This window comes from Ailuropoda melanoleuca, chromosome 20 (assembly GCF_002007445.2).
Source record: "Ailuropoda melanoleuca isolate Jingjing chromosome 20, ASM200744v2, whole genome shotgun sequence".
Classification (NCBI taxonomy): domain Eukaryota; kingdom Metazoa; phylum Chordata; class Mammalia; order Carnivora; family Ursidae; genus Ailuropoda; species Ailuropoda melanoleuca.
The window spans coordinates 4,054,234-4,126,322 of NC_048237.1; positions in this window are offsets into that span (position 1 = coordinate 4,054,234).

Genomic DNA, 72,089 nt, shown 5'->3' on the forward strand with positions numbered 1-72,089 from the left:
ACATTTAATTTGTACCTGGAGTGATTGGTAGAATTTTGATATTATGAGATGCAGCAAAAAGAATTTTAGGGGGAAGAATAGTACCAAAAACAAGGAATGGAGAAAGCGTGGAGCCGGGGACTGAAAGCGTCCTGTTTTGTTTAGCTAAGAGGGATTGAGTTCAGGAGCTAAGGAATTGGAGTCAATCATGAGGAGTAATTAGAGGATTTGAGGGAGAGAATGTGATGAATAGCGGGGTCTTTGCCACACTGGACAGCTTCTGCTCCTCAGGCTATGTTCTATATTGTTTCTCTTTCAGAACTTTGATGCCTTCTTTGGATTTCAAAAATTTTTTTACATTCGTTATTGCCTATGTTACTTGGGGCAATTGTAAAGGACTGAAAAATGTCCTGGAGCTGCAGTCTGTCAGCCTTTGTCTGAGGTCTGGACTATTACTTTCAGATGCCCAGATTTTCCTGGGTTATGTTAGTGGATTTGATAAGTGGATGCAAGGCAAGCCCTGTACTGGACACACGCACAACATAGACACATACACACATACATACATGCACACACACACACACGCACATACACCACATACGCATTTCCATATTCTTTCGTTTTGCCTGTTTTAAACGTTCATTGGAATCATAGCTCATGTACTCTTCCAAGATCTGCATCTTCTACTCAAATGGTATATTTTTGAGGTTCCTTCCTTGTCTGGTTGTTGCTGTGTTTATTTTCTCTGCTTTATAATTCTCCTTTGTTTGTACCACAGTTTATCCTTTCTACTATTTCAACTTAGGACTTTGAAAAATGCTGAAATTCATATTTATGAATGAGTCTTCTGACACCCAAGTGTAAAAGGTGCTTTAAGGTCTATTTCTAGGAATGTAGTTGTGGGATGCACATGCCATTTTCTAAAAAGATTTTATTTTATTTTATTTTTATTTTTTTAAAGATTTTATTTATTTGACAGAGAGAGACACAGCGAGAGAGGGAACACAAACAGAGGGAGAGGGAGAAGCAGGCTTCCTGCTGAGCAGGGAGCCTGACGTGGAGCTCCATCCCAGGACCCTGGGATCATGACCTGAGCCGAAGGCAGATGCTTAATCGACTGAGCCACCCAGGCGCCCCTAAAGGATTTTATTTTTAAGTAATCTCTACACCCAGTGTGGGGCTCGAACTTATGACCCTGAGATCAAGAGTGCCAGGTTCCTCCGACTGAGCCAGCCAGGTGCCCCTGCCATAGTTTTTTGCAAGCAGTTGTCAGTGGACGAGAGTGCCTATTGCTCTGTGTCCTATTGCGCAGTGTTTTAATCCCTGCCAAACTGGTGGAGGCGGAATTAGATCTTGCTATATAGCTTTATCTGGTATTTCCCCCAATTGCCAGTGAGCCTGAGAATCTTGTGTTTAGGGGCTGTTCTTGTTTCTCTTCTAATCAGCGAGAAAGATGTATTAAAATATCCCCTTATGATGGTTGAATTTTCTATTTCTCCTTGTGTTGGCAATTTTTGTTTATAAATTTTGAGGTCATTTTATTAGATGTATACAAATATAAGATCGTTGTAAATCCTGGTGATTTAAAACTTTTTTTTGTGTGTGTGTGTATGTAGCTGTTCAGCGATTTGCCTTAGGGTGGCAGATCCCTCAGTGTGGTGTTGCCGTGTGCACAGTTAAAATGTTGATACATAGTCCTAAATTGACCCCGAATGGCAGTACAAATTCTATTCTCCCCCCAAAAGCACCTGAGTGTCCCTTTGTCTATACCCTCCTTGAGATCTTATTTTCATTTTTGCTGGTTGATGGGTAAAGAATAACACTGTATGGCTGTTTTATTTGATTTTATATATTTCAGGTGAGGATGAGACCAGACACCTGTTCTTATGTTTTGGCTCTTTGTAATTTTCCTTTGGTGAGTGACCTTTATGTGCCCTTTGCCCATCTCTCTATGTGGGTGTTGATCTTTTTCTAAATAAATTGCAAGTGTTCTTTATACGGTTGGAATTTTAACACTTTTCACATGTATATGTCTTCAGTTTGTCTTTTAACCTTGTGTATGGTGATTTAATATACAGAAGTTTATAGTTTTTTTTAAATTGAGATATAATTGGCATAGTATCTTAGTTTTGAGTGTAGAACATAATGATTCAGTGAATGTTCATTTCTTTGTCTTTCATGCCATGTTCGGAATAATTTGTTAGGATTCATCCTTCAGTTCATTATTTCTCTCTCTAGTTGTACCTTGTGTGCTGTTTCATCTATCCACTGGGTTTTTATTTATTTTTTATTTTATTTATTTATTTATTTTTAAAGATTTTATTTATTTATTCGACAGAAATAGTGACAGCCAGCGAGAGAGGGAACACAAGCAGGGGGAATGGGAGAGGAAGAAGCAGGCTCCCAGCAGAGGAGCCTGATGTGGGGCTCGATCCCATAACGCCGGGATCACGCCCTGAGCTGAAGGCAGACGCTTAACCGCTGTGCCACCCAGGCACCCCTATCCACTGGGTTTTTAATTAATTATTTTTATTTCTAGGAATTCTATTGTCATTTCCACAAATATTTTGCCATTCCTTATAATTTCCTTGCTCAGCTTTCCCTTTTATTTCTGTGCGTATATTGTGATAATTATTTAATATTCTGTGCAGACTATTAGTATTGTGATAATTTCAAAATCTCAAATTCTTTGTAGATCTGCTCCTAACATTTGTTATTTTTTGTTTTCGCCTGTAGTGTTGTTTCCTTGTATGTTTTGTGATTTTTGACTCAATCTGCTAATATTCCTTTGAATTTTATCTGTCGGAATATTTTTGAAGTCTTCAGAGATAATTGTGTTTGCTTCTGCCAGTTCCCTTAGGTAACTGCTGATGAAGAAGCAGTTTGAATTCTCAATTAGGGTTTTATAGATCACACAGGGTGCATGGCTTGGGCTTGCAAACTTGTATAAAGTCAGGATTGTTCTCAGGGGAACTCCCCCCCCACCCCGTTTTCCAGTGCCATTGTACTTTTATGCCTGGGCTATTTCTTTTTCATCTTTACACTGGTGATAAAACTCACTGGACTTTCAGTTTTACGAAGGAGGATCTCTTATAAGATTCCTTACCTTGCACTTACTCTAGGCTTTGCCTTTATCTCCTGAAACTTATGCAGACTGCAAAGTAGGAGAACACAAGGTTCCAGAATTCAGCAGAAACTCTTGCAAAGCCAGTTTAGGCATTCCCTTGCCTCTCTGCTTTCTTACTGTAGTCTAGTCTTCTGCATATTCCTTTCTTTATTGCTATTGTTAATTTGTTTTTGGAAACAAAACAAAACAAAGTAGCATGAGGCCTCCATCTGAAACCTGGCCCCATCTGTCTTTCAGATGGCACTTAATCAAATCCAAAGCTGGAGTTATTTTGGACTTAATTTTGATTTCCTAAATAATTTGGCTTAATGAGGCATTTCCTATACATAAAACACTGAAATTCAAACGTTTGATTCTTCCTCCCCAGCCACTTAGAGAGAAAATCACTCCATAAAGCAATGCAATACTTCCTCTGTCTTCTTGACCCATGACTTTGAAAATTCCTTATAAATAATCCCTGAGGTTTGTCAGATTCATTCATAAAGTTAACTGAGAAAATTCTTAATACGTATAGGAGGAATAAGAGATGATTTAAATATGGTATTAAAAATACTTCTGTGGAATTAAATCCAGTATGATGTGCTTTTTTTTTTTTTGACTATAAACAATTTTATGCCAACAAATTGGACAACCTAGAAGAAATGGATAAATTCTTAGAAATATACAACCTACCAAGTCTGAATCAGGACAAAACCAGTATGTTCTTCTAATACCTAATTTCGAAGGGTAATTATAGACTGAACATTCAGTAAGATTGGGGGTTGATTTTCTGGGACTGGGAATACAGGATTTTTCTCCAAGTAACATTTATATACAAATATCTTGGAAATACCATCTACACTAAATCTTACTGTGCCTTCCATCGTACAGTTGGAAGAAGCAGAAAGTAAATGAAAAATTTCAGATAAATCGAGTGACCCTGAAGAAAAGCTGAATTATTTAAGAGGAAGTGTCTCTTACCATCACCTATTGCCGTCCAGCATTCTGTTTGAGAACCTATTTCTATTCCCTGCCTCTACCTATTAACTACTCCTTAAAATTTTTTTCTTTGCCTTTGAACAAGGGCAAACTTCCACTGTGTTTTAGGAACCGTTCAAATTATATGTTTGAGACGATATTTTCATTAACGCTTGAAGAGAGCAGTTCACTGTACGTTTCCGTCAAAGTAGGTGGCAATTATGAAAATAATCTTCAGCTTCCCACCTGCCCGTCAGTGACCCCAGTAACTCAGGATCACGCTGTCGGAGGACAGCACTTGTTACACACTAATGCTATGAACTTCTTATTGATGGATGACAGCAAGACATAGCCATGCTGGCCTCAATGCCAAGTAAACACACAATCCTTGGTTTAGGAACAGGTGGAACGAAGCAAGATTCTCTTCTGGATCTGTCTTTGTATTATCAGCACTGCAGGCTGGTTGGCGTGCAGTTAGGGATGTGGATTGATTGAATAAATTTTGAGAACAGAGATGCTTTTCAATTTTAAAAATAAATCCTCTGTTAGCAAAAACTGTTATATATTTAGGGCGCCTGGGTGGCACGGCGGTTAAGCGTCTGCCTTCGGCTCAGGGCGCGATCCCGGCGTTCTGGGATCGAGCCCCACATCAGGCTCCTCTGCTGGGAGCCTGCCTCTTCCTCTCCCACTCCCCCTGCTTGTGTTCCCTCTCTTGCTGGCTGTCTCTATCTCTGTCTCTGTTGCATAAATAAATAAAATCTTTTAAAAAAAACCTGTTACATATTTAATTAAAATGTCCAATTCCCCAAATATGATTATTAAAATCAAACAATTTGGTAAGTATGTTTTAGCTCAGTATTATGGTTCATCCCATATTCCACGAAACAAAGTCGGCCCATAGACCCCAGTTTTGTTTTTCAGATATGCTGTGACCAATGACTATCAGCAATGACCAAGAGAGACTTAACATTCCCCTCGGCTTGATGAAACTTTATTATTGTTTTTATTATGTTCAGTTAGCCACTGTATATATAGTCCACCAGTGCAACTTTAGACAGACTTCTTCCTGATTCCAGACCTCCCTTTTCTTAGAACATTCACTTTGGGAAACTTGTCATTGTAAATTCTTCCTCTGCCCCTTAACAAAGGAAAGGGGGGGTAATCAGAAGGGGGAATGAAGCATGAGAGACTATGGACTCTGAGAAACAAACTGAGGGCTTCAGAGGAGGGGGTGGGGGAATGGGATAGACCAGTGATGGGTAGTAAGGAGGGCACGTATTGCATGGTGCACTGGGTGTTATACGCAACTAATGGAGCATCGAACTTTACATCGGAATCCGGGGATGTACTGTATGGTGACTAACATAATATAATAAAAAATATTATTATTTAAAAATGGACGGCACTGGAGGAGATAATGCTAAGTGAAATAAGTCAAGCAGAGAAAGACAATTATCATATGGTTTCTCTCATCTATGACATAAGAACTAGGAAGATCGGTAGGAGAAGAAAGGGATAAAGAAAGGGGGGGGTAATCAGAAGGGGGAATGAAGCATGAGAGACTATGGACTCTGAGAAACAAACTGAGGGCTTCCAGAGGGGAGGGGGTGGGGGAATGGGATAGACCGGTGATGGGTAGTAAGGAGGACACGTATTGCAATGGTGCACTGGGTGTTATACGCAACTAATGAATCATCGAACTTTACATCGGAAACCGGGGATGTACTGTATGGTGACTCACATGATATAATAAAAAAAACATTAAAAAATAAAAAGACTTCTTGCCAATTTTACAACCCAGGGAAGTGGATCTATTCAAATCATCGAAGATATAGTCTTCCATGGTCTCCTAACTTGGTCTTAACCCATGGTATCAATTTTATTTTTCAAATATCTTCTAGATTTTCTGAACAGAGTTTTTATTTTTTTATTTTTTATTTATTTATTTTTTGCCAGGCTTTCATACTTACATTTTCACTCCATTTGAACTTCTTCCCTGTATCTGAGTCCATCAAAATTCTATCCACACTCAGGACCCAGATGCATACCATAACCACCTTTCTGAACACCCACATGGAAAGTGACTTTTCTGTCCCTTGTGTTTTTGAGTACACACATTGTGCTTATTATAATCTAATTTGTACTGTGGTTATTCTGGTGCATGTCATAGACTCTCTATTAACTTATAAAGTCCTTGAAGGTGGGTTTGTGCCTACCATGTATTTGTACCTTCCCAATTACTTAGTATTGATTTTACACATAATAGAAAATATTTTTAAAAATATGTGTTAGGTAAGTGAACTAAAAACCCCTCCGTGAATGCACAGGGGTGCTCTTGGCCCCTCCCATCCCAGGCGAAGTTGCATCATAGGTGGTGCTTTAAATTCATGCCCCAGAGACCTCTCTTCAATTTTACGTGTGAGTTCTCAGGGAGATCGAACTGCTGATTCTCATTTTTGCTAACCAGAGTTACAGACACAATAAATCAAATCACATTCCTAGTTCAGGAAAACATGACTAAAGCTAGCACCCAGCAGAAAGTGTCTTGATTGAAAATAAATGACATTGGGACCTTGTTATTCAACCTCAGGTCAAACTTTTGTCTGACTCAAACAAGAAGCCAGTGTTATAACTTGTTGGATGTAGTGTGCAGCCACACCCCTCAGACTCCAAGCCTAGGGTGGGTGACGGCCTGGCGAGGCCAAAGACCCAGTGACAGCAATCAAGCTATTGGTTTATTGGGGGACTCCAGAAGCAGCTGACTGCACAGAGCATACACTGCTGGGGTCTACGTGCAACGAGCTTTCTATCATAGCAACTGTCCATGTCCCTTCCCCTCGTTGCATAGCCAGTGTTTCCAAGGAGACCAAGGCCTGCCACCTGGACACCCTTCATCACAATGGAGATGCTCTGGACTGGCCATCCCCAGAGCCCCTGACCTTGAATGCTGCACCACACATTCTTTTTTTTTTTTTAATTTTTAGAATTTTTTAAAAGATTTTATTTTTTGAGAGAAAGAAAGAGATCCAGAGAGAGAGAGAGCACAAACAAGGGGGAGGGGCAGAGGAGAGGGAGAAGCAGGCTCCCCGCTGAGCAGGGAGCCTGATGTGGGGCTCCATCCCAGGACCCTGGGATCATGACCTGCGCTGAAGGCAGATGCTTAACCGAGTGAGCCTCCTGGGCGCCCCTGAGCAACACATTCTGCTGTGCATTCTACTTGTTGGGAATATAGAGGGAGGGCAGGATCTCTCCATTTCCAAGATAGTGTTTAACAAGGGCATTCAGGGTGTGCTTGCACAAGCTAGCTATCCAGTGTGTACCGCACAGGTAGCAAATCTGAAGTCTTCAACCCCTTCAATACACGGACATTAAAGAAAGTGCGGGTATTTCTTTTCATTGGTTGGACTTCTGATTTCAAGGCCTCAAAGGAGGCAGAGGAAAGAACCAGTGTACTAGAGGTCTCACCTGAAGTTCTGGAAGATCGGCACAGCTAGGTGAGGCACACTCTCGCAGTTGCCTACCTGGTAGCCATCCTCCCCTCCCCCTTAGTTACAGAAGTCAACTTGCTCAGTATAGCTCAGTATAGGTCAGCGAGTTCAGGGCCCATTGCACCAATCTCCCTTGCTAGAAAATACGGTTCTGGCCAATGAAAAATAAGCAGAAGTCCTCTGGGTAAGCCTTTCAGGAAAGCTTTATTTTAAAAGATTTTATTTTTAAAAATAAAATGACAGATCCCTGAAACATGCTTTTACCCTTTTCTCCTCCCTCCTGTCTGGAATTTAGTATAATACTCTAATCCCAAGAAGTGTAGCACCATTTGGAAGCATAAGGAAGAAAGATACATACTAAGGGTGGCAGAGGGGAAAGACAGAAGGGTCCTGGGTCCTAGGTGGCATCTTGGTATAGTTGTACTCATGCTAAGCTGTATTGTTTGGATTTTGTATGTGTGTGTGTAAAAATGAAACCAATTTGTTAGTGCTAGTGCAGTTGGGTTTCTGTCCTGTGTAGACAAATGTGAACTCAAAAAATACCCTGGACATGCCTAGAAAACATGGGAATGAACCAACTCTCTGGGCAGATCTGGCCTCTAAATGTCTTCTGTCATGTTTTATATTCTGCCAGTTCACTTGTCAGTGAGTTGAACGCAGAGGATCCAAAGATGACGTCAAGGAAACACCAAAGAATACTGGAAACATAAGACAGAAGAAGCAAGAATCTCTGAATCACACAGAAAAGGCCAGCTGCCAAACATATCTGATCATGAGCCAGCCATGGACTTTACTTGTGTTCAACCACTGAGATTTGGGGGCTGTTTGTTAGGATAACTAGTATTAATAACTCCAACCAAAGCACAATTCATCAGGAGAAGGTCTGAGATACTTCCTATACCAATTAGAATGTTTTAGACTACATGCAACAGAAAACTCCAAATCTAATACCGTTAAACAAGGATATTAAGTATATCACGAAGCAAGGATAGGGCAGTGCCAGCATCGGCTAATTTAACAGATAAATAGACTCCATGTTCTTTCTGTCTTTCTGCTTTGCCATTGTCAGCATTTTGGATTTGTCCTCAGGCAAGTTCCCCTCCTAATTCGAGAAGGCTGCAACACTTTCAAGGGTCCTAGCCAGATAGGACCGTCTAGAAGAACTCCTTTTCTCATGTGTTTCCGTTTCTCATGTGTGTCTTCCCCTTCTTATTTAAGATTTATTTATTTATTAGAGAGAGAGAGCACGAGTGTGCATGTGAAAAGAAGATTATGACATAGTTCAAATAAAAAACAATCCAAATTCCTGCAAAAAAAGTGTGCACATATGCACGTGCAAGTTGGGGGGAGGGGCAGAGGGAGAGACTCTTCAGGCAGACACCGCTGAGCACGGAGCCTGAAGGGGCTCCATCTCACAACCCACGAGATCATCACCTGAGCCAAAACCAGGAGTAGTTGTTTCAACTGAGACACCCAGGTGCCCCTCATAGGTATCTTCTTAAGAGCAAAGAAGCCTTTCCCAGAAGCCCGATAGCAGATACCTTCTCGTGTTTCGTCAAACACAAGTGCCGCATATACTTGTGCCTAAACCAATCAGCAGCAAGGAGAATGCGACCTCTGTGATTGGCTTACACCAATCAGCATTTGGCCCCTGGAGCTACACGTGCTATTAGCCTTCCCTGAAGCACCTGGGTGCCCAGAGTACCCGCGTCACTGCACGAAGTGGGAGAGTCCTATGATGTAAAAGGAGATGGGAGTCGATGTGGGCAGGCACCAAGCAGCGTCTGCTCTATTTCTCACGAGAGAGCTCGTCTTGAAAAGAGGGACCTGACCACAGTGAGATTAAGCCAATGACAAAGATTTGCTCATTGGAAGAGATTCAAGATGGCAAGTGTAACACAGCGATGGATAAAGGACTATGTTCTTGCCGCCCCTCTCCTGGATGATTATTTGCTTCTCAAAGAGTGTGGGAACTTTATGTAAAAAGTGAACACTCAGTCCCACCCTGCCTTTCGCCCTCAGCAGCTTCCACCTGTGTGTGCCTCATAAAAGATCTCCCACATACGAGATCTTGCCCAGCTGCTTTTCTCCTCCCGGGTCACTGCCGGTTGTGGCTCCCTGCTGCTGGCGTTCCTTGGAGTTGTTTTCTTAGTGCCCAGCCTTCTCGTGGCCCCATGTACCTGTGCCTCCATTGGGCTCTCTCCCTCCGCCAGCTGTAGACACTGGTGCTACAGACTTCCTGGATGCTAGAGAGCCTCGGAGAAGTTTCCTTCAGTTCTTCGACTTTGCTTTTCTCCCTAGCCGGGAGGCAGCCTGGAACCTAGAATCAGAGTGCGTCTGATGGCGAGCAAGTGAGAGGAGGAGCAAGACGCCATAGTTAGGGGTAGGAAGAAATCATAGTCTACTCTTGCTCACCAGACTTACATGTTAGGATTTGGGGCCAGAGCCAAGAGTAAGAAAGAGTATTTGTTTGCTGGACGTTATGGTCTATGAATATATTCATTATGGTCTATGAATATATTTGGAGGTCCCCTTTGGGACCTCCGAAAGGAATTACGTGGATTGAAGAGCAGAATTTTGGGAAATTTTAGTCCAACCTTACTGGTGGTTTCACTTTCTGTGGTTTCAGGTACCTGCAGTCAAGAACCATCTGGAAGCAGATGGTCCTCTTTCCGATGTATTGCTGAAGGTCAATAGTAGCCTAACGCTAGGTCACAACCCCTATGTCATTCACCTCATTTCGTGTCACCGTGAAGGCATTTTATCATCTTACCTCATCACAAGATGAAGGGTGAGTACAGTACAATAAGATATTTTGAGAGAGAGGGACCACATTCACATAACTTTTTTAAACACACCTTGTTTTAATTGTTCTGTTTCATTACTTGTTATTATCTCTTACTGTGCCTAATTTGTAAATTAAACTTTGTCACAGGTGTGTCTATATAGGAAAAACATATGGTATATAATATAGGGTTCGGTACTATCCACCGTTTCGGCACCCACGGGAGGTCTTGGAATGTATCCCCCACAGACAAGAGGGAGATTACTATATACTGGAGTTTCCATTGTTAACAACTTGAAAGTATATCTTTCCAGAACATTTTTATGCTTATGTATGTGTGTTTTCTTTAATTGAGAACATATTGCATAAACTTTGTGGGATTCTCTATTTATACTGAAGAATGGTGTCAGTCGGGACTCCCCAGAGCCCGTTCTGCGCCACTCTCCGTGGATCTCCCTCCAGCTGGATGGTCCTGGGGTCTGCCTTCTCTTAGCACTGCTTCTTCCCTGCATGTCTGGGAGGGAAGCGTTTTCCTACTGTTGGTAATTTCTGGGTTGCCTTGCCATCCTGTTTGGCTTCTAAACTCTTGTCTGGGAGGGAAGCATCTTCCTACTGTTGGTAATTTCTGGGTTGCCTTGCCATCCTGTTTGGCTTCTAAACTCTTGTCTGGGAGGGAAGCGTCTTCCTACTGTTGGTAATTTCTGGGTTGCCTTGCCATCCTGTTTGGCTTCTAAACTCTTGCATCAGCTGTGTAATAAATCCCCTTCATTTTACCCTTGTTTGAAACGTATACGGTGTGGTTTCTATTTGCTGATGATTGCTTTGATCTTCTGGTTAAATACTCCCGGCTGGGGAAATGTAGTTGCCTGGGCAATGCAGCAGGGAGAAGAGCAGGAAATGGATCTGAGAGCCAACAGCAGGGTGGCTGTTACCGTGTCTCTGTGTGACTCCGTGTCCCTTTCGCCCTTCTACTGTGTTTAATGTCCACACAACAACTTCACATTTCCGCCTCACTTAAAGAAACATTTTCCTCCTTTCCCCCCAAATGGAGGCCCGAAGTAACTGTGTGAGCCAAGCTAGGTTCTCCAGGTGATAGGCCGCACCTCCATTAGTTCCGGGTTCTCCTGTTTGTGGTCAGGTTTTCTGAGGTCTAAATGACAAAGTTGGGACTCACCCATACCCCCCCAACAAAATAGTACAGGAAGGGGAAAGGTAAAACTAGGTATTTTGTTAACATAGACGGGCATGTGTGTCAGGAAAATGTGCAGAGCTGCTACGGCCCTCATTTGTCTGGATGGTCATGAGGTCATATCATGGACACATCATTGTTTTATTTTATTGTCCCACTGAGGCAAACTTTACCCGGGTTCTCTTCTTGGTGGAGTCTGAATCTTTCTTCCTGAAGCACATGGGTCATTAGGGGTCCTGCCTTGATTGGGTTGTTGTAATCTTCCATTGACTTTTACTGTGGACATGGAAGTCCTGCAAGGTGCCATGGGGCATCTTCTGGATTCTGACGTAGTCTTCTGCCCCCGTCTGTAGCCTTAATGCAGTTTCCCGTTGACTGATTGGATGTATTATCACGGGCTAGTACAGTAACTCTTCTGCCTGCTGAATCAATGGCATGAGAAGCCCAAAGTGACCAGATGACAGTTTTAACTTATCGTTTAATGGGATGATAATGGAACCTTCCTCCCTTGGGAACTAAGATCCATAAGCCGTCCGTACTCAGGGCTATAAGGTTGCAATGATGGAATATTCTGTCTAACAGTGAAAAGGGCTTCCTCTACCCCCATCTCTTAATTTCCAGCCTGTCTATACTGACAGCAGGGGACACAGCACCTTACATTGGTCTCTGGCTCAAACATGTACCACATCTTGGAGAACAGCACATCAGCCTCCGTGAGTCTGCAGCAAACCATTCTTCCTGTTGGGCCAGTTGCTTCTCGGCATTGGGCTGCAGGAGATGAGGGAGTGACACGGGCCAAGCCTGTTGCTGAAATGCTCCTTTTACTCTGAAATGGCAATGGAGGCCCAAGATGTTTGGGTGGTTCCAGATTGTTCGGTTTTATCTGAGTCATCCAAGTACGCACATCCCAAATCTCACAGCCTCACCCTTCTGAATAATATCCTAACCTTCACGTAGGAGACTTGAGTGTGCCTGCCCTGGTCAAGCAGGTGGAAGTAAGCTGAAAGGAGCCAGAGCCACGGCGGAGACGCAGCCCCTGCTGGGGGCGGCGCAAGAGCAGAGGGAGAGGGTGTTCTCCTGGGGCAGGGATTTGTGCGTAAGGAGTTACCGCAGATGTGCTCCTAGGGGAGACCCATGGAGGAGTGGAGAGGCAGGATCAGAGAGGAGTGACAGCCAGGCAGAGTTCCCCAGGGTGGCTGTAGCCGGCTCCTGCAGTGTAAGCTGCACGTCCATCCTCTAACCCTGAAGCAAAGGAGCTGGGTTGGTTTGTTTTTGTTTTCCTCCCACCCATCGCAGGCATTGGTGATGGGTAACCCCCTCCTCCCAGACATTTCCAGGTCTTTGCTAAGCAAAGCAAGCTCTAGTGGCCTGAAAACGGTTCCCCAAAAGATAACTGCTGGGGCTCCCTTGAAATGAAGCCACGTGGAAGCTTGTGGGTGTTGGGCGAAGTACACATAGAAACCACAAAGAAATGGGTTCCAGGTGACCTGCGTGCATTATGACATTTTGGCTACACCCACACTTTAGTGTCCTGCTGGTGCCTTTCATTGTCTGAAACTACCAGATGCCATAGGGTAAGAAAATACAGTTCCCTGAGAGATGGGACAGAGCAGAGAATGGTGGAGGTTGATCTGAGAAAGAACATGTTAACTGACCCCACCCCAGGATATCATAAAAAATTTTTCCTGACCTTAAATGTTTTTCTATAGCCATTTTAATGATTGCATAATATATCACTGTATAGATGTGCGTATTCATTTAAGCAGTCTCGTTTTTGTTAGAAATAAGCTCTTCCCCATTATAAATATTACTGTGGAACAACTCCGCCACTAGGGTTTAGTTTATGTCCTTAATTTTTCCCCTAGGACAGACAGTGTTGGTACTTTAACTGGATAAGCAGGAAGTTATGTGTAGCATTACTCAAATGCGCTAAGTAAGTGGACACAACACATGAAATTTCTGATACGAATGTGAGTAGGCCACATTTTACATGTGGTCTAGTTTTCGCAGTCAGTTGTTTATTATTCAGTGTTTGGAAATCAGTACATATTTTTGTACTGAAGTGATGTTCTAATTGGTATTTAGGTTCCCAATATATCTCATGAGCTAAATGAGGTCTCATGAGATATATTGGGAACGTAAATACCAATTAGAACATCACTTCAGTATATATGAAATCTATATAAATACAAATAGAGCTGAACTGCTGAGTTACAGTATGAATAGTACAGTTCTCTTCCCTTCTCTCTCTTTCTCATCTCAGTCCGTGTCTTTGTGAAAGGCCATTGCCAACCCATGGAGCCAAAACAACACTTGCCCGTCCTTTAGACTTGAGTAGAAATTTTGGTTGATTATGAATCAGAAAGAATTTGTAATTGGATATTGGTGGTGTGAGATACTTTATACCCTGGAAAAGGATTTTCAGGCATCATGTACGGGAGGATTTTTTTTTTTTTTTTGAGAATGTAATTTTTAAGATTTTATTTATTTATTTGACAGAGAGCAGGAGAGCACAGGCAGGGGGAGCAGCAGGGGGCGAAGGAGAAGCAGGCTCCCCACTGAGTACGGAGCCCTATGTGGGACTCCATCCCAGGACCCTGAGATCATGACCTGAGCTGAGGGCAGCTGCTTAACCAACTGAGCCACCCAGGTGCCCCTGAGAATGTAACTTTTTATCCTGAATTCATACTTTATTAGTTCTGCATACTTTATTTTTGCCGTCGGCTAAGGTCAGGCCTTTGTATTTACCAGGAACAGTAAAATGGCGGCTTCTGTTCTGAAAGCATTTGCTAGAGAAATTGACATTTAGAAGATGAGATTCAGAAGTGACATGGGGGGCGCCTGGGTGGCTCAGTCGTTGNGAGCCACCCAGGTGCCCCTGAGAATGTAACTTTTTATCCTGAATTCATACTTTATTAGTTCTGCATACTTTATTTTTGCCGTCGGCTAAGGTCAGGCCTTTGTATTTACCAGGAACAGTAAAATGGCGGCTTCTGTTCTGAAAGCATTTGCTAGAGAAATTGACATTTAGAAGATGAGATTCAGAAGTGACATGGAAGATTTTGTAAGCATAAGTGCATTTTTCTTCTTTGGTTTGTTAATATGTAATTTTTCATCTTGCTTTTAAATGCGTTCTACTTCTGTTAAAATATAACTTTGTTATGGGGTACTTTGGTGGCTCAGTTGGTTAAGCGTCTGCCTTTGGCTCAGGTCATGATCCCTGCGTCCTGGGATCAAGCCCCACATCAGGCTCCTTGCTCAGTGGGGAGCCTGATTATCTCTCTCCCTCTGCCTCTCCCCCTGCTTGTGCTCTCTCTCTCTGTCAAATAAATCTTTAAAAAAAAAACTTAAATATTACTATGTTATAATTAGCCTACATGGATATAATCAGGTAATCACTACTGGCTTAGCATCAAACTTGGCTTCAGAATTTGTAGCTTTAATTTGTTTTTCAGAAAATAGTTTGACTCATTAAAAAAACTTTAAAAGTAAATTTCGTATTTAGAATAGATTTAGAGTTAAAGGAAAATTATTAGGATAGCACAGTCACTATGTACCCTACTCTTAGTTTTTCCTATTACTCATATCTTATGGTACGTTCGTCATAACACATGAATTAATATTGATACATTATTATCAACTAAAGGCCATATTTTATTCAGGTTTCCTTGGTATCCACCTGGGATCTCATCCAGGATCCCATTCAGGATATTATATTTACTCATCATGTCTCCAGGCTCCTTTGGGCTATGACAGTTTCTCAGACTCCTTTGTTTTATTTTTTTCTTTTTTGGTCTTTCAAGAGTATAGTTTAATTTCCCCATTCACATGCAAATCAGAGCACCTCTAATGATCATTCTGTGAACACTATATGATAAGAATTGTTATCCACTGGACAATATAACTCATTTTGCTTTCATTTTTACTATACAGCGTAAGAAAAATGGAAAACTTCTTTTTTGAAAAAAATTCTCTTTTGATGAGAACACTGAAATTCTTTCTTAGAAAATTTCAAATATACAATATAGTATTATCAACTCTAGTCACCATGTTACACATTAGACCTCAGACCTTATTTATCTTATAACACAAAGTTTATATCCTTTAAAAAGCCTCTAGATCTTCCTTGTTTTTGATGACTTGGACAGTTCTGAGGAGTTCTGGTCAGGTATTTTGTAGATGTCCCTCAACTGGGATTTGTTTGCTGTTTTCTTTATGTTTAGACTAGGATTGGGAGTTTTGGGGAGGAGAACCACAGAGGTAAGTGTGCCATTCTCATCATATTGTATCAAGAGAGCATGAGTTGTCCCTGGTGGTGTAAACCTTGAACTCTTCACTGAGGTCATGTTTGTCAGGTTTTTCCATTCTAGTCTGTTCCTTGTCCCCTCCACCTTCTGCTTTTTGGAAGGAAGTCACTAGGTCCACATATTAGAAGTGGGGAGTTATGCTCTACTCTCTTGAGGGCAGAGTATCTACATAAATCATTTGGGCTTTAACTGGTTTTCATTTTAAATGTGTGTGTGTGTGTGTGTGTGTGTGTGTGTGTGTACACACACATATATATGTGTGTATATATATGTATATTACACCTAAGTATGTCTATATGTATACACATAAGTATATATGTGTATATATGCACATATGTATATATGTGTATATATATGTGTATATATATGTGTGTGTATTTAAAAATTATACGTTTGGCTCTGTGAATATGGGTTCAAAAATGAAGAAAAGAATAATTCCCCACAACCATTTTTTAAAAGTTAAATTGGAACTTTTTGTCATAGCACCAAACCTTAGGTCCCACTGAAAGACACATCTTGGGCACCTAGGTGGCTCAGTTGGTTAAGCGACTGCCTTTGGCTCAGGTCATGATCCTGGAGTCCCGGAATCGGGTCCTGCATTGGGCTCCCTTCTCTGCAGGGAGTCTTCTTCTCCCTCTGACCCTCCCCTCTCTCATGCTCTCTCTCAAATAAATAAAAATCTTTAAAAAAAAAACCAAACAAACGAAGAAAGATACATCTTAATATCTGAAAGACACTGATTTGAAAAAAAAAGTTTTCCACAGTAAACTTATCCATACTGTGAAGGCTGATCAATTTTTTCTACATTAATCTGATGGGTATTCAATAATCCAAGCTGGTACAGCCACTCTGGAAAAAAGTATGGAGATTCCTCAAGACGTTAAAAATAGAGCTACTCTAAACCCAGCAATTGCACTACTAGGGACTTACCTCAAAGATACAAACGTAGTCATCTGAAGGGACACCTACACCCCAATGTTTATGGCAGCAATGACCACAATAGCCAAACTGTGGAAAAAGCCAAGATGTCCATTGACAGATGAATGGATAAAAAGGTGTGTTGTATATATACAATGGAATATTACTCGGCCATCAGAAAGGATGAAATCTTACCATTTACATCATTATGGATGGAACTGGAAGGTATTATGCTGAGCAAAATAAGTGAATCAGAGAAAGACAATGATATGGTTTCACTCAGATGTGGAATATAAGAAACAGGGCGGAGAACCTTCGGAGAAAGGAGGGAAAACCGAATGGGAAGTCATCAGAGAGGGAGAAAAACCATGAGAGACTCTTAACTACAGGAAACAAACTGAGAGCTGCTGGAGGGGAGGTGGGTGGAGGGATGGGGTAATTGGGTGATGGACATTAAGGAGGACACATGGTGTGATGAACACTGGGTGTTATACACAACTGACAAATTACTGAACACTACATCTGAATCTAATGATGTACTATAAATTGGTTAATTGAATTTAAATAGAAAATAATCCAAGGGATTATTTAGTATCATAAACAATTTCCAATTAGGTTATGTGAGGAGAAAATCTTCACAAAGAAAAGGTTCTTCTCCTTTTCTCCGGCAGAGTTGTGTGCTGTATATCTTCATTACTTCCTCGGGGAAGAGATTAACTTTTCACTGTTGATATATTCTAAGTTTTATATGGAACAGAACTCTCAGGTAGAAAAGTGATTTTACTCTTTGATTTGCAGAGCTTTCGATATCCATCATAATTCCTGTCATATCCTGTGGATATGACTTTGACCATTGCAGCCAGAAATCCTGATGTAATCAGTTCAGTCTTCAGGGAGTTCTTCGAATCAAAGCCATTGAGAGACTCTAAATGAGCCCTGCTAGCAGCTCTTGCTGGGTTGTGCTCACAGGTGAGTTTCCATCAGTAATTAGATCTTTCATTCTTGGCATTTGAGTGAGCAGGGCTTTTCCTATAGGACCCTGCAAGGTTTCGAGCTTATTTGTGAAATAAAGGGAAGCAGAAAATTCAGATTTTACTGTAGCAATAAAGACTACTGAATACTCAGTTCTTTATTTGCTAGAGATATTTAATTTTGCATGTATAGATTTAAAGAAAAGACTGTCAGTTCACTTTCTGTTAAAGGAAAAACTTTATAAATTCTTTTTTAACTGCCGTATATACTTGCCCTATTCCAAATGGAGAGGTTTTAGTATATTGTGTTTATCTTGTTTGTGGATATGCTGTCTCTCATTGTCTGTCATCATGATCTACCATCTATTTATTAACCATAAAATATACATAGGATGGTGATGTATTGAATTGAAGAACATTGGTGGGGTTATTACAAACAGGATGGGATGAGATTACAGTGAGGGCATAGCTAGAACTCTTAAGATCCTGGTGTTGAACAATATGTATGTGTTTGTCTAAGGGAGGACGCATGCTCTCGGTTTCTAGGGGGTATGGGGAAAAGTATCACTGGATCAGTGCAAACTTGATTTCTCAACTATAAAAATAATTTTGTGAGTATAGTTTCAATTTAATAGACTTGGTATAGGGTATGGGAGTTGAAACATTTCTGTTGAAAGTTCTCGAAGAATCACACTTTATTAACACCATATTATATTTATGATATTTATGAAATCTGAAGCCAAGAAGTTAACATATTTTTTGAGTCACCCCAAAATTACCTTTTGAAGAAGATTCCAAATTCACAGCCAATTGAAATATCATCTTTCATAGATTTCCCAATTTTCTCAGCCTTTACCCCCTCCTCCCAGCTTTGCCAATTGTTAAATCCCATGGTATCAAGAATTGTGAAGAGTCTTAGATTTTATCCTATCTTCAAGCTATCAAATTAGCCTGCCATAGTTTCATAGATGCTGGCAGAGGACATGAGACTCTTGGATCAGAGACAAAGAACTTTTTTACTCACAGTACAGAAAATAACATTAGCTTCATGTTTATATTGGTTCCCTTGGCTTGCTAAGTCCCACAGAGGCAATGGAGAACAGTCCAGGTGGATGCTGTGCACACAGATTTTTGTCCTAGAAACCCTGAATTTAAGAAACCCTCAGTTGTGTAAGAGGGCTGCTAGCAGTCTTCTCAAACCATTGTTCCAGAGGGAGACATTATGTTTATGGTCAGGAAACACATAGGCCCTCTGCTTTGGAGAGAGATACCACTCTGTCTTCCAAGGTTGTTTGCTTTGTAGACATCCTTGCAAAGATAATCCAGAACAAAGCCATCAATGCCTTTTTCTTGGAAGACAAGCAGAAACCAAGAGACCTGTGGAGGATGTCTGCCAACACATGGCTCTACACATCACATGAAATTGTCTATCTATCTGGAAAAATAGGATGGCTAGATTCTAATATTCACAATTTATCCATTTAATCTTCCCATTACTTATTCATTCAAGTGTTTAACTGTGCTGTGCCTGCTACTCTGTGACATAAGAAATACAACAGTGAGCTAGAAAGATGAATTTCCTTACATTGTGAGGTTTACATGCATGGGGTAGAGCGATTTTAACCCCAGCAAACAACTCCTTACAACATGACAAATGCAAGTAAGGCACTACAGAAGTGAATGCTTGGAGACTTCAAGGTTCTGGTGGAGGGAAGTATAAAGCACCTGCTAGAACTGCCCACAGACCCGTGTGTCTGGAGTGAAGAGAGTGAGGAGAGTGGCCATGGAAAAGGTGGAGACCATCAGGGACCAGACAATGCAATCCCGGCTCTGTGTTACTCACTTGGGATTTTACTCCAAGGGCACCAGAGAAATCCTGAAGGGTTTTAAGCAGGGGAGTGATCGCATCAGAATTGTGTTTGGAAGGGTCACAAAGTCTCTGTGGGGGTCGTGACTGGCGGGAGCACAAGAGCCGATGCAGAGAGTTGCTGTAGGTGAGATGACAACGACAGGGTGGTATAGAAATTCAGGATAGAAGGAAGTGGTTGGTTGTGAGATATGTAGGAGGCAAAATTAATAAAACTTGCTGACTGAGTGGGTGGGGAGAGAGGGGTAGATGTTGAGGAATGCTCTTGGATCTCGCTGGAACACTGAGTGGATGAGTGGAAGGCCTATGGTGAGAGAGGAGACCATGAAAACGGGGCAGATTAACTACTGACAAGTCACTGCCCCTTAATATCTGTCACAATTATGTTTGAGGCAAATGTTGCTTATGGAGCCTTGCCTCAAGGTGTGCAGTCCATCTAGTCCTCCCTGTTCTCTAGATTCTTTTTTTTTTAAAGATTTTATTTATTTATTTGACAGAGATAGAGACAGCCAGTGAGAGAGGGAACACAAGCAGGGGGAGTGGGAGAGGAAGAAGCAGGCTCATAGGGGAGGAGCCTGATGTGGGGCTCGATCCCATAATGCCGGGATCACACCCTGAGCCGAAGGCAGACGCTTAACCGCTGTGCCACCCAGGCGCCCCGTTCTCTAGATTCTATCTCAGTATTGAGCCATGTGCCTGAAGCATCTTAGTCCTCCAAAAAGCCACTTTTATTGAACTGCTTTTTGGGTGATGCCATCATTTTATTCTTTTCTGTGAAGACTGGGGCTTCTGTATGAGAATGCATGGCAGAAAGGATTCTGTGATCTTGGCACAGGAATGGCAACTTTCTGAGTGACTCGTTCTTAATTTTATAGACTCCAAACTATGAAACAGATTGAAGTTCTTTCTTTATATGATTGGCTGTTAGAAAGCTTGGAACCAGTTTTATTGCCCACTGCTCACCAGTATATAGGACTTTATGATAAACAAATCTCACTCTTACTTGCTCATCCCTCTTTAATCTTATTTAATTTCTTATTTCCTCTTGCTGAACTGAATGTAGTTTTGGTTAGCTTACATAGTTTCTGAAACAAGTTGGAGTGTAAATAAATAAATGCAAGCTTATGCCACTAGTGTGTTTGGACAGATGAATGTACTAGGCTTTGGTACTTGATCTGTAAAATGAGAGGTTTGAACAAGATAGGCTCTTAAGATTTTTCTAAAGCTCTCACAGTTCCTTTTTCTAAAGAAAATTAAAAATGTTTTCAAGTTTGAGTCATTGTAGACAACATTTCAAGTATCTAAAACTGACTAACCAACAGCCACCATCTCTTTGCTCATGGAATTGTTGATTATCTAGAACATCCCTATTACTGAGAATGACCTATGAACTGCTATTGTCAAATATACTCTTCATTACAATACTGTATACAGGATTGTGTTATAGTAAAAGCAGAATGTATTTCTCTTGCCCTCTTGCTCTTACTGAAGCAAGTTTTTGCTTCATTTGCAACAATTTCTAAAGATACTTGTTTTTTGATTTATTACTACACACGTGTCTCATGGTCAGGACTCATTCTAAGAGCTACTCATTGGTAAATGGGTCTCAAATGTATCACTGCCCAAGGTCCATAGAAGCAGCTCTTCCTCTGAGGGATGATCCAGGCTTCATGGTGCCATGGGAATGAAGCCAGAGAACTCTACCTTCAGGTGAGACCAGCGGTTGATTTGAATTGGTCTGCCTGAAAGAAAGCAAGATACTCTGATGCCAGTCCCCATAGGCATAAGGATCCCTTATTGTGAACTGAGTCTGCTAGCTGGCATCACCATCTTGCATTACTCAAAGGCTGAGATGACTTTTCTCAGTCAGCCATCGGTTCAGGTGGCTGTCCATTTGATGCCTCTAGTACAGTTATCTCAACTTATAAAGCATCTTTGTTCATGTTTTCTGTATACAAGGTTTCCCTATGTCATATTGTATATGCAAATAGATGTTTTAGGTGCAATTATTTATTTATCTAAAAGATTTAATTAATGTAGCATGTGAGTGGGGGGAGGGGCAGAGGGAGAGAGAGGATCTCAAGCAGACTCCATGCTGAATATGAAGCCAGACATGGGGCTTGATCCCACATCCCTGAGATCATGGTCTGAGCCAAAATCAAGAGTCAGTTGCCTAACCAACTGAGCCACCCAGGTGCCCCTAGGTGCAATTATTTAAACAAATATTTATTGCTTACCTTTAGTGGGCCATGCTCCATGCTGTATTAGTTTATGGGAACAAATGAGTCAGCCCTGCTTAGCATCTGCTTGGTGTCTGTGTGGGAAGAAGATAGGTGAGCAGGTGTAAGAGGATAAAATGCTCATCAAGCTGTATGTGAGGAAGAGCAGGGTAAAGAAGGATAAGATGTTATTAGTGTCTTGGGCAGAAGCATTGAAGGATTATCTGGAAATTAGTTCATGGAAGACTTCCTTACAGATTATATCATCTTATCTATTGCAGCAAAAATCCCCTGCAATAGAAAGATGAGACTGATTATGGAATTTTTTTCTGGGACAAAAGTTTGCCTATATTTGCAAGTCTTTGCTACATCAACTCTGTTTCAGTGGGGGGTGGAAGGAGGACAAATCCAGAGGAGAAATGAAGCTTCTGGTCTACTTGACCAGACAGCAGAGCACGCACAATGGCTTTAAGAGGCTGAATTTGATTGCTCTGGGTCAGAAGCTGTAAAAGATACAGAGCAGAGTATAGTTAGATACCGTCTCTCATGTTACAAAAGTCAAAATAGAAGAAAGAGTAAATTCCCAACTAGAGAAGTGGGCAAAATTTCAGAGATCATTTTCCACAAAGTCAGCAAGGATATAGAAGGTCTAAGGGCCCCCCGTTCTCTCATCTAAAGCCCCAGATACAGGGTTCCTGTCCTGCATCGTTAGTGATTTATTCAGCTGTCCAGCAAGGTCTAGGTACAATGCTGAACATAAACCTTGATATTTAAAAGTTAAAAAATTCTCATTCTGGGGAGTCTCAGGATGGGGAAAAATCAGAATATATTTGAGGATGTTGGACTTTCTTTGCACTGGGACTCAGGTGACTCCCTGGGAGTGAGGGGAATGCTCAGGCGTTCTAGGGGAGTGATACCCAGAGAAGTGAACTACTTGGTGCAGGAACACACGGTGTTGGAGACCTTTCAATCAGAACATACCATGGATCAAGGAGTCTTCTTCGGGATGACAAAGAGCCATGAGACCTTTCTGGGGAGTAACAATAGCTACCATCTCAGTGTGGTTTCTAAATACCAGGCACAATGCTAGATGATAATGTATCATTTGTTACTTAATTTATGTATATCCTTTATGACGTGGACACCCAGACTCTCAGATCCTAAATGGCTTCCCACTGAGGAAGAGCATTAGAAAATCAATGTGATCTAGTCCCTATTACAGTGTTGAATACAGAAGAGAGAACGCAATAGTTATTGATCACTTACTATTTGGCGAGGTCAAAAATTATTGGGTGAGTAGATATAATTATTTCCACTTAGGACAGGGTGAAATCGATACTCAAGGAAGGTAATTACTTGTCAAATATTGTATGACTCTTAAATGGTGGAGCTGGAATTCAAACGCGGATCTCCTTATTCCAAAGTCCATGTATTTTGTTTGACATGATGAATTTAGGTAGAACTTGAGGACGTTGGATTTTGTCTTGATCATCATCTTCTTTATCCCTTCCGTTCCACTCCGGGCCTCTGTACAGCCCTGAGACTAATTAGGACCTAATTCTTGCTCTCTGCTCTCAGGTTGTAAAATAGTCTCTGTCAAGTATCAGATGACAATTGAATATGATGAAGCATGATAGTTAATGGGATGATCAGGTGTGTATGAAATTTAGAAGGAACTCTTTCGGATCTCTATTGATAAGGAGAGGCTTGCTGCTTGGGTATTAAAGAGGTTGGAGAAGACTAGACGACTGATCGATTTCTGGAGAGAGTCCTGAATTCTCCTGGGCAGGCCCTTAGGAGGAATGTACGTGACTTTGGGTCTAACAAAGAACGAGAGAAATTTGTCTCCCACTCTTGAAAGCTGGTTACAGCGAGGGACAGTTTTACTCTTTGGTGGTTTAAGGGCTTCTCAACCTTGATGCTTTGACATATGGGCTGGATCAGTGTTTGTGGTGGGGGCTTTCCTGTGCCTCGTGTGATGTTCAGCGGCGTCCTTCGCCTGTACCCATTAGATGCCAGTAGGAGCTCCTCAGTTACGATAACGAAAAATGGATCTTGGGGGCCAAAATCACCACTGGTTGAGAATCACTGATTTATAGCTGAGTTTTTCTAGAGACCACTTATACAAAGTCTCTTTTATTAAGGAATTGTTCTGCAGATCGTTGTGGGTGAAGTGAGAAGAACGAAGCTGCCGAAATCTTCCTGTGCCCCTGTAATTAGCCTCAGTCTACTCTCCTGCTTGGTAGAAAAATTTAAAAGAAACTTCCTCTTTGAAAGAGATAAGCCAAGAAGCTGAAAATACAGACAGGTAGAAAAATAGTCCTTTAATGAAAATCCAGCTGCCAAGAAAGAATCTATAAATGATTCCTTTTGGGGTTATTCTTCAGCTCCCCTGGCTGGTATGCATAAAATTGGTAGAGAATATTATTGGCTGCTTTTTTCACTTAGCAATTATGTTAAAGTCCAAATATAAATTACACTTTATTTAGTGCCTGCCTTAGCATTCAGAATTTTATTCCAAGGCCCCAGAAGAACTACAATTGTTACCCACCACAGTCTGGACCTGCCAGCCACATGGAGCCTCCTTTAATTAACTGTCACCTTCTGTATTCTTCCAGCCTCCTTAGCCAGTGAGTGTGGGGATGGTTCAGAATTGTCCTTGGTCACGTCTCTTAGACAGTAACTGTGGGAGAAGCACAAAGAGAGGACAATTCCTTGTAACAGTTCAGTGAGTAATCAAGTTGAGCAGCCCTCCTCAGAATTGTGACAGTCGTTTTAAATATTGGGAATTCTCTTTTATATTAGTGCCTCTTTCAGACAGCTTAGGTTTTAAAAAGTTGAATATTTTGCCTCTATTATAGAAGAATTTTATGCTCATTGTGGGAGATGCAAAAAAATGTGTTATAAAAAAATAATAGTTGTCCATAATCACATCATTAAGAGACATTCACCATTAAAATTTTAGACCATTTTCTTCTAGGATTTTACTATGCCTTTCACTTTGATGGGATCACGCTATAAAATTTCAGTATTCTTCTAGTTAAAACTTTAAAACTTATCTTTATATCATGGGCTTTTTTTTGACATTTACAATCCTTAAAACTTCATTTTTAGGGAGCAGTGTTGAATTAATCATCATAGAAATCCTTCTGTAGGTAGAGAAATTCAGCACAATTCCCTTTGTACAGAGGAGTGTGAAAGCACAGAGGTGAAGTGATTTTCTTGTATCTTATACCCATGTTAATTATTGATGCTAAGGGAAGAATTTGAATCTAAGATAGTGGTGTGATGAGCTTTGTGTTTTGGGAAGCTCACTCTGGCAGTGATAAAGGTGAATGCCAGGCTGGACAGCAGACCCATGAGAAAATTGGTATAATAACACAGGCAGGAAATGATGTAGACCTAAAAAATCCCAATTGTGTGGGAGAGGAAAGGGGACGATGGATAAAGAGATATCAAAGGGTTACTGGTATCCTTAATATTTGGTTGGTGGTTTCTGTGGGAAGTAAGGAAAAGGGAGGAACCCAGGCTGTTCTCAGGTATTCATGTAGACATTGGTCACCAAGAGAGAGTAATGGGTGGCACAGTTTGGGAGGAAGATGATGAGTTCCCTTCGGGTGCAGTGCAATGGAAATTACCATGGAACAAGCAGGCGGAAGTGCCAGACAGACCGTTGGAATAGTGAGTGGCCCAAGCTGGGTGGAGGAGGAGGAGGAGAGGGAGGGAGGGGGAAGGTGTCTGGGCTAGGCCGAATGACTCGAGGTAAATGGTCATTTAGAAGAGGTCACCGACATCACAGAAATGCATGAACTGGCCTAGGGACAGCATGCAGGATTTGAGAAGAGAGCTTCAAATGGAGCTCTTCTCTGGGTCTCACAAATTTCTTTTGAGGTTGGTCTCTTGGTTAATTTGGGCTATTACTCGAGGTCTCATTTCTTCACTGAGATGCCTTTTTGCCACCAAACAGGAAGGTTTCCTTCCATCTCCCTGGACCTTGCTGTGGCATTTATCCGGAGTCCCTTTCTCTGCCTTCCTGAAACTCCCTACTCTTTCCATATGTGGGTGCTCCCTCTCTCTCAATGGCTGCTTTTGTCAAAGTCCCTTTGTTGTTCCACCCTGTAGAAAGGGGTTAGCGATCTCAGACCAAGCCCAGGGGTTTCTTCGGCTCTCTCCTGTCTCGACCCCTTTTCTGATCTCTGCGTTTTCTTAATCTGATTCCCCAAACACCAGCTGAACTGAGGAAACAGGGCAGCCTCCGGGAAGTGTGGACCCCTGCAGACTTATATCTAAGTTTGCGTTCAACATCTATTTAGTGGGGAGTGGACTGAAACAAGTTTTCTATTAATGCAAATGTAGTATGCCTCTGTATTTTTAATTTATTGTTTGACCTCTCCTGTTCCTCTGTAAACTCCCTTAAAACAAGCATGCACTTGTCAAGTGCATCAGTGAACAATAGGAATTTAATAAAAATTTCACAGGAGAGAAAAAGGGGGATATATTGATATATATATAGCATTTCCAGAAATTCCTATTGGATTTCTCAATCTCTGTTCTTGACCCCACAGCCTTATGTGTTCTTTCTACCCTCTCCATCAGTTGGCATTTTTGATTTACTTTTCCTAAATCTTTCCCTGTCTCTTCTCTGTACTTTTTTTTTTTTTTTTTTTTTTTTTTACTCAGAGCATTTTTCTCTTTCTGGCTTCTGTCTCCAAACTTTTATACCACCATCCACTTCTTAATGCTGCCTTCAAGTAGCCAATAGCCATTAAAAGAAGGATGAAAATTTTAATTGTTATCAGAAAAAAAAAATCCTCCTGCTGCCAAAACTCATTCTCTTGTGAAGGCTCCAAGAGATCACATGTAACGAATACTGTTAAACTATGAATATTAAAATTCAAAAACATATGGATCTCTGTGACACATATATGAATGAGAGCCCTTTACATTTTGCCAGCTAAGTTTGGAACGGTGTCTTATTTTTTTCATGAGCATAGACCAGCCTTTAGAGTTCATCCCCTGGTGCAGCTGTGCAGATGGTCTGCTGTTTAATGTGGTTCTATTGCAACCCTTCCTTCTAAGGGGAGAGCCAGCGTGGTTATCGCAGGGCTGAGGGGTGTGGATTTGAGGGGTATTAAAAAGGACGAACACCTCTGGTACACTTTTGCCTTCCACACCTGGCCATGTGGTTGCTTCGTTTAACGTTATTTCACCAACTCTACTCTACTGTGAGTCAAGTATTATTATTCCCATTTTGCAGGTGGGGAAGCAAGGACGGGTGGAGGGGCTGAGATCCCGAGGCTTGGGTTGTGCTCCTGCCGCCGCCCCACCCAGCCTCCACGAAGCCCAGGCCAGTACAGAGCCATCTGCTCATTTTCAACCCCAAGAAAAGAAAACTGCTTTGGTTCTGTCTTCTTGGGTTGCTTCTTTTAGACTCTTCACAGGGTAGGAGAGCTAAACTTTCAGGCTTAGAGGCTAGGGATTGGCCTGAAACACAGGCAGCTGGACAGAGGATGAGGATCGAAATGTGTTTTTACAGATTAGGAATCTGTTCTAGGGGAGCAGAGAGGGTTCCCAAACCTGCCAACTTGGGAATTTGCAAAATTATGCTGGTGCCGTTTGGGAAAAGCCTCTCTCACCTCCAACTTCATGATTTAGTAGCTGACATTTTTAATTAAGCCTCACGTTATTTGGGAGAAGGGATGTATACAGCTCTATAGATGAGTCTCGAAGCGGCCACCGTGCAACCACACGAGCACGCGGCAGACAAGTTTTGCCACATTCTGTCCAAGATGCTACGATCTCTGTTGTCCTCAAGTGAACTTGGAAAATTGCCACATTATCCCAACAATTCCAAGAGCACATCGAGCTGCTGGACTCTGTAGGAAGGCTGATTTCCAGTTGCATTTTATATTATTTTGTTTCTGCGTGGCCTCTTGATTTATTCCGTGGAAGCATTCTGATTCCTAATGCTAGTTTCCAAGAAATGCCTCATGGAGCAAAACTTTGTCAGTCACAAAAATGTAGGAACAGAATCCAAACTAGCAAGATGCTAACGAATGAAAACATTTTTTTCTGTTAAATAAAAATAACATCTCCAAATTAAGGTGCCCAGGGTGGTGATGGGCACCCCCCACCCCCCGACTGCCTCTCTGGTACTAGAAAGTAGGAATAGGTTTCTGGTGAGTAAGTAGTATTCCAAAAATCAGGACTGACACTCAGAGGCAAACTTTTTGAGATAATGCTGTCAGAGACCTATGCTACTGCTGGGTCTGAAGTCCCCTCCCTTGTGAAGGTTCGCCCGTCTTTTCTCAGAGGCCTCATTGTTCAGGTGGTTCAATGACAATGACTCCCTGTTTGCTTCGATTCCTTTAATATTTTTAGAGATACTCTGCTGGAAGGTATAAAGGATGCAGATTGAATATGACCTTTTTCCTAATTTTTAGAGTCTTGTAATCCAGGGAGAGTGATAACGCAGGTAACTATAAGATAGGGTAGACTGGATAAGGAAAGGTCCATTAATATCCTAGATAAAGCCCATTTGGAAAATAAGGGAAAGAAATACTGATTCCCATTGCAGGAAATCTGGGGCGGAGAAGATGAAATCTGAGCAGGTCTTTGAAGTTTGCTGAGATCTCTCTGCGCAGGGCAGAGGAAGGAGAGGGGGACATTAAGGGCAGATACAATCGCATGATCAAAGGCAAGAGAGTGAGAATGGTATAGTCTGCAATGGTACAGCTGGACATACGTTTGGATGGAAATCTAGGATTATTAGAAGTACTGCATAAACAAAAGATAATACTAGAAAACAATAAGAGACCATTTTCAGAGTTCTGATTTTGAGACTCCATCATTAGTAACTTTGTCCTCCGATGTTCTCAGTAGTTCTTTGGTAACATTTTACATTCTAATATACACTTCTGTTTTTATAATTTTTTTCCAGTTTTCTCCCTAAAATAATTTGTGCTAAGACTCCGGCATTATCAGTTCCTACTCTTCCTACTGAAATACAGTATAGCTGGCTTCCTTGCTTTCCTTCTTTTTTTTTCTTTTTTCTTATTATGTTATGTTAGTCACCGTCCAGTACATCATTAGTTCTTGATGTAGTGGTCCATGATTCATTGTTTGCGTATAATGCCCAGTGCTCATTGCAACACATGCCCTCTTTAGTACTCATCACCTTGCTTTCCTTCTTGCTTTCTTGCCCATTTCCCATATGATAGCCTCAGGGATCATTTAAAAATATAAACCAGAGTATTCTACTCTTCTGCTCGAAACCCTTTAATGGATTCCCAATATTCTTTTGAAAATAGTTTAATGAATATCTCAAAGACTGTAAATACTGAATAAGCTCTTTGTGATATGTAAGAAAATAGTCATGACATTCCTGAAAGGACTTTCTTCAGGCACCAGAGCTCAATACATGGTTGAGATGTATAATATGTAATAATAATAATAGCTCACCATTGCCAGCCACTGCTCCAGAGACATACACGTGTGCACGTGCGCACCCACATTTGGTCTTTAAACTACTGTGTGCAGAGGGTTCCACTCTCTCCATATTATAAGTGAGAAAACAAAGGCAGTGGGAATTTGTATTTTCTATTTTTTAATTTTTTTAAAGGAGAATTTGAATTTAAAAACCCAGACCGACAGCCTCAGTCATTGTCTACTTTGGTGATCCCCAAATACTGGACTGTAGAGTAGTAATGTTTAGAATATATTTTCCACTGGTCATTGTTTCTTGCCTCTTACTCTTTTCTACTAAGTCCAATTTCCTTTTTACTCAAGTCTATCCACAGCAAAGATCTGTGATTGGTAACATTCTTATTCTTTGTCTAAATATGTCTTTATTTTGTCTATATTCTTTGGGAAGATGGTTTGATAGAATATAGAGCTCTAAATGGAGATATTTTCTTTGAGCACATTGAAATATTCCTTTGGCTGCTAGCCCCTGTTGTCACAATTGAGAAATCTATTGGCATTCTAATTGCTGTTCTGTTTCCTCTCTCGCTTGTATTTATTTTTAAAATTTTGTTACATAAAATACACAATGCACAAATCATAAGTGCATAGCTTATTTTTTTTATATTGTATTTATATAAATACACACTCCTTTAACTATTCCCCACATCCAAATTTAAAACATTTCCAGTAATCCATAATGTTTCCTTATACCCCTTGTCTGTCAATATCCACCCCTTTTCTCCCTGGCACTTAGGACTCTCTCTTTAGATATCATAAATTCAGATCTGTGCTTAGTTTTTGGAGAAAAAATATTGTCATTTTATCCAGCATTTCTAGGTGTTTTTAGCTGGAAGTTTTTGGTTTCTCCTACTTAACATATGGCCTTACCTGGAAGTCACAGGAGAAGGTCATGCCCATTGCACCCTAAATAAAATCCCCACTCCTTAAACCTGGCCCACATTGCTCTGTGAATTGACTCTGGTGCACCCCCGAACCTCATCCCCTGTGACTAGCCCCTCATTCAAGCACCACTGGCCTCCTTTCTGCTGCAGACCATGACAAGCTCATGTCTTGACCCCAGACTGCTTCTCCGCTTCGCATCCTTTTTCTGTAGTTCTTTGCATGACTGGTTTATCCTTCAAGTCACAGCTTCAATGTCAGCTACTCAGAGGGGCCTTTCAGTTGTCTTCTTTCTCATTACTCTATGTATTTCTCTCATAGTCTCATATCTTAAGTTTTATTTATAATAGTTATATAATTATTAATTATAATATTATAATTATATTTATTATATCATAATATATTATATTATATTATTATATATTATATAATTATATAACATATAAATATATTAAATATAATATATAATATTATAATTATATAATACTAATAAATAATAATAATAATAATGATAATAATTTGGTTCCTGACTACCTCTCCACCTCAAATGTCTACTCTCTGAAGTCAGAAACATTGACTACCTGGGGCGCCTAGGTGGCACAGCAGTTAAGCGTCTGCCTTTGGCTCAGGGCGTGATCCCGGCGTTCTGGGATCGAGCCCCACATCAGGCTCCTCCACTATGAGCCTGCTTCTTCCTCTCCCTCTCCCCCTGCTTGTGTTCCCTCTCTCGCTAGTTGTCTCTATCTGTTGAATAAATAAATAAAATCTTAAAAAAAAAAAAGAAACATTGACTACCTGATTCATCACCACTATGTCTCCAGGGGTTAGTGGAATAGGTGTTCAATTAATGTTCGTTAAATCCATGAGCAAAAGAACTCTTGTAGCTGTGGGATGTCTTTAATTCCAAAGAACATACCTATTGCATGTGCTCGCTCATGAGCACACTTTAAAAATCCTCCGTTTTCACACTGCCCATATTCCTCCAGTGCATAAGGCACTGTTCACTGTGTGGGTTGGGTACCCTCTGAAGTCTGGACTAGTTTTTGCAAGTTAATAATAGACCACTTGCACACTAACAATGAGATTAACTAGATGGCATCTCAAGAGGTATCAGAATGGCAGTGTTTCCATGGGGTTTCATGGAGAGTCTAAGTCCCATTGATGTTGGGTCCCAGTGACCCTTCTCTCCTTGTTAGCTGTTCCCTATTCTGTTTCTGCTGGGTCCAATTTTAAAATTAAGCTCTATGTCTTCCTTATCTCTCTTCCTCCTATAAGAAACCAGCCTGTCCCACGCTATCAAGCTTTTAAACCATTTCTGCATTTCAAATAGAGTCCTGAAAATTCCTTCTGTAAATCAGAGAGTTTATCTGCATTTTCTAAGCAACTGATTTAAGAGAATAGGATGTATAATTGCGTCAGACCCTTAGACAGCTCATTCTATGTTTAAGCTTATAATTTATTGCTTCAGGAAAAGTGTATTAAAGCAAAATCACAAATTCCAACAGTAAACAGAAGTGACTACGTCGGGTGTAGATATTTTTACTGCTCAATCTTTCACTGGGGCAAAGCCATTTGTGAAAGTAAAGATAGCGTGAAAGTCTCTTAATAAATGTTCGTCCAGTAAACAGATGCATAACAAATATTATATTTCAATCCAGGTGATTGATTTCTTTCCTTTTTCTCCTGTTCTCTCATGTCTCCCTAGGGGAATCAATGATTAATTGATTGATTGATGCTCCTGATATTTATTGCCCTTGCACTCTGTTTAGCACTGGGATAGGTCCATTATGAATGGGGGAAGGCAGTAGAGTTAGTAAGGAGGTGGAAACAAAATTTTAAAACACTGTATTTGTACATAAAGATTAGAAGGCAAAATAGTAATCATTCCACAAATATTTAGTAACTACCTCTTATCTATTAGTTAATTGTTTTAGGTGATAAATCCTCATGAGCTTTACATTTGACTGGAGGGAACTAAATATTAAATAGAAGCCATGGGTAGATAAGATGGTATATTATGGTGATAAGAATCATGATTAAAGAAGGGGAGAAGTATAGGAGTTCAAGGGGTGGAGGCCTACGATTTAAACAGGGTGACTTGGAAAAGCTACAGTGAGAAAAACATTGAGCGAAGACTTGAGGGAGAGTGCAAGTGATGTGGACATCACAAGGGTTTATGGCTTATTGAAGAATTTAAGATTGGGCAGATTATTTGTATTAGTTTCTAAACTCGAAGGTAATTTCAAAATGAGCATGTATCATATTAAGAAATCAGCAGCCTTGGAACCAGGATCAATACTCTAAAGTCAGCCTGCTTAGCATTACGTGGGTCTGATCTGCTAGGCCTCTCCCATCCTGTTCTCACATCCATTAGAGAGGAACGTCTGGCTGAGCAGATGGGCTGTTAATAAGCTTGACTCCTGTTGTGCCATTGGACTCTTCATCATCTAGGCAGTGTGAGATGTGTCACAGGTGAGTCACGGAGCTGGATGAGGCGGATGGCACCTGCTAGGGTTGGATAAGACAGCATCTTACGCATACATATGCAAGAGCAGGCAGTCAGTGCCATTTGGTGGGTGGGAGGAAACCAACTACCCAGAGAATTTCCACTGGGAATATCCTCTCATGGCAAAAAACTTGGAAGGTTGATCACGATATTTCTTTCTCCATCCTAATGAGGCTCTCCAAAGTTTTCCAACCTAAGAAACAGGCTTTGAGAGGTAACTTCTCCAAAAACATTCCTCTAAGGAAAACTTTTTTTTGCTCTCCTTGGTTCAGGTATGACGTTACTATTTCTAAATTTCTATTGAATTCTGCTCTGAAGTCTTCTTGATTATGGGATCAGGGTGCAACTTCCTTGAATGTTACCCAAAGTTGCTATCTGTCCTTCGGCATCTAAAATACAGTGTCACTTTAGGGGCGCCTGGGTGGCACAGCGGTTAAGCGTCTGCCTTCGGCTCAGGGCGTGATCCTGGCGTTATGGGATCGAGCCCCACATCAGGCTCCTCCGCTATGAGCCTGCTTCTTCCTCTCCCACTCCCCCTGCTTGTGTTCCCTCTCTCACTGGCTGTCTCTCTCTCTGTCGAATAAATAAATAAAATCTTAAAAAAAAATACAATGTCGCTTTAAATTTAGTCATCTCTGAAGATGGGACTAGGGAAGGAAGTTGGTATTCTAAGGGAGTCATTTTAAAAATATGTTATTTATTCCAGCCATATGCATATGGCTAATGAATGATTATATATTCCAAGTACATCATAGGATCTAGTTAGTCACTCATTGAATTCAAATGGTGTAGCTAGAGAAGTTTTTCTTTTCCATAAAATGTATGAAAGATTAATATGTTTTCTTTCATGGCATCTAAATGGGAATACATTTGCTAGAAGAAAATATGATTATAACGTAGTCACTTTTATCCTGAATAGCAATAAACTATCAAAAAGAATGGGGGGAAGAAATCAGTATTGGGCACTTTCTATGCATTGAGTGCTTCACATACATGATTCTTTATTTAAACTTCACACACACACACGCGCAAAAACAGTGGGGGGGAAAGAGAGCAAAAGTTTAACCCTGTATGTGTAGGTATTACTGTGTGTGTGTGTGTGAGAGAGAGAGAGAGAGAGAGAATTAGGCTCATTTGTGTGTGTTGCCTTGAGTGGGTTCATATGTATGTGTATGCCTATATGGATATGTCAGCCTAAGCAAGTGTGTGTGTGTGTGTGTGTGTGCGCAAGCGCACACACACGTGCATATAACAGGAAGAACTAGAGTCTTTTCATTTTCTTTCATACTGTATAATGGGAATGTTTTCTTAAAAATTATGAAAGCAAAGACAGTCTCATCAAAATTTTCTATTTCTACATAAGGACAGGTACCTCCAAATGTCTTAATTAAACTCAATAGAAATTAGGTGTGAAAAATATCCTAAAATGATTTAGCAGCAGGGCAAGTAGCTTTCAGTTGATTTAAACATTACCACTTTATAAGCTGGCAGAATGCTATTTTTCTTTCGGTTTAAAATAACCTGATATCATGAACTATTTTCCCTTTAATAAAAGACTCTTTAAGTAAAAAAAAAAAAAAACAAAAAAACCCAAAACCTAAAAACCAACTCTTCACAGAAGCCCCATAAGGAAGGCATCATCCCCAACTGTTGGTTAGGAGGGTTTAAGCAGCTTGCCCCGGGGTGCGCCAAGAAAATGGCGGAGCCTAGTTGAAGCCAGGTCTTTCTGACTCCAAACTGCTTCACCACTTTATTCCTTTCCCAATAAAGGATTCTGACTTTTCCATTAACACCATTAGTTCCTTCCTTATTTTATCATCTCTTCTGCAGATAATAGGTATTAGGTGCAATTGATAAAAACAATGTGGTATTAAAAAAACCAGTATTGGCTTGCTGCATAAGTTATCTGTTGCTATGTAAAAGTATCCCAAAACTTAATTACTCCAAAACTTCGCAGGGGACGATAGTATTTATCTCACATGGTTTCTGAGAGTCCGGAATCTGAGAGCAACTTGGGTGGGTGATTCTGGCCCGGGTTCTCTTGGAAGAATGCATTCAAGCTGTTGACTGGAGCTGGTCGGCTAGGAGCTTGCCTGGGGCAGGATGGGCTTCCAAGGTGGCTGCCAGCAGGAGGTCCCGTTCCTTACCACACGAGCGTCCTCCTGACGTGACATCTGCCTTCCCGCAGACTATGTGATACAAGAGAGAATGAGAGTGACCGAGCTGAAAGCTGTGGCGTCTTTTGCAACGTAATTTTGGAAATGATGTAGTATTACTGCTGCTGCCTTCCGTTGGTCACTGTCGGAGGGGCTGCGCGGCAGTGTGAATACCGGAAGGCTAACCGGAACCATCTTGGAGACGGACTGCCGTCCTTCCAACAAGTTAATCTTTTGTTTTTGTCTGAGAATCAGGAAGAGTTTTCTATAAATCAATTTTGGTGGCACTGTTTGCCTGCTTCTTTCATGATAATACTTGAAGGTTGTATAATTTGACATTATCTCATTAGCTTTGTATCAAGTACACACAATGGGAAGAAACTTGGTAATTACTTTTGTAGAGCTACCCAGGCCTTAAATCCTTACTTTCTTTATAAAAGGAGGAACAGAATTCTGCATCCTGTATCTTATTTTTGGCTCTAACCATACCCCCGAACCTTGGCATTGTGTGCCTGCAATTTGTCTCAATAATGGTTTTAAGAATCCAGTAATAGCTGAAAAAAATCCAGGGCCATCTTTCTATTGTAAACTTTTCTGTTATTCCTTAACTGGGGTCACTTTTCTTTTATCTCCACTTGTCTCAGAGTTGAAGCTGCAAAAGGGAGAGTCCATATTCTTCCCCAGTGCAAAATACTCTGCTATTTAGACTGTATGCATTTGGTTTTATGCATAATTTCCCAGTGAATGAACCCTTGAGTTGATGGTCTCTGAATTCGAGCTGTATCTTACCAGGACACGCAAGGCCCAAAAGGCTACCTGTGTCACGGGGGCAGATGCTGTAGCCGCTTCCCACCTGCTCAGGGTGCAAGTTTGTAGGTATCAGCTCTTTTCCTTCCCAGGGTGACTATTATCTCTCCGGGACTGGAAAACTTAGTCTAGGGGTTCTATTGTCAACTTCTTAAAAAATCTCCTGGGTCTCTCATTTGAAGTAGTTTCCAGAGCCCACATCACCAAACTTTCAGCTTATTATTTGTCAGCGTTCAAAAGAATCTTTCACAGTGGGGAAACGCTTGTTAAAAATGCAGATTTCTAGACCCTTTCTAGATATTCTGAGTTAGATTTTCTGGAATGGAGGCCTAGAATATACCTATGGTTTTAAACTTAAATAACAGGTTCATTCAATTTATTTCTCAAAATATAAAATTCACTCTTTTAAAGTATACAATTCAGTTGTTTACAGTATATTCAGAAAGTTGTACAAGCATCGCCAGTAAATGATTTCAGAATGCTATTATCATCCACAAAAGAAACCCAGAACCCATGAACAGTCACTCCCCATACCTACCTCACCCAGCTCCTGGAAACCAGTAATCTACTTTCTGTTTCTATGGATTTGCTATTTTGGATATTTCATATAAATGGAATAAAATAATATGTGGACTTTCGTGATTGTTTTCTTTCTCTTAGCTTAATACTTACAAGGTTCATCTATGTTGTAGCATAAATCATTCCTTTCATGGCCCAATAACTCATTATATGGATATATAGCATGCTTTACTCCTTCATCAGCTGATGGACATTTGCTTTGCTTCCACTTTTGGCTATCGTGGGTAACGCTGCTCTGAACATTCATGTACAGACTTTGTGCCGACATAAGCCTTCAGTTCTCTTGGGTATTGTCATAGGCTGATTTATGCCTCCCCACAAATTCATATGTTGAAGCCCTAACCCCCAGTACCTCAAAATGTGCCTCTATTTATAGATCAGGCCTTAACAGAGGTGATCAGGTTAAAATAAAGCCTTCACGGTGAGCCCTAATCCAGTCTGGCTGGTGTCCTTATAAGGACAGGGGATTAGGATTGACAGAGAGATGCCAGGGGTATATGCGTATGGAGGACAACCATGTGAAGAGGGAGAGAGAAGGTGGCCATCCGTATGCCAAGAGAGGCCTTGGGAGGAAGCAGCCTTGCTGGTGCCCGGATCTTCGATCTACAACTTCCAGACTCCAGGCCTGTGAGAAAATAAATCGATGCTCTTTAAGGCACCCAGCGCGTGCTATTTTGTATGGCCGCTCTAGCAGACTAACACAGGAGTATAGCTAGAGATGGGGTTGCTTGGTCGTATGGTAACTGTGTCTGACATTTTAAGGAACTGCCACACTGTTTTCCAAAATGTCTGTCATTTCTTACAGTCCAATTTCTCGACATCATTGTCAATACTTGTTACTGTCTGTCTGTCTGTCTGTTTTGGCTATCCTAATGGGTATGAAGTGCTAGCTCGCTGTGGTTTTGTTTTGCACTTCCCTCCTGACTCATGATGTTGAGCATTTTCCCCACATATCCTTGTGCTTTAAAAACAAGATTCATGAGTAATTTTCATTCGTATGAAGCCATAAGAAGAGTTGTAGAGGTTTTGTAATTCAAAGTTGTTACCCAGCTTAAGTCCTTGCTCTGGCACCTTAGTTATCCAAACTAAACTGGCCAATGCCAAGTTTAATTTAATGAAAGAATTTATGATTAAAACAAAATTTAGGATTAGGCCCAGAAGTCTTCACAAGTTTATGTGACCTCAGACACTCCCACCTGCTTGTCTCCCTGCCTGTGAGACTGTGACATCCAACTGCTGTCCAGAGCAGGAAGTGGCACAGGGGGCTTTGTCTTGCAAGCCCCTGGGTGAGAAAGAGGAATCCTCTTTTATCCTGGGTGTGCCCCTTGGTACCACGGGAGACCTGGCCGTCCCTCTGCTGCCCCCTCATGGATGAGCCGGAGGATGGCTCTGCTTCAGGGAGAAGGTTCCATTCCCCAGTTTGGATTGATGTCTTACCTAGGAGGCTCAGGTCCTGCCTTTGACCTTACTTAGCCTCTGAAGTTACCTCCCCTTTTGTCCATTCCTGAGAAACTCAGGTGTTCTTAGATTGACACCTGCCAGGTGTGACTGAGTGTTGACCTAACCCGTCTCTGAAACACTGCTTGACAGTTTGACAAATAACAAGTTTGACAATCTTTTAGAGGAACTGCTGGGAGTGAGATTTTGCTTGTGTGCCTGTAATAAAAATATGATTTTTTTAAAATAAATAGGCAAGAACAGTCTTTTAGAATTAGGCACTGTATAAGGAAATCGGATGCCAAGTGTCAGTTACATCTCTTCCTACCATTGCTAGATTGGGAAGTGTCACTAACCTGGGGCCTTAAAATGTTAAGAGGAAAAATCAGGTTCTGCTCTCTGGCTCTGAGCTTTCTGGCCAGCAGGCTGGCGTTGTTAACAGCAGTGATCCTAGACCCCTGAAGGTGCGGTATGATTCGTTGTTGACAATTTTGAGAGAGGGCTTTTAAGAAGACTTAGCAAATTTTGGGAATCCCTACATGTTTGTATTATCTAGATTGTTGTTCTTTCTCATTTCTGCTATTTGACATGAGAGTAGGTAGCAGAAGGAAAATGTTAAATACTTGTGTTTCAGCACCGTGCCCCACAAAGCTGGGGCAGTCCCATAAAAGCAGGGAAGAGAACTAGTGTGGAAGCTTTCGGCGAAATGTGATCTCTTTGTAATGATGCATTTTAGTGATTACTTCTAGTTTCTTTGTCAGCTAGTCTTTTGTGTTGCCTGAGAATAATTTAGTTGTACTTGTTTTGCAGCAATGAGGATAAAATGGGACATAAAAATAAGATACATATGGAAGTGGTTAGATTCCTGTTTTCCCTTCTTTCCCATTCAGGGGGAGTCCCCATTTTCCCACCATTCTTCCTCTAAAGAAGCTGTGAGGGCCAGTCTTGGAGGTCCCAAGACTCCCCTGGTACCCCACCTCCCCAGGAGCTAGCCCAAGAGCTTTGGACGTGATAGGTTTGAGGGGCTTCACAGACAATCAAGGGAGAGGGATCTAATGTGCAGTTAGACCCATGGACAACACATATATTTTATAAAGTTGGAAAATGAGAACAATCTATTAACTCAATGTTTCTGTTTTAGTAGCAAAATATTTATAAGTATTATATCATAAAATATGAAATAATATAGAAGTAACCTTACAGATAATTTGCAATGCCTAAGGAAAGTGGTGACATCAATCCAAATTACAGAATTGTCATAATGGTTTGGTTATTTGGAAAGACTCTGTTAACATTTCATTGGTCACCACTGATGATCTCCTTTTATTAGATTTGTATTTAACAGTGATTAAGTGCCATGATATGCTGGTAGCAGAATATAATAAGAGTTCAGAAATTGTTTCTCCCCAGTGATCATATAATCTTGTCTTATGCACATGAATTTTCTTCTTTATTTCTTTAGTATGGACTGCAGAACAGTTTGCATTATTATTGTTCATAAATTCTGCCCAGATGAGATTAGTTTTATAGATGTAGGATCAATAATACTTGAACACATTTGCAGCTGTGTACTGCCCAATATTGCTCATTAATGGCTTTAAAAGAATCAGTGCATTTTGCTGGAAGCAAAGATAATGAGCCATTGATTATCCCTGCACAGCACAATTTACGGCCTATTTTATTTTTAATGCAACGTTAAATTAATTTGTAAAAGATCAGAAGCATTGCTTTATTTCCAAGCTGTGATTAAACAGTTATTGAACTTTCCATAGAGAACATTAATCAATTCTCATCTCTCCTGATCTCCCAGAGTGCTTTGGAAATGAAGATGAATAGCTTGCGATCACCTGCACTTCTTGGGAGGCAGCAAACCCAGAGGAGAAAACATCCTTATAGGGCTTAGCTGTGTAAGATGCGATGTGTCGGGAAAGGTCCTAGGTTATGACGTTGTTTCCCAAGGTTATATTGTGGATATAGTCTACATCATTGAGTGGGGAAATAAATTTTATTAGAATTTTATGTGAGAGTTCCTTGAAGAGTGTAGAGATACATAGGTTATAAAGCATATATGATTTATATGTTTTTGCTTTAGGTGGGTGTGTAATTAGGCTTACCTAGCCCTATACTTTTGAGTACCTTTTTGAATAAATCTTTAAGATCACTTTTTAAAAATTCATAAGATTTTCCCCTTCTTTATCACTTCCTAGCAATCTTCTATTATTGACCAATTAGATATGAATTGCACATAAGGACTAACATCACTGTGGCCAAGTGCCCAGGCCATTAGAACAATCTTCAGATTCATTGACTTCAGAAGAAATGGACTGATTTATGTTCTCAAATTAATTCATAGTAGAGCATTTGGGAGCAATCCTGGGGAAATGAGATGGACAGAGTAGAAGAAGGTGCTATATGGATTCAGATGTCCTGGTCTTTGATTAGGTGGTCATGGAACCCTAATGTGGAAGGTAAGACTGTTCTCTCTGGGAACTAGCAGGGTGTAGAGCTTCTTTAATTACAGTAAGAGGGATAGATTAAGAGTGATTAAGAACTATAAGCAGACTTATTAAGCGAAGGGCAAGATCTGGAATGGTTGGGGTGAGAAAGCAATCTTGGAGAGGTTAGTAGGTCCAAATGGAACTTGGTATCCAAAGGGTGGATTGAATCGGGTGAGCAGTTGCATTAGGGGCCCAGAAAGAGGCCATGGTGGTCCCAACAGTTGGTCACAGCCCAGGAATTGAGAATCCAAAGATAAGTCACTCTCAGAAGTCCAGCAGGACAGTTAGGGAGAAATGATGAGCTTAGGATTCCCGTCTATACTTAACAGAGCTGAGTAGCATTAAAGTTAGAGTGAATTTGATGCTCCCGTTCACTCAGCATCAGGTATTCACTGTCCATGCTTCTGCAGATCTGACTTGGTAATTAGATAACAAGGACACAAAGGGGAAACTAGGAACCTAGAAGTGAGCTATGGACAGTGAAATGCATTCAAATGGTACTACCAGGGAGCATGGATGAAAGTTTGCCAATTCTGGCCCGAAGTGTAAGGAGGTGGAGTGGCAATCATCTAGAGGTGGGGCTCGGTGATGCATAGCTCATCTGTGCTAAAATGGTTCTTGATTGATTGATGTGTCACTTGGTGTTTTCAAACTTGTTTTCTTTTTTTTTTTTTTCCCTCTAAGGGGTTAGATGATTACCAGTAAAGAATAGATATTTTGTTTGGATAAAAAGTCCTAGCAGTTCAGTTGACATATTTTGGTTTATCAGAGACCCAGGCACAGACAGAATGAGACACAGAGTAGATCTCCTTTGGGAAGAGGAAGAAGAGAAAAGCAAGGATCAGGGGCTAAGGTTGGTATCGGCAGATCACAGGTCTGATATAAGGGCTTTGATGGTGCTGGATGGCTGGGGAGTTGTGAAGGCTGCTGGTGCTATGGGGTAGTGGGAAAATTCAAATAAAGGAAAGTAGGGATTTGGTAAAAGCAAAATGCAGCTGCCATATCACTTTGCCCAAGACCAGTTCCGTATAACAATAATTCATCAGGTTAAATGAGGTTCACTAATGAAAAAAAGGTGAACCATGACTCTGTGTGTGTGTGTGTGTGTGTGTGTGTGTGTGTGTGTGTGTGTTGGGGGGGTAGTATGGTATGTAGCAAATACACAGCTGATGAAATTAGACTGAAATCTACAAAGGCGAGGGCTTAGTGAATGGTACAGTGCACTAAAGGATAGAATGACTGGGTGGGGGTATTTAAGTCCTACACACAGAAAAGCAAAATTAGACATAAAAAGTGAGACAAGAGGGACAAGTAAAGGGATTCACATATTTAAATATGTAGTGAGATGTTCATTAAAGGGTTGTAATGAGTGACCTAAGGAGAACTTGAAAGAAGATTGAGGAGGTGTTCAATATTTATGGATTCAGGATATGTGGTTATAAACTTAAAAATAATGTAACAGCAAAGGGCTTGTTTAAAACCTTTGAGCTTGTTCAGCATTGAACCCATTGCTATTAACTCTTTATGAACCAAGTAGAAGTATATAGAGGTATAGGATTATGGAAGAATATATATGTGTGTATATATAAACAGATTGGGGGTGATTGGTTACTTTATTTTTTTACTTATTTATTTATTTATTTATTTATTTATTAGAGAATGAGTTCGTGTGTGCAAGCACGGGGTGGGGCAGAGGGAGAAGGAGAGAAGCAGACTCTTCAGACTCCCCACTGAGCCCAGAGTCCAAAGCACGGCTGGGTGCAGAGCTCAGTCCCAGGACCCTGAGATCATGACCTGAGCCCAAAACAAGAGTCAGTTGCTTAACTGACTGTGCCACCCAGGCGCCCCTAAGCTTTACTTTAGAAAGTTACTTCGGAAAGTGATTCATCTCCACATTAATCATACAATCTTAGGAGCTCCATGTCTTAGAATGGGCAGGACCATAGGGGAAACCTGATCCAAGCTCTTACCAAGGCAGGAAGCCCATCACAAGCAAATTAATTACATATTGTCTTAGCGTTATTTTATAACACCTCATTGTATACAGTGAAGTATTTTCTTAACTTATAGATGGGGAGATAAAGGAAGAAGATATCCAAAGTCATTTAGCACACTATGCCCTGATTTCTAGCTCGGAGTTCTTCCTACTCAGCTCTGTAGTCACTCACCTTCCACCATTTTTGTCGTCTGCCTCTTCTTTCTGACACATTCCACTAGGTGCGTGATTATGGAGACAGCTGGAAGGTGATATAGCTTTGGACTCACACAGACCTGGGTTCAAACACTGGCTGCAAATAATTAAATGCGGGTCTCTTAAATTGTTTGTAAAATGGAGTACTTCATTATTTTTTCTTACAAGGACCAAGATAATGAATGTCAAGTGCCTAGGACAGTACCTGGCACATAGTAGGTGCTCAATAAATGTTAGACGCCTGCTCTACCTATGCCTTAGTTGTCTACCCAGTTGCCTCTGAATATATAGCAGAGCTGTCTTTAAGGACAGGCTAATTTCTTCAACTATATGTCCTTTCTAAAAATATAGTTCATTTCTTTTTAACATGTGCCATTCATCTAAGCTTTTCTGTAGACTGTAAAGGAGTCATAAAATTCTTGATTTTGACATATTTCTAGCTATCATTTTGAATCAGATTATTGTTTGAACTACTACAGAACTTTGCATAAGAATTTGATTTATTTGTCTTATACCTTAACTGAAATAAACTTGGTATTAGACTTCTGCTTAAGTTAGCTGAATTAATTCTGCTTTAATTCAAGTTCATCTCTGCAGTGAAAAATGACAGGCATTATTGAGTTCTGTTACACATTTAATAAGGAATGTACACTTCTCATCCTTGCGGGAGCAATTTAATACACTGCAGAGCCTGTCAAAATTCAATTCAGGGTTGAATGACTAATGCATAAAAGTCAATTCCATAGCCTATCAGAGATAAAGCCAGTTATTTCTTTTTATCAAGGAGATGAGGATGCTATTTGGATCTCTGGTTGCAAAGGCTTGAAACTTCAGGCTTTGCAAAGTTGGTGATGTGAGTATGTAGAAAACTCAGGCATTTCAGGAGTGGACTTTGTCTAAAGAAGTGAATCAACAGAGAGTATGACTTGGTCATTCCTTTGTGCAGGTATGATTTCCATAGTCTTTTTTTTTTTTAATGATTTTTTATTATGTTAGTCACCATACAGTACATCCCCGGCTTCCGATGTAAAGCTCGATGATTCATTAGTCGTGTATAACACCCAGTGCACCATGCAATACGTGCCCTCCTTACTACCCATTACCGGTCTATCCCATTCCCCCACGCCCCCTCCCCTCTGAGGCCCCCAGTTTGTTTCTCATAGTCCATAGTCTCTCATGTTTCATTCCCCCTTCTGATTACCCCCCTTTCTTTATCCCTTTCTTCCCCTACTGATCATCCTAGTTCTTATGTTCCATAGATGAGAGAAATCATATGATAATTGTCTTTCTCTGCTTGACTTATTTCACTTAGCATTATCTCCTCCAGTGCCATAGTCTGAATTAAGGAGCAAACTCAGTGCAAAGCCAAGAGTCAGAGAAAAAGGGAGGTTTCTGAAGGCTTTTATCTTTCCATCAGTGCAGCTGTGGCCCCACTTTATATGTGTGCATGCATGTGTGTATGTGTGTGCGTGCACACAAGCGTGTGTGCAAAGGCATAAGCCTGGGCACTGGTCCTGATGCTGTAGGCAACATCTACTCAACAACTATTCATTGAGAGCCTTCCAGACCTTGCTCTGGATGCTGAGGTTATAGTGAAGAAAACATTCAAAATCCCTGCCCTATGGAGTCTCTGTTGTTGGAGGGAGAAAGACAGTAAATAATAAAAAGAATAAGTATGTTGTGTGGACATCAGATGCTGGTAGGTTCTATAAAGAAAAAACAAGGACAGAGGGAAAGGTGTATCGTGGGAGGTACAACTTCATTAATCGGAATGAGAATGGATGGTTGAAGTGACACATACGGAAGTAAGTTATTTCGGGGAAGAGCATTTTAACAAAGGGAACAGCATTACAGAAGCATGGAGGCCGAGCATGCTGGGTATGCCGGGGAACACCGAGAAGGTCAGGCTGGTTGGAGCAGAGTGATGGGGAGAAGTAGATGAGACCAGAGAAATAACAGGGGTCAAAATCTAATAAGATCTTGGATGTGATTGTAAGGACTTTGTCTTGTGTTCTGAGATGGGAGCTGCTGGAAGATTTTGAGCAGAATTGATGTGCTCTAACCTGTGTGCCCCTCTGGTTGCTGTGTTTAGAGTAGACTGTAGAGGAGCAAGGAGCGGGGGAAACAGGGAGACCAATTAGGAGGCTATGATAGGACAGTCGAGTGGTGTTTGTTGACAATGACAGTAGTGAGGGTGGCCTTGAGAGTGAGTGGCAGAAGCAGGTGGAGGACAAGGTAACTGGAGGAGAGGAGACCAGGCTATGGATGGGATGAGGTACATGTCTGAGGCAAAATGTTATAAAAATGTTATAAATATAGGGCAGGATTTCTTTCATCGGTCTGTAAGTCAAGGCAGTTAATTCATTTCTCCTGTATGGACAGTGCTACACAGAATCCTAGGGAAGAAGAAGAGAACAGAATACATGATTTTTTTTCTCTTCATGATATTTGCAGAAGATTCTGGCATATGCGGGAAATCAGCAGAACAATAATTTTCAAAGCAACCCACCAAAGCAGTCATCTAGCCAACTTCCCAGTAGAGGTGTGAACAAAATTACCCAGGCTGAATTGTGGAAGCCTTCTTAGAAAGATGGGTATTGATCGAGTCAGATTTTGTAATAGGTCAGATTCTCAAACCATTTTAGAGGTAAGGAGAAAGAGGAAGTTCCAGAGGAAGGAAATTAAATGAGGTCCATGTGGAAGATGGCCAAGTCAGCATGTTTGGAATGGATGGTGAATGGGAAGAAGGTTTAGAAATTAAACTGGCAAGTCTTCACTGTGGCATTGTTTGGGGATTTGCTGCAGGGAGCCGAGCACTCTGGATCAATAGTGTGATGTCATGAAAAGCGGTGTTGCAGCAGTCTGGGTGTAGACTGAGCAGCTGTGCTCTGGCACAGCGTTGGAGGAGCAGAAAGGGTGTGAAGTGCAGTGTGACCCTGAGGATAAAAGTTAGACACCACGGTGTGGAACCCCGATGTGGCAGGCAGAGTGGTGGCATTAACGGGGAGGATAGGGAGGTGAAGAACATTAGTGAGTGAAGACCTCAGAGTTTGAAGAAGACAAGGTTCAGAAGGCAGGGCGAGACCAAGGATCTCACCCTCACCATTGCCTCCTCTCTCTTATACCTTACATCCGGTCATTTACCAGCCATATGGAATCTATGCTCAGAAGTAACCACTTCCTGTCCCCTCTACCAGCTAGTCCAAGCCGTACTCTCCCATCTGGTTTATGTTATTGATTGTTTTGCTTCCTGTTTGCTGCCCTTCTGTCCTTGTGTTCTACTCACAGCCCAACACAGGTTTTCTTAACCTGGACACCTGCTGACATTCTGGGCCAGATAATTTTTTGTTGTGGGGAGTTGCAGGATGCTTCACAGGCTTAAAGTAGCACAACTTCCTGCCCCAAGGCGTCCAGTCAGAAGTGTCCCCAGACATTGCCAAATGTCCCCTGACTGGTGGAGGAGGGGGACTTACCTTCAATTTAGAGCCGCTGAGCTATAGCAATTCTTTAAAAACGTATGTTGTGTCTGGTTGCTTTCTGGCTCAAACCTTTCAGTATATTTTCATCCTACCTAGAGAAAAAGTCTAAGTAGCTACAATGATCTATAAGGCCTTACCTAGTGTGGACTCATGAATTCCAACCAGGTATCTTGTTTCACCTCATCTTCTAGCTTACTTCCTAGTTGTTCTTGCTGTACCCCAAACATTCCAGCACACCCTCCTGGAAGGGCTTTCTCCCTTGCTATTTGCTTTGTCTGGGACATTCTTCTTCTCAGATATCTTGAGGCTTGCTTCATCACCTCCTTTGGATCTTTACTTGAAGATCACCTTCTCAGGGAGGGCCATTAAATTAAGTCCCTTTCCTACTTTATTTTCTTCACACACTTATCAAACATGGTATAATTAAGTATTTTCTAATTTCTTATTTTATCCATCAGTCCACTAGAACATAAGCTCCAGAAGGCAGGATTTTCCTTGGTTTTAGTCATTTCTAATTCCTCGAATATTGTCTGCACATAGTGTGTGCTCAGTTAACACCTGCTGAATGAATGAGTGAATGAATGAATGAATGAATGGCAGGCCAGCAGGGGAAGCAAGTTAAGCCTCAGGTCTGCTCTACAATGGAACCCCCCGCCCCAAACCTTCAGAATTTGGGGACCTTCTTGTACAGCTCCCTGCCACTGCCCTGCACTGTAGAGCACAGTTTTGCTATTGTAGGAATCAAACCCTGCCAGCCAGCAAATACCCACGCTGGGGCACTTGCCAAATGCAACAAATGCTGTTTAGAAACAAAGGAGCCTCTCTAATGGAGACATCAGCCATTTGTTAAACAAACCATTAGTTTGGTGGCAGAAGCGGCACATGTGATGAATCTACTAATTTCCAGATCATTATTGGACATTAGTTAATTGCCAGACAACTCCATGGCCTAGGAAACACTGGGGAAGCCTCTATTACTAAGGAGATTGGATATCTCAGCTCTTAATTATTAGGGGGCTTCTATCTCAGAGTAAATGAGTGAGTGGGTCCTACATCTTCCTAGTGTTTCATTGCTACTTCCGGAATTATTTCTGAGCTTTCATTCTTAAATACAAATTATACAAAATGCTGAATACAGAAAAATAATGCCGGATACAGAAAAATAAAAAAATTAGAATTAGTTTCTCTACACAAAGTCACCTTCCAGATGCATTTTAGGCATGGTCCACAAATACATACACACACACGTGTGTGTGTATATACATATATCTACCTATCTACATATACATATCCCGGCTAGATATAGTAGCCACACATATATATGGTGATATGTATTCTGTATACACTATGGGTATATACCACAGGTAGTATATGTTATATACAGAATATATTTAATGTGTATAGGCTATATATTGTATATATTATATTCAGACTATAATTATACATAGTACATACATAGTAGGTAGCTATAGTTTATATATAGTCTCTATACACACACATACGTATACTTTAAAATGTCACAGACAGGATCTTCCTGTTTCACATCAGATTTCACCTCATGGTATATTTAGAGTATTTTTAGAGCACAAACAGATACACTCAGTTCTTGTTCAATGGTTGAATAGTATTCCATTTGTGTTTAATGATTAGTTAACCAGGGGCACCTGGGTGGCTCAGTCGTTGAGCGTCTGCCTTCGGCTCGGGGCATGATCCTGGGGTCCTGGGATCGAGCCCCACATCAGGCTCCTCTGCTGGGAGCCTGCTTCTTCCTCTCCCACTCCCCCTGCTTGTGTTCCCTGTCTCGCTGGCTGTCTCTCTCTCTTTCAAATAAATAAATAAAATCTTTAAAAAAATTAGTTAACCAAACATTAGCGATAGTTTGTGTCTAGGTTTTATTTATTTGTGCTCTTATACAGATAATGAGATGAATGTTATCTATACATACACCATGATGTAAATTTTTGTGAGTATATCTGCAAGGCAGATGCCTAATAGTGGAATTTCTGAGACAAGGAATATTTGCACTTAAAAATATGAAACTGCCATATTTATACTCTGAACAGAAGGATAGGAGATTGCCTACTTCCATTAACTTTTGCTAACCTTTTATACTTTAAAACTTTTTGATTTGTGCCAGTTTGAAGGTTACAGAAATTATGTCTAATTTTTTAAATTTGCATTTCTTTAATTCTGAGTAATGCTGAATATATTTTTTCCTACATACCAATCAGTCTTGTGTTTGTGCATATGTGGGAAGAGAAGGTTAGCCTGTCATTCAGAAACTGTGCCTGCTTGTTTTTTTGTTGATGGTTATATACCTCTGGGTGGACTTACTGTGATCTATTCTCTTGATCTCCTCCCATATACAACTCTGTAATGAAAGGACTCTGCTGTGTTTATCTAACCATTCCTGTTACTTACCCCACAGTTTGGTGGATGGTTGGCTTTCTCATTTGTATGTGGATGTTGTGAAAAATTGATGAGGAGTCAGTTGGTGAAAAGCAACTGGGATGGTAAAGCTAGTGGAAATAGCAAAATATCAGATATAATGGTTAGAACTTAGAAAAATTATGAATTAAGAAGTTGTAAGGACATTCGGAGCTGGTTAAAACAGTCAATTTGCTAAAAGTTCAATGCAAACAATATTTTTACAGTTTCTGATGCTGCATGAGATTTTCACTTTAGTTGTGACATTTAGAGTAAAATAGTGAATATTTCACTCATTCATTTATTTGAGAGAGAGAGAGAGCACGAGTCAGGGGAACAGCAGAGGGGACAGGACAAGCAGAGCACAGAGCGGGGCTCGATCATACAACCCCGAGATCATGACCTGAGCCGAAACCAAGAGTTGGACACTTAACCAACTGACCTACACAAGTGCCCCTAAAATAGTGAATATTTTGAATGCACGTTATTCATTTGAGATCTGTTATTATTTTGGTTATTATTATTCTGCCAATGTTGATATTTTCTTTGTAAAGGGTTGTTAACTCATGTGACTTTTAAAAATATCCGGACACCATTTTTTCCCCTCTCTTGAAGTGGATATTTAATTTTATGAAGGCAGAAAAATAGAAACTATACAGAAAATAGAAAAATAGAAATTATATGCTACACTTTCACTTCATTTGCTGGGGGAAAATTTTTTAAAAATACGGTGTAATGCGATCCTTACATTGGATAAACTTAATACTTGGGATGCTTTTTCAGGCCGAATATCGCTTGGAATTGAGTCTATTGTGCATACTAGATATTAAAGTCTCCTTTTCAAGCAATGAAAAATTTTAAGCATTACTCATATCATTTAAATGGATACATGGATTTCATTATTCTTTTTTTTAAATTTTATTTTTATTTATTTATTTTTAATATTTTTTTATTATATTATGTTAGTCACCATACAGTGCATCCCCGGTTTCCGATGTAAAGTTCGATGATTCATTAGTTGTGTATAACACCCAGCGCACCATGCAATACGTGCCCTCCTTACTACCCATCACCAGTCATTACTCTATCTTAAAAGTAACTGAAAGATGGATAGGCTTCATAGCCAAGTATTTTAAAATCAGGGTTGCCCCCATTTTTGTTCATGTTTTTCAAGTATAAATGTGAAAGAACCCATGCGAATATAAGGATAGCCCCTTTACAACCCATAGTTCTTAAAGGAATATACTGGAGTAACATACTGTTGAATTCTTATCTTAGCTGTGGTCATCTGACAGTTCGATTGGGCTGGAGCACTCTACTAGCATAGCCAGTAAATTAGTGCCGACTATTGGCTGGAGGCCCCAGTTCTTTATATGGGCCGCTCCATGGAGCCACTGGAGCATCCACATGATGTGGTAGCCAGCTTTCCCCAGAGGGTGCTGTCTAAGAGGCCACGTTGGAAATATAATGCCTTTTATGATAGCCTCAGAAATAGCATGCCATTACTATCATTGCTGATCACTCAGATCGGCTCTGATTCAGTGTGGACTGGGAGTACACAAGGGTGTAGATGTCAGGGAATGTGGATCACTGGGCATGGGCTTGGGCATGGGCTACCACAGGGTACCACAGAGATGTTTAATAGGGCTTTAAGTAACATTTTTACATATAGTATGTCTTGTAACCATTTCCCAGACTCCTTATTCAGTTTCCAGTAAATCTCAGATACTCCCTAATGATTTGTAGAGTTGGATTTGCTTTGGAGACCTGCTTTCAGTGGGCTTAAGGTAAGAAGAGAGACTGCCCACAGTTCTGGACACATCTCCATTACGTATTTATTTTCACATTTTTTCCTTGCACAAAGTGATGAGTCTCTGAATTTTATTTGTAAGAACCCCTATAAAAGTGGTAGGAGTATCTCAGTCCTCTGGTCTTCTTCCAAGTCCCAGATTGCTCTCATTGTGCTACCTGAGATTAAAGAGAGAACACCTAGTTCTTTTCTTTCTCCTGGGCAACGTGCACAAGGGTGGAAAGACTTTCTTTCATATTTGACCTTTTATACTGGAACCAGAAAATCAGTGTGAGAAAATTCTGTATAGCCCCATTTTTGCCATCTTCACGAATCCTCTCTTCCATGTACCCCCCCTCCCGCATACACACACCTTCGGGAGGAGAAACAAGAGACCTGCAGACCCAGAGTGAGAGGTAGGGTGATGGAGGGAGGAAATGTCTTATCCACCAGTCCTCTGGCTCGGCAGAACTTGATCTTCCAGCTCAGGTCATCTTCTGTTTCATGGGAAGATGATTCATTCTGGAGAATGAATGAGCTACTCGGCAAAAATAAATCAAGTGAAGACAAAGATAGAGGAAACAGGCTCAGTACCATTGTGAAAAGGGCTGAAGATCTGTCCTTACTATTTCAGTGTTAGTCAAAGAGAGTTTGAGTGGTTACCGGCTTTTATAAAGGCACTGCAGGAGGCTCCATGAATATTCTCTAGCAAAACTGGTACTGTGAACCCATGAAATACTCAATAGCATTTCCCTTTGGAACCCATTTAAAAAGAGCTATTACTGTGATGACTAGAATATGCTAAACGTATCGACTATGATCCATTTGATTTTCTGTGAGGAGTATTATTGCAAAGGTACCCAAGCAGTTTGATTATCACAGGGAGACTTTTTATTTTCTGCTTTGTCAAGCTGTGTATTGAGTTGCTTTGCCTTCATTGAAACATTAAGTTCTGAAATTAATTTACAATAAATCCAGGGAAAAGACTCCTTGGTGTAAAGTGAAAAGCTACGAAAAAGTGGTAAATTTAGTTCCCTCCAAGACTTCAAATTAAATTTAAATTCAATTCAGTTAACATTTATTGAGTGCCTGCAGGGAGCATGGCACTGTACTAGGTGCTAGCATTTCAAATATGCAGAGGTTCAAGGGTTTTCAAAGTTGATTTTATGAGTTTTGGGTAGAGAAAAATCAGAGTCATTTACACTGTGTTCTTTTTGAAGCCTACATTTCCTTTGATAAATTCTCAAATTTGATTGGGAACTCCATGGGAATGGGGTGAGGAGAGCAGAAATCATTTTTTCGTGGGCTTTAAGTTTGGAAGAAAGGAGTTTTTCATATTACTTCAAAAAATGGTTTAAAAGAAAAATGAGCAAATGATAGCATTTTTTTTTTTTTCAGAAAGAAAAGTAAGAAAACTGCTATACACAGAAGTTAACATTTCAGATTTGGAACATATTTATCCCTTAAGCACCATTCTTAAAAGTAATAGAATAAAGAGTATTTCTTTATCACCAGGAAATCAGGAATAAACTTTAGGAGAATGGAGTGAGTTTTAGAACAGCTAGGATTTGCCAAGAGATGTATCAAAATTCAGCAAAATATGTTCACCTAAATTCCTCCAGAGTCCTCCATTACCTGAAAATATTTTACGTACTGTTGGTTGGTTCTTTTTCTGCAAAAATCAAAGACGGGCTTAAAAAAGGAAGCAAATGCAATGAGTCTCTCTCTTAGGGTCAAAAGCCACACTTCACTGATAGTTGATGAAAAGTTATCCACAGCAGAACCAAAAACACTAAAACACTTTCTTTATCTCTGTTGCTTTCTCAATTGTCTGTTTATCCTGTGGGATTCTTTTAAAAAACTTGTTTTATTTTAGTCAGCACCACTTATTGAAAAGGTCATTCTTTCCCACTATACTGTAGTGGCACTTTGTTGTATGTTAGCCTACCGTGTATTTGTGGGTCTGTGTCTGGACTCTGTCTCGTTTCATCTTTCTATTTCTCTGTCCTTGTATCCTTTCTACACTGCCATAATTACTGTGACTTAATATTAATCCTTGCTTTTTGAAAGTCCTCTGACTTAATTTTTTTCAAGATTATTTTGAATGTTCTTAGACCTTCTTATGTCCATACACATTTTACGATCAGCTTGTCAATATCAAGAATGACAGCAAAACCCTGCAGGAATTTTAGTTGGAATTGCACTGAATTTACAGAGCAATTTGAGGAGATCTGAAACTTTACCATATTGAGCTTTCCAATCCACAAACATAGTATACTTTACTCTTCATATAAGTAGCTTTAATTTCTCCCTTATTTTGTAGGCAGACGTCTTGTATAATTTTTATTAGACTTATTCCTAGTATTTAAATTTTTTGATGCTATTAGGGTAGAACTTTAAACATCGTATTTTCTGGTTGTTTGTTGCTTGTATGTAGGGAACACAATTTTTTTGTACATTGACTTTGTATCTAGATACCTTCCTAAAATTCCTTATGAATTTTAGTATTTTGCCTGTAGACTCTTTGGATTTTCTATGTACAAAACTAGGTTGTTTGCAAATAATGACAATAGTATTTTTTCCCTACTAATCTTATATCTTTATTTCTCTTCCTTGCATTAGTGCATTAGCTAGGATCTCCAGTTCAAAACTAAATAGATGTGGGGGCACCTGCGTGGCTCTGGTTGAGCAGCTGACTCTTGATTTCAGCTCAGGTCTTGATCTCAGGGTTGTGAGATTGAGCCCCATGTCAGGCTGCACACTGGGCTAAACGTTTGCTTGGGATTCTTTCTCTTGCTCTCCCTCTGCCCATCCCCTCCCCATGCTTGCACACATACTCTAGCACTCTCTCGAAAAAACCCAAAATCAAAACCCAAAACAAAAAAACTTAAATATAGGAGGTAACAGCAAACATCTTTGTCTAATGGTTGATTTCAAGAATGATTTTAATGTTTTACCGTTAAGTATGATGTTTGCTGGAAGGAGCTTCATAGATAAGAGAGTGAGTTTTGTTATATTTATTTCAAGTATGCAACATTATCATTTTTTCTGTAGCTAATAATTGTTTCATTTTTTTCTTTACTCTGTTTTTCTTCAATCTAAGACTGGGTCCTCCCACACTTTCCAGCAGTTTTTAAAATGCCTCTCAATATAATTTTACACATGGTCAAATCCGTCAGCTAATCAGCTCCTTTTTTTTTTTTTTTTTTTTTTTTTTTCCTTTTCTTCTGGAGACATGTAGACTGCATTCCTGCTGGTACTTCTGGAACGTCCCTTTGCCATCATTCTGGGAATTTCAGTTGCCTTCTCCTGGTTTCCAGATGCTGTGTCTAGTTCCCTGATTTTTGTTTCTTCTTGGCTTTCTCCTTTTTTTAAATTTTTTTTTTTTTGTACGAGTATAGTTGATACACAATGTTACGTTAGTTTCAGGTATACAACGTAGTTGTTGAGGTTCTCTGCATCTGGCTATGCTCACACACATGCGGCTACCTCTGTCACCATACAGTGCTCTTAGAATATCATTAATCATATTATTCCCCTGATTTATTCATTCTACAACTGGAAATCTGTATCTCCTACTCTCCTTCACCCATTTTGTCCATCTTCCCCACCCCCTTCCCTCTACTACTATTAGTTTGCTCTCTCTATATACAGATCTGATTCTGCTTTTTGTTTATTCATTTGTTTTTTAGGTTCCACTTAAAAGTGAAATCATATGGTATTTGTCTTTCTCTGACTTATTTCACTGTGGTATATTTCCTTAGGCCTTCCATGTTTTTGCCAATGGCAAGATTTCATTCTTCTTTACGGCTATATAAAATTCCTGTGTGGGGTGTGTGAGGGTCCACACACACCCACACACCACATCTTTATCTATTCATCTTTTGATGGTCACTCAGCTTGCTTCCATGTCTTGACTATTATAAATAATGCCACAGTAAACATACGGGTGCATATATCTTTTCAGATTAGTGTTTTGGTTAACTTTGGATAAATACTTAGTAGTGGAATTATTGCATCATATGGTATTTCTATTTTTAACTTTTTCAGGAACCTCTGTACTATTTTCCACAGTGGCTGTAACCAATTTACATTCCCACCAACAGTGCACAAGGGTTCCTTTTTCTCTACATCCTCGTCAACACTTGTTGTTTCTTGTGTTGTTGATTTTATCCACTCCGAAGGTGGAAGGTGATATCTCACTGTTGTTTTGATTTGCATCTCCCTGATGATCAGTGATGTTGAGCATCTTTTCACGTGTCTCTTGGCCATCTATGTATGTCTGCTTTGGAAGAATGTCTATTCAGGTCCTCTGCCCATTTTTAAAAATTGGATTGCTTTTCTAGTGTTGAGTTGTATAAGTTCTTTGTATATTTTGGATATTAACTTCTTACTGGATGTGTCATTTGTAAATATCTTCTTCCACTCAGTAAGTTGCCTTTTTTATTGATAGTTTGCTTTGCTGTGCAAAAGCTTTTTATTTTGATGTAGTCCCTCCCAATAGTTTATTTCTGTTTTTGTTTCCCTCGCCTTAGGAGACATATCTAGAAAAATGTTGCTATGGCCAGTGTCAGAAAAATTAACTACCTGTGTTCTCTTCTAGGATTTTTATGGTTTCAGGCAGGTCTCACACTTTCCATTTGGAATTTATTTTTGTGTATGGTGTTAAAAGTGTTCCAGTTTCATTTTTTTGCATGTGGCTGTCCAGTTTTCCCAGGACCATTTGTTGAAGAGACAATGTTTTTCTCATGGTATAGTGTTTCCTTTGTCATAGATTAATTAACTATGTAAGTGTGGGTTTATTTATTGGCTCTCTATTCCTTGATCTATGTGTCTATTTTTGTGCCAGTACCACACTGTTTTGATTACTTTAGCTTTGTAGTAAAACTTGAAATCTAGAATTGTGATATCTCCAAGTTTGTTCTTCTTTCTCAAGATGGCTTTAGCTATTTGGGGTCTTTTGAGATTTCACAAAAATTTTAGTATTATTTGTTATAGTTCTGTGAAAAATGCTGTTGACATTTTGATAGAGATTACATTGAATCTGTAGATTGTTTTTGGGAAGCATGGACATTTTAATAATATTTTTCCAATTCATGAGCTTAGAGTATTTTTCCATTTGTGTTGTCTTCAATTTCTTTCATGTTTTACAGTCATCAGAATACAGGTCCTTTACCTCCTTGGTTAAGTTTATTTCTAGGAATTTTATTATTTTTTAGGTGCAAAAAGATTTTTATAAGTGGGATTGTTTTCTTAATTTCTCTTCCTGCTACTATATTATTAGTGTATAGAAATGCTACCATTTTCTGGGTATTAATTTTGTAGCTTGATGTTTTACTGAATTCATTATTTCTAATAGTTTTTTGGTGGAGTCTTAGGATTTCCTACGTTTGGTATCACGTCATTTGCAAATAGTGACAGTTTAACTTCTTCCTTACCAATATGGATGCGTCTTATTTCTTCTTCTTGTGTGATTGCTGTGGCTAGGACTTCCAGTATTATGTTCAATGAAAGGGCTGAGAGTGGACATCCTTGTCTTGTTCCTGATCTTTGAGGAAAAGTTCTCAGTTTTTCATCACTGAGTATGATAATAGCTGTGGGTTTCTCATATATGACTTTTATTATGTTGAGATATTTTCCCTCTAACCCCACTTTGTTTAGAGTTTTTATTGTGAACAGAAGTTGAATTTGTTTCAAATGCTTTTCTGTATCTATTGAGATGATCCTATGTTTTTTATTCTTTATTTTATGTGGTATTTCATGTTAATTGATTTGTGATTATTGACCTATCCTTGCATCCCTGGACTAAATCGCACTTGATTGTAGTGAAATATCTATTTAAGGTATAGTTGAATGCAGTTTGCTAATATTTTGTTGAGGATTTTTACATTTATGTTCATTAGGAATACTGATCTGTAGTTTGTACGTATGGTGTCATTGTCTGATTTTGGTATCAGGGTAATGCTGGTCTTGTAGAATATATTTGGAAGCTTTCCTTCCTCTTTTATTTTTTGGAATAGTTTGAGAAAGATAGGTATTAACTGTACATGTTTGGTAGAATTCACCTGTTAATCCTTCTGGTCCTGGACTTTTATTTTTTGGTAGTTTTTGATGGCCAATTCAATTTTGCTATTAGTAACTGTTCAGATTTTCTATTTCTTCCTGATTCAGTTTCGGAAGATCATATGTTTCTAGGAACTTATCCATCTCTCCAAGGCTGTCCAATTTTTTGCCATGTAATTTTTCATAGTATTATAATTCTTTGAATTTCTGTGGTGTCAGTTACTTCTCTCATTTCTGATTTTATTTGGGTCCTTTCTCTTTTTTTTGTAATTGGTCTGGCTAAGTGTTTACCCATTTTGTTTGTCTTTTTAAAGAACGAGCTCTTGGTTTCATTTCTTTTTTTCTATTTTTCTTTTTTAATGTCTGTCATTTATTTATGCTCTGATTTTTATTTCTTCCTTTTACTCCCCTTGGGCATTGTTTGGTCTTCTTTTTCTACTTCCTTCAGCTGTAAGGTTAGGTTGTTTATTTGAGCTTTGTTTGTTTCTTCAGGTAGGCCTGTATTGTCGTATGTTACCTTCTTAGAAATGTTTATACTGTATGCCAAAGATTTGAACCATTGTGTTTCTATTTTCATTTGTCTCTATTTTTTTATTTCTTCTTTGATTTTTTTTTTGCTCTTGACTCCTTGGTTATTTAGTATCATGTTTGTTAGCCTCTGCATATTTGTGTTTTTTTCCCTCGTGAATGATTTCTAGTTTCATACCATTGTGGTCAGAAAAGATGCATGGTATGATTACAGTCTTCTTAAATTTATTGAGACTTGTTTTGTGGACTAACATGTGATCTTTCCTTGAGAATGTTCCATGTGCACTGCAAAAGAATGTGTATTCTGTTGTTTTTGGATGGAAAGCTCTGTATAAGTCTGTGAAGTCTATCCGGTCTTATGTGTCATTCAAAGACATTGATTTTTTTTTTTAATTTGCCTTGATCCATTCATTGATAAAAACCGGGCATCAAAGTCCCCTGCTATTATTGTGTTACCATGAGTTTCTCTCTTTATACCTATTAGTATTCGCTTTATATATTCAGGTGCTCCAATGATGGATGCATAGATATTTACAATTGTTATATCCTCTTGTTGAATTGATCCTTTTATCACTATGTAATGTTCTTCTTTGTCTCTTGTTACAGTCTGTTTTAAAATCTATTTTGTCTAAGTGATATAAGTATTGCTACTCCAGCTTTTTTTTCACTTCCATTTGCATGATAAGTGTTTTCCCATCCCTTTACTTCAGGCTGTATGTGTCTTTAGGTCTGAGGTGAGTCACTTGTAGGCAACATATAGGTGGATGTTGTTTTTTCCTAGTCTACCGCTCTAAGTCATTTGATTGAAGCGTTTAGGGCATTTATATTTAAAATCATTATTGATAGGAATGCACTTACTGCCATTTTGTTCATTGTTTTCTTGTTGTTTTTATAGTTCTGTGTTCTTCTTCTCTTGCTCTCTTTCTTTGTGATTGATGAGTTTCTGTAGTGTTATGTTTGGCTTTCTTTATTTTTTGTATGTCTATTACAGGTTTTGTGTTTGTGGTTACCATGAGGTTCATATATAACATCCTAAGTGTATAGTAGTAGTGTATATTAAGTTGATGGTCGTTTAAGTTCAAACACATTCTAAAAAAAATATTTTTAGTCCTTCCTCTATGTTTTATGCCNGTGATTGATGAGTTTCTGTAGTGTTATGTTTGGCTTTCTTTATTTTTTGTATGTCTATTACAGGTTTTGTGTGTGTGGTTACCATGAGGTTCATATATAACATCCTAAATGTATAGTAGTAGTGTATATTAAGTTGATGGTCGTTTAAGTTCAAACACATTCTAAAAAAATATTTTTACTCCCTCCTCTATGTTTTATGCATATGCCGTCATTCCTCCTTTTGTTTCCATGGAGAATGACTTTAGCAGTTGCCTGCGGGCACCTGAGCTCCCTGCACACCGGAGGGGGTGGGCTGCAGCAGGGCAGATTCCATGAGAGCCTTGCTGGAGAAAGCTGAGGCTCAGCTGAATTGAGGGGCTTTAGGACAGAAAGTGTGGAGGGGCAAAAGGGAAAGATAGAGTTGCCATGCTTCCATACATGACAGCTATGAGGCTGTTTTAATTAATACAAAATTTGGTCAATACCATATTCGAGTGTGTGTGCTTTCCATACTATTGTTTAAAATGATGAAAGTGTATTTGAAATAGGAAATTCAAATAAAACACTCATGAAGTTTCTGAAAATCACTAATATTTGTTAAACTTTTAAAATGAATTATCAAAGACTTTGATAACCTTTCCTGTATGTAATGAATATTCATGCAAGTAATATTCATCCAGTGCCTTCTATATGCCAGGAATCAATGAACAAAATAAATATACATCGCTGCCTTCATGGAGGAAGACAATAAACATAATAAATAAGTTAAGTGTATTGAATAATAGAAGGTGATAAGAGATGCAGAAAGAGTATGGGCAATTAGAAGTCCTGGCAGGATACAGAGGCAAAGTGTAATTTTAAATAAGATGGTGAGGGTAGGCTTCATTGAGAAGGTGATATTTGAATAAAGATTTGAAGAAGGGGAGNCCAGTGCCTTCTATATGCCAGGAATCAATGAACAAAATAAATATACATCGCTGCCTTCATGGAGGAAGACAATAAACATAATAAATAAGTTAAGTGTATTGAATAATAGAAGGTGATAAGAGATGCAGAAAGAGTATGGGCAATTAGAAGTCCTGGCAGGATACAGAGGCAAAGTGTAATTTTAAATAAGATGGTGAGGGTAGGCTTCATTGAGAAGGTGATATTTGAATAAAGATTTGAAGAAGGGGAGTGAGTGAGATATGGACGTACTTGGGAGAGGCACACTGCAGGCAGAAGGAAGATGTCTGGCGTGTTTAGGGACGCACAGGGGCCAATGTGACTGAAGCTGAGTGGAGTGAGGGAGTACACTAAGGGATGAGGTCAGGGAGGTGAGGGGGCTAAACTGTGTTGGGCCATGTAGAACATTAACTATCTGGGCTCTCACTCTGAGTGAAATAAGAGCCTTTGGTAGGTTTGGAGCAGAGAAGGGCCATGATCTGGCTTTTAGTTTGGAGGGATCACATGGGGTGCTGTGTTGAGAATTTAGGGGCCAAAGGCAAAGGTAGGGAGGCTAGGTAAGAAGCAATGAAGTAATTGTGGTGGTGGTTTCATTCAAAATGGTAGTAGTGCAGATAGTGAGAAGTGGCTGGGCAACACATTCCCAAAACTTAGTGACTTAAAACAATTTATTATTTATCATAAATCTGTGGGTTGACCAGATGCTTCCTTTGAGGTTTCTTCTATACTCACATGGCTGCAATTGCTGGAAGGCTGTCTGGATTAAAGGTCCAAGATGGGTTCCTTCATCTGCCAGGAATCTTTGGCTTTCCTATACCCAGCCTCTCATCCTCTAGGATTAAACTAGCCTCCTTATGTGGTGGCTTCAGGACAGTATTTCAAGAGAGAGAATGTGGATATTGCAATGTACCTACCTCAAAGTCACAGAATATTGCTTCTGCCACATTCTGTTTTTCAAACCAGTCACGCAGGTAATCCAGATATAACTTGTGGGGAAATATACTCTCTCTCAATGGGAGGAGGAGCAAAGTCACATTGCAAAGACATCTGCATAGCAGGATAGGAGGAATTTGTATCCATACTTGTAATCCACCAAAAAATATTTAGTATTTTATAAATATAGGCTGGATACGTGATGTGAGAGAAAGAGAGGCAAAAGGATGACTCTGGGATTTTTAATTTGATCAACAGGAAAAGACAGTTGCTAGGGGATGGGGATGGGGACGGCTGTGGGTAGGTTAAATTTTGTGTGAGAAGAGCAAGATCCAGGCAGAGGAACTGAAGGGTAAGCTCAATGCATCAGAACTCAACATGCAGCTTAATATTAAGTCAAAGGCTGTCTGAGGCAGATAATTTTTTGCACTCTGTGCTGTGCGAATCTTCATTGGCAAGCCTCTGTGTATGAGGCTATGTCTAGGCTGTGTCTGGGTCTATTCGTATGTATGTTTGTACATGTGAGTACTGGCAACTCTACATATGCAAATACTGGCAACTGATATGACTGACCTTTGTTTAAGTCACCGACTCCAATGCTGAAGAGGGAGAAACCAGTCACTCCTCATGCTGGTGCACATTCTTGGCTACATTTTACAAATATGCTGTAAAAGATGGAATATTCTTTTCTAGCTGGTTTGACAGTCTACCCAAGGGTAGGAGGATAGATTCCATGACCTTTGAAAGTCAATTTTCTTCCCAAGATTTTACATTCCAATTACATCTGATAGACTATTTAAATAAATGATGTTTTTTCTATTAGGAAAGAAAATTGACTGGAATTCATTCTATTTGAGCTGCAAAAATTTGAAAATAGGTCAACTCTTAATTATCCAGGGTAATAGGGAACATCTTGGATGGATTATCCTAAACCACAGGTAATTAACAAAATGTGCAAATTAGGCACTGATTCATAGCATTCATTAAAATTTACATTTAAACTACTACTGAAGCAGCATACATTTGTAGATGAGCAAATCAACACGGTAAAAATAATTTTTAAGATAAATAGAGACATTGTAAAGAAAATGTCGAGTTGAAAATGTTGCTGACGGACTGGACAACCTAAAATATTTTGTATTTAAAATCCAAAACATTTAGCTAGAGCTCCACAGGACATTTGGCAGTTTTTATTATCCCATTTTTGCAAAAGAAAGGTTTTCCATCATCAGAGGGTTTTTCCCAGTCATCAGAGGTTTCCCACCTCCTGGAAACTGCTTGGTGGCCCAATGCCGTGGAACCCCACTCCGAGTGTTAGTATTCGGGCACATGGGGCCATCGCTGTCTCTCCCCACGCACTTCCATGAAAGATCTAGTAGCAACACAGAGGCTAGGGCGAGTGGAGAAGTAAGAAGGAGAAACTAGAGACACGAATAATAACAGGACAATCCTTAACTGATTATGAAAACCAAAATTTTAGTGGCAGTCCTGTGTTATTTCAATGTTTCAAAAAAGCATCTGGGCTAGAAAGCTCTGTTTTTCTGCCAAATTATTGTTAAATCTGTTAAATTACTTTTTATTATTCTGACATATTTGCTGAAATAATTGACTATAGTAGTACTTTTCTTTTTAATAATGGTGGTTTTTTGAAATGTATAATGTGCCCAACACTACATGGGGCACTTTGCCAGTGTTACCTTCTCCCTTACTTCCTATGGGGGCTTGAGGCAGTCAGAATAATTCCCATTTTACAGCTGATACAGAGAAGCTTATGGCAGCTTATGGTAGAGGTTGGGTAAGCCCAGACCTTTCTGTGTGATGCCAAAGCCCCTGCTCTTCTCCTGGGCCAGTGGTTTTCAAAGCGTGTCCCCCTCTCTCTAGACTGCCACCTCCCGACTGACAGTGTGTGCATCTCTCAGGAACTTGCTGGAAATCTGAATTCTTGAGCCTCACTGTAGACCGATTGAATCAGAAACTCTGAGGTCAGGGTCCAGCAATCTGGGTCATCACAGGTCTTGGAAACACTTTTCACAGGTAATTCTGATATACACTCAAATTTGAGAACCATCATTCTATGCCACACTTCCTTATAAAAGACCCTTATTATTTTTAACTAGAGAAGTGGAACTAATTTCAGCTGCTATAGGAGAAAGGAAGTCAATGATCTAAATGAACTTCTCCACTGGACTTTGTTTCCAATGAACATTGTCCTTTTCTTACTAGAAGTAGCCAGGAGAAACTTCTTTAAAATCATTTGAGAATATTGTCTAGTCGAAATCACTGGTCTCCAAGGTAGACTATGTGCAATCCGGGGGTTCACAAGGCCATTCGCGGGGTGGTAGGAAGAACATTTCTATTTCTATTTTTATCTAAAAGTAAGAACAAAATAAACTTTACAAATATTTAATATGGGTTGAGAGTAACACATGGATTTGTATACGAATACACATGTATCAGTGGATAGAATACACATGTATTAGAGACCCCATGTGTCCAGGCTCGTGTACCCTTGTTCCACCTTTGTACTCGAACTGATCTGTGGCAAGCAGCTGTGCACAGGTGTGACCCATCAGCCACATGCTTCAGCTGCACCCTCTCTCTCACTGATTATTCTGGGCCTTCTCTATCCTGGTCCAGTTATTCTCAAGCATGCACCAATTAGAAGTATAAGGAACTTTACTCTATGTAAGCCAGCAGCCAATGAATAAATACTTGCCCTTCCCAAGTCCCAGGTGGACAGTTTTGAAGTGCATTCTGCGTGGCTCCTCACAGCCTGACTCTGACCTCATCGACTCATGGTAGTATGCAGCTCAATTATGCAACTTTGGGTTGACCTTTGACCTTTCCCTGTTTTCCTTTTTCCAGAGTCCACTCCTGTTCTTCTTCGTGGACTCATTTCTGAAGATAAACTCCTTGCATAGATGTCAGTGTCTTAGACTCTTTGGGGAGAAAGAATCCTTCCTGAGGAGGGTGCATGCTAAAACAGCTTTATGGAAGGATATAAGATAAACATTTTGGAGATTCGTGGCCTAAAGCATTATCAATTTTTTAAAAGAAATGAACCTATCAGAGGATATTCTAGTGCTTTTGTATGTGCTCCACCTTTGTGAATAAGTGCCTATTTCATGGGCATATTACCTGTAATTCTACCCCTTTTTCTCCCACTCAAGAGAGCATATTCGGTGCAAGTCAATAAGAGAATGGTTCTTATGGTGATGTTCTTTTTTTTTTTTTATTTAAGATTTTTTTTATTTGAGAGAGAGTGTGTGTGTGTGTGTGTGTGTGTGTGTGTGTGTGTGTATGTGTGATCATGAGCAGGGGGAGGGGAGAGGGAGAAGCAGACTCCCATTGAGCAGGGAGCCTGATGTGGGGCTTGATCCCAGGACCCCGAGATCGTGACCTGAGCTGAAGGCAGATGCTTTACTGACTGAGCCACCCAGGTGCCGCTATGGTGATAGTCTTAAATTTATTGCAATTTATAGAGATAGCTAATCAAGTTAGGTGTTAGTATTCTATCATTAATGCCAAATTTCTTTTACTACGTCAGTAACTGCAACACATAGGTGGGCTGTAATCCTTGGGTTGAGATCTCTGTCTAAAGACACTTGAGGGGCGCCTGGGTGGCACAGCGGTTAAGCGTCTGCCTTCGGCTCAGGGCGTGATCCCGGCGATGGGATCGAGCCCCACATCAGGCTCCTCTGCTGTGAGCCTGCTTCTTCCTCTCCCACTCCCCCTGCTTGTGTTCCCTCTCTCGCTGGCTGTCTCTATCTCTGTCAAATAAATAAATAAAATCTTTAAAAAAAAAAATAAAATAAAGACACTTGAAAAGGCTTTAAAGCAAACACACCCAGGTTTAGAACCTGGAACTTCATGTTAACAATTATTTTTCATATTGAGACAACTTCTTTTTTCTAAGCTGTTACATCTTTGTGCTGAGGATAAGAACTTTTTATCATTTTATTTCTTGCTCAAAGCATCTCAGGGATGGTTATGAAAAGGGCACCTCACCCCTGTGGTATTTTCCCCCAAAACCCATGACCTCAGTCTAATCATGAGAAAACCTCAGACAGCCCAAACCAAATGTGTCAAGAGCCAGAAAAACAAGGAAAGACTAAGAAATTGTCATTGTCCGGAGGAGACAAAGGAGGTATGATGACTGTGTGCCTGGTGCTGTCTCAGATTGGACCCTGGACTAGACAAACAACACGAGTGGAAAACAGGAAATACAAGTCAGGTCTGTGGTTTCGTTAATAGCCTCGTGCCCACATTTCTCCATTTTCACAAACGTACCAGTGTTCCGTAAGATGTTAACATTAGGGAAAGCTGGGTGAAGGGTGTATGAGAATATACTATTTTTGTAGCCTTCTGTAAACCTAAAATTATTTACAAGACAGTTGAAAAATAAAGAAAAAAAACAACTCAGACTAAATTCTGGCTCATGTGGGCAGAATCTTGCTTATAGGTCCCGATGAGAAAATCCTTAAGGAATCATGGTCTGTGAAAGTATATGTATAGAGAAGTGACATCCACACAGGCAAAGGAAAGTGCTCAGCCGAGATTTTCTCAACAACGTAGAGAGCCTTTTTGTACCAGGAAGACCCAAAGCCTATCCCCCCCACCCCACGTAGAGATTTTTTTTTCTGGTATAGAATTATCTAATTACCTCAAGATGCCACTTGGCATTGCCAACCAATCTAGGCCTGTTTCTTCAGGGGATTAAATGGTGGGTTCTTCATCTTTTGTAATTATTTTTCTATTAGTAACTCTCAGAACATTACTTTTTCTGTTGCCCATGGGATGACAAGCACTTAAGAGCTGAAACCCACCTCCTGAAGATGCAAACCTTATTTATGAACCAAGATTTAATGAGTAAGAATTCTGCAAAGCTGCAAAATGTGCCCTTGAGAACCCCTGACAATGAAGTATTCTGTGGTTTCAACTGATAATCATGCTGTCAGTTAAGCATTTTCCATTTTAAAAACAGCTGGAGGGGCGCCTGGGTGGCAGAGCAGTTAAGCGTCTGCCTTCGGCTCAGGGCGTGATCCCGGCGTTATGGGATCGAGCCCCACGTCAGGCTCCTCTGCTATGAGCCTGCTTCTTCCTCTCCCACTCCCCCCTGCTTGTGTTCCCTCTCTCGCTGGCTGTCTCTATCTCTGTCTTATAAATAAATAAAAAATCTTTAAAAAAAAATAAAAAATAAAAACAGCTGGATGTATTTTTTTCTTCATGGACTTCTGTGAAAAGATTCTGATGCAGAAACTTTTAAAAAGATGGTTTACCACATGCCAGGAAGCATCAACTATCAGCAAGGTGTTATACGATAACTACCTGTTCGGCTTGAAGTGAAGGGTACATCTCATGGGAATCATTGGGTCAGTGGTGAACTCTGCAAGCTGTGTTTTTGAACTCATTTCCCTATTACCCTCAAATATGTGCTTAAAAGCCTTTTTGGGTCGTAATCACAAAAAGCAACCTTTCTGAATCATGAAATTAGGTATAATGGGAGATTAAACTTGGTTCAGATAAATTTTCCATTTTCATCCTTCTTTTAGAAACCTGACTGTGATAAATGCCAGGGGAGTGTATGCCAGCTCTCTGCAGTAAGTATGCAGAGTGCCAGGTTAGCATAATGTAATCATTATGTTCTATGACTAGATATGTATAAACAGATCCATCAAAACCTGTCTGTCCTTAGGTAGGTGACAAAACTAGATCAAGAGAGGTGGCACCTAGCCCAGATGATTTTCTTTTGTTTTCTCTGTTGCAAATTTGATATCAAAGTTTGCATGGAACTTGATCATGGACAATTAAAATAAATGAAATTATGGAGAGAAAGAAGATCTCCTAAGTCTGAATTCCGATTTCGTTCGGACAGAACCAAAAACGACCTAGGGAAAAAAGCCTAAACATTTGCCTATTGTAATTTGTATTTTTTTAATATATAGTGAATGCTTGGAATTCACAGGCTGACATTTGTGATTTTTTTTTTTATTAAAGATTTTATTTATTTATTTGACAGAGGGAGACAGCCAACGAGAGAGGGAACACAAGCAGAGGGAGGGAGCGGGTGAGGAAGAAGCAGGCTCCCAGCAAAGGAGCCTGATGCGGGACTCGATCCCAGAATGCCCGGATCACACCCTGAGCCGAAGGCAGACGCTTAACGACTGAGCCACCCAGGTGCCCCTGACATTTGTGATTTTTGACTAGTGGAAAGCAAGAGTAGGGCGGCTGTGTTGCATATATAACATGAATGGCAACCCAGAATTGTGCAGCAGAAGCCCCCACTCCAAAGCCTTGTCTCTCCTGTGTTATCCTTGTGCGGAGAGACAACTGGGAGCCCTGGTGCAGAGCTGTGCCGGGGAGACTCCTTTAGCTGGTGAAGATGCCTTGGTCACCACCCCACGACCGCATCTCATGACTTGTTATATATGTAGACACACTCAGGAAGTGATTGTGAAAATAGATCTAAAAAGAAATCCAATTGTTGGCACTAGTGAGGAAGAGAAGAGGAAGTTAATCAGTTGGAGTAAAACATTGTAAAAATGAGTTTGGCAGGTCGTGAAGCTTTCATCCCTCACAAATGTCAAGAACTCGCTCTTCAGAACATAAAATGGTTGCGTGGGATTTTCTTTGTTAGCTGAGAAGACTCGTAAGCGTAATAGGGAGCTACTAATTATGGTTTTAACACGGTTCTCAATGCCAAGGATCAAGGGAAAGAATGACCAGTGATGTATCAAGCATCCAAAGGCTTCATATCTGGGGAGGGGGGGGCAAAAGTAATCAAGAGGAGACAATTCAAGAACAATAACTGCATTATTTTAAGAGGTTGTCCAGGGGGGGAAAAACGGTACTGAATCAGGAGTCTGGAGGAGTGAGTTCCAGTTCCAGCTCTTAGAATAATCCTCTTCAATTCCTTCCAGAGGCCTCAGTTTAAACCCAAGAGCCTCACAGGTCTACTATGATTTATTGCCCAGACTGGGGCACTTCTGAGAGAGAAAGGGGGCTTTGTGAATATTTGTTCTAAGGTGACTGGAATACACAGGCACTGGCCTGGGCAGACCAGGAAGCAAAGCTATCCTAACCCTGTACTTCTGGCCTCTGGCCGATCCTCCACACGGATCTCTTCCCAGGGGAACTTCTTCCTCCTTGTGGCATACGTGGGCTTCTATTGAGTGAGAGATGCTGTATGCTGTGTGCATGTATGTTATTTGAGGTTTGTGGGAATTATGCCCTTATTTTTATATTGTAACCTGTTAATGGGAAAATTCAGAGTGAAAAGGAGAAAACCAGCAACCTGAGAGAGAGATTTTGATCCAGACAAGGTGTTCTGGTCACTTCCAAATCCCCCTGCCTAGGCAGCATCTGAGCAGCCCAGTGAAATAATCACTGACATAAATACTACTGAAATGAATTCAAGGAAATTGCTTTTCCGTATTCTAAGTTGGTAACAGTGTACCCCCATCAGCAAGTACCCATGTGCCTGCTCTGCACGGTGGGTTATGCTGCGTACATAACATAGAGCTTGTATATGAGCGATGAATACATGAAACTTGCTTTTTAAAAAGTAAGCTGCAGAGGGGGTTGCCTGGGTGGCTCAATGAGTTAAGTGTCCCACTATTGGTTTCGCTCAGGTCATGTCGTCAGAGTCGTGGGATCAAGCCCCATGTCAGACTTCATGTGCTCATTGCGGAATCTGCTTGGGATTCTTTCTCCCTCTTCCTCTGCACCTTCCCTGGCGTGCGCTCTCTCTATCTTTCAATTAATAAATAAATAAAATCTTAAAATGAAAAGTAAGATGGAATAGCATATGCTAAGCATTTGTTAGTGAAAATAAGAACCATAGGACCTCGGAAAGGAGAGAGAGACCTTGAATTTTGCATGGACCAGGAAGGTGGATAGGATTTACATGCGGTGGGTGGTGTGTGTGTGTGGTGGGGGTGGGGAGGGCAACCAGACTGGCTACTTTTCCCTGGATACATGAGAGCATGAAGAATTCTTTTCTCTAAATTTGACTTGTCAAATTCTATAAAATTGAATAACATGTTCCCCTCAGAAATTGTATCACCTCCCAGTGTGAAAGTTCGATGTGCAAGACAGATTTGACAAAGAGTCCCTGCTTTCTAGGTGTGAGGGAAGTGTGCTGGAGACAGTTTGGGAGAAGCGCTTCTGTCTAAATGGTGCTTAGCCATAACACGGCGGCCTTGATGACGCCATTTGCAGCGAGGCTCTGTGCGTGCGTGCGTGCGTGCGTGCGCTGCGTCGTAAATCCACAGCCAACTGCAGATTTATGAGCCTCCTTATCCCGCTGTACCGGTAGCACCGCCGTCGAATTTAATGAGCTGAACCAGGTGAACACTTCCTTCTAATCTGCTGGTACCCGGGGCTCCTGCAGTCCCCGGAATCACAGAACATATGTCCTTCTCTTGTTTTAAAAACCAAAGGTGCCTCTCTGATAAACAAGCCCCTCTTGAGGGTAGTGACAGAAGGAGTGATTTTGAAGACGTTCCCTTCAGCGCCTGGATCGGAAGCTAACCCGAGGCAGCTACCTGTTGCAAAGTTGCGAGGTGATTTGTCAAGTCCGACATCCATGGCAGATTTGCTTTAATTGGTTCTTGTTCCTTTGCACGAGTTTATTACCTTGAGAATGCCTTAGAGTCTCTCACCCATATGTTTCCTTTACTCTTAAGAACACCCATCGGCAAGAGAACTCTCTTCTGTAGCCCTTTACGTGATAACTTTGAATTGATCCTACCATCTTTATTGTGATTAGATGAAATGTCCGTGAAAGACATATTTACAAGATCTCACTGAAGTTCCCGCCATGTTTTAAAACCACGAATAAATGGATTCGGGTAAAGAAGTATTGAGAATAAAAAACTTAAGGTCTCTAAAGGAAGCTTTGAAATCCCACAGGGCTGCATTTATGGGAAGCACACTGGTGAAGTGGGACGACTGGAATGCATCAGTGGCAGTGTTCATGGCACGTTGAGTGGGAGCTTGTGTCTGTGTGGGGGTGTGTGAGTGTGTGCGCTCCTGCACAAGCCTGTGTAGCTTATTGTAGGACTTTTAGAATTCACCAGTTAATGCAACCATCCCAGAGTTATCCACACAACGGTTAAGATCTAATTCATTGCAGATGGCAAAAGAGTAAATAAACGCTTCCTAAATATAAGAAATTTCTAACTTGAAAAGTTCATGTTTACAAAGGTGACTTCGATGGGTTAAAATGTAGAACACTGTTTTCTTGTGTCGTGAAGCCTATAAATGATGACTGTGTCCCTAGGCCGCTGACATCCTGCCTGGTCTCCTTGACCACTGTCTACAGTTACTACTCCAAGTTCTTAGACTACAGCCATTTAATTCCAACATTCAAATCTCTTTTTTCTCTTCCTAAATTAGATTGTCTAATTAGATTCTTCTTCAAGTCTCTTTGCTTAAGGAGACTTTAAGGGTCTCCTTTTAAGGAGCTGTATTTCAGGAGTCTGTTGACTTAAGACCAGATTTTGGCCTGATCAGAACTTGTTACTGGCTCTTACTCAGTGACCTAGTTCCAATCTTGCATCCCAGTTACTGATATGATCCCTATCTGGCCCTCCTATGCTTTCCATCCTGCCTTGCTTCTCCAACGGCAGCCCTTGTCAGTCTCCGGAAGCTTCTTCCCACTGACCCATGGGGCCATTTGTTTGCTGCCCATCATGGAGCCTTTTGGCTGTCAATTACACCTGGACATCTTGGTTATCACTTACTTCCAGGTCGAAGGTGCCACGTCCACCTGCTTATTGCTATTTCTTCCTAAAATTGTTTTTAGGTTCTCTTTCAGTTACCTCCTTGCCCCGGAGGTCCCCAGCTCCTGCTGTTCTAAGTTAGCCTTGCCTGTGCACCAAGCTCGATAGCTTTGTCACTCTGCTCCAGACCTCATGCAGCTGGAATCAGGAGCCTGCGTGTAAGAAATGGGGAAGCCAGGGAGCAGGACAGTAATTAAACGCATCTAAAAACAAATTGAATAAGAAATAGTTGCTTAATCTTTAAAGCTGGTGCTTAAAGTAGTCTTAATTAGAGGAAAAGAGGAGATACATGAAAATTATTTAAAAAATCTGAATGATCTGAGCCTTTGAGGCAAAGTTTTCAGAAACTGATGGCAATGACTATTATGGTTAATTTCCCTTCAGAACTTATGGATTTACTCTTCCTTGATATGGAAATATCATTAGCAGTACTCTTAGGCTGATCAACCATAATTAGGATAATTTTTTTGCTTCACAAATGAAATAAAAAGAGATTTTTTTCCCCCTCGAGGATTGTTGGGCAAAAACGGAATCACAAGTGGAAAGAGGGAAATCATGTGTATGTGTGAGTAAACAAAACTGTAAGAGGCAGATGGGGGACGTGGGAGTAGCAGATAGTGCACCTAAATGCTCTTCTTCTTATTTGGGGGGAGGAAACATTTTGTTTTACTCACTTAATGTATACCTGTGTCATAGAAATAAAAAAAGACAAAGAATAAATAGTGAAATCAGGGTCTCCCACATACCTTCCTACTTCTACTAAGTGGCCTTCCCCAGAAACAACAAATATCATAGATTTGTCATGTATCTTTCCAGAGAAATTCTATACATATGCTATCATTTATATGTATGTATGGCTTAGTATACACACACGAATGAAATATTTGGATGGGTTTGTATTTAATTGGTATTACAGTCTCTAAGGACCAAAAGGTTCTTGTCAAGATATTTAGTAAAAAAGTGATGTCAGGCTTTTTTTTTTTTGGTAAATCTTGTTAGAAATGTATTTCTTTAGAGTTTCATCTTTGAGTTCCAACCGTATGCCATCATTATTGTAGATAACATTAATAAAATGATGGTTTGGTTGATCTTAATTATGTCTGCCTGTTCCCTCTGGAGGGACAGATGCCTACTGACATGGGACCTTATGCTGGGTTTTTGTTTTTTTGTTTTTTTTTTTAGATTTTATTTTTATTTATTTGACAGAATGAGAGAGCACAATCAGGGGGAGTGGCAGGCAGAAGGAGAGGAAGAAGCAGGCTCCCTGATGAGCAGAGAACCTGATGTGGGGCTCAGTCCCAGGACCCTGAAATCATACCCTGAGCCGAAGGAAGATGCTTAACCCACTGAGCCACCCAGGCACCCCCGCCCCCTTATGCTGCTCTTGGTCATACACTTTCTAATATGTCTTAATATAAACCAGTTTCCCTCTATCCTTGTGGCTCAACAGTTATTCTGGGGTTCCTACTTCCCCATCGCCCTGGAGATTCTCTTCACCGTTCTTTTAGGTTGGATGCATTATCTCTTACATTTTATATATTCCTTCCTTAGTTTCTCTTTCTTTAGTTTACTTCGTTTTGGTGGAACACAGCTACCAGTGATTTCCAGAGAAGGGATAGATGATAGATAAATTTGAGATCTGTATCTCTATACTTCTTTATTTATTTTTCCACCCAACACGCATAGAGTTCTATGTTGCAAATCCTTGTCCTTCAGAATTTTGAAGACATTGTTCCATTTCCTTTGATCTTCCAGTGTTTCTGGTAAGTCAGAAGCTATTTTGATGCCTTTTTTTTTTTTCTTTGGTATGTGACCAGGTTTTTTTTTTTTTTTTTAAATTAAAGATTTATTNCCAGTTTTTTTTTTTTTTTTTTTAAATTAAAGATTTATTTATTTATTTGAAAGAGAGTTGGGACCAGGGAGAGGGAGAGGGAGAGAGAGAATCTCAAGCAGACTCCCCACTGAGTGCAGAGTCCCATGCAGGACTTCATCTCACAACCTTGAGATCATGACCTGAGCTGAAACCAAGAGTCGGACAAAGATACTCAACTGGCTGAGCCACGCAGGTGGCCTCTTTTTTTTTTTTTTTTTTTTTAAATTCCAGGAAGCATTTAGATCTTTTCTGTGTCCTCAGTGGTTTTTTTTTTTAAGATTTTTTTTATTTATTTGACAGAGAGACAGCCAGCGGGAGAGGGAACACAAGCAGGGGGAGTGGGAGAGGAAGAAGCAGGCTCATAGCAGAGAAGCCTGATGTGGGGCTCGATCCCATAACGCGGGGATCACGCCCTGAGCCGAAGGCAGACACTTAACCACTGAGCCACCCAGCGCCCACGTGTCCTCGGTGTTTTGAAATTTTACAGTGCTGTGCCTTAGGTGTGGGTCTGTTTCTGTCGTGTTGAGCACTTCATAACTCCTTTCAAGCTAGAAACTTGGGTCTGTTTGTCCTGGGGGGTTTTCCTGAATGATTTAATTTATGATATTCTTCCCTCCGGTTTCCTCTCTGACACTCTCACTCCGATTGTCTGAATATTTGGATGTTACTTCACTTGTATGTTGTTCAATTGTTGTGATTTCTTCTTTTCTGTTTTCCATCTCTTTATCATTCATCTTTCCATCTCTGTACTTTCTTCATGATTTTCTCGAGTGTATCTTCCAAACATCCTATTGATTTAAAAAAAAACAAAA